Here is a 60,948-nt window from a genome sequence, read left to right on the forward strand (position 1 = left end):
ATCGAGTCCCGGGAGTCTGCTTCCCCCTCTCTCTCTGCCTGCCTCTCTGCCTGCCTCTCTGCCTACGTGTGATTTCTGGCTGTCAAATAAATAAATAAGATCTTTTAAAAAAAAAATCACCTACTGTGTGTGAGGTGCTTTCCATATGTTCCATGTAGTCCTCAGGTCGACCCTGAAAAGGTGCAACTATTATTTCCACGTCACAGGGAGGACTCTGAGAAGTCAGCCGGCTTGCCCCAGGTCATGCAGCTAAAAGGGAGCAATGGTCCAGGTGGGTCCTCACTCCCGTGTTGCAGGGCTGTTCCCTGATTTCTGCCACAGACCATGGCCCGGCGGGGCTGCAGTTCTAGGCTCGGCCGACAGAGGGCGATCAGGGGCTGCGGGCGGCCTTGGGGTCCCGGAGCCGGCGGCAAACTTGCCCTAAAGGTGGCTTTGCCTGGAGCGCAGACCGCTGGGACCCGGGACTTCTCTCTCGGAGGTCACTCTGGAGCCAGTCGTGGGAGTCCTACCCTGCCAGGGCGTTTTTCTTGCACCCAGAAACTGGAAGTGCCCTGGACAGCGACGCCCGCGGCCCCTGGGCATTTTCAGGCCCCCTGAAGCAAACGGGAGGTGCCTTCCCCTCCTCCCCCGCCACCCCCCCTAACACGCGCCTGGCTCCCAGGTTCTGCTCCCGGTTGGTGATGGAAAGGCTGAGGATTTCTTGGTGCCTCTGCTGAAATCGCAGGGTTAGGGCGCCCCGGATCCCTGAGTCTCTGCAGGCAGTATGTATGGAGGAGACGAGGGGTCGTCCTCTGCCATTTCAGAAAACCCAAGCGGGAAGGGACACATCTCCCCTCTAGAAGTCTGCCCAGAGTAACTGAGGGGCCAAAGGTTGGCCACCATGCAGACACTGGGGGTCTCTGATCCAAAACTAAGAAACGTCACAGGTGCCCAATATGGAGGAAGAAATCAGAGGCCAGTGTATGCAACTTCTTTGGTAAATAATACCGAATCAGAGTCCGTGGGAGTTGGGGTTGGGCTTGGTGGTCAGTAGAGGTGAGGTTTCCTTCCAACCACCCCCCTAAATCTGCCAGTCTTTGTCCCAGCTGTCTTCTCTCTCCCCTAAGGAGGAATTGGCATGAATCTCCTAAGCCTGGAGGTTCTGGGTCCTCCTCCCCACTGCCTACGCCATCAAATCTAATTACTGGAAACAAGGCTTTGTTCCAAGAAGAGCAAGATGGGGCTGGAGGCTGGAGTCCCTCAGACAGGCCTCCACGGGAGGGCCATCAGGATGGTTGTGCCAGCGAGGGCCCCCCAGGCATGGCCTTTCACCAGCCTTGCCCGGTTGGTTGAGGAGGGACCCACAGCCCAAACTCTCCTCCAATAGAGGGATTTAACGTGTCCTGGGACCCAGGAGCAGGGGCCACAATGCCCTTTTCTGGGGAAGAAAGAGGCAGATGCTCTGGTCACCTCCAGTGTCGGGCAAAGCCAGGCTTCAAACTTTCTTTTCTTGCCTTTTTTTTTTCCCCCCCTTTAAGATTTATTTACTTGGTGGGGGGGCAGGGGGCAAGGGAGAGCAAATCTCAAGCTGACTCGGCTTGCTGAGTGCAAAGCCTGAGATCACAGCCCTGAGATGAGGACCGGAGCTGAAATCAAGAGTCGGTCACCACCCAGGCGCCCCAGGCTTTGAACTTTCTTTGATGATTTCCAAGTCCAGAAAGAAGGATGGCGGGAGATAGTGAAGAAAGAAATGCCGGACATGTTAGAGGCCCGAGGAACACCCATTGCTCCTTCGAGAATCTTCCATCTTCCGTCTCACGCTGGGAGTGAGGGGGGTGACTCTGCCCTCCGGTCCCTCCCTCTGCCTGGATTTGAGTGCTTTTCAAGTTCAGTGTGCGGCTCAGTGACTGTTCAGGGCAGGCTGGCCTCCTCTGGTCTAAATACAGGTGCCCCCCAACCCCTGAATTTATAGAAGACCCTGAGACCCAGATAATCCACATCTGGTAGTAATTTAAGGAGCTTGCTGCCAGCCCAGGGGCATTCCAGGGTCAAACCCTAGGGACCTGTTGAGCTCATAGCCCCTGGAAGCATGAGCCTCTTGCGACCCCGCTGCCTTCTGCTCCCCACCTGCAGCAGCCCGCCTCAGGCCATTTCTCTCCCTGATTCCCCCGTGGCCTCCTTGCCTGGGAGGCCCCTCTTCCCCTGCCCCCTGCAGGCCCTGCCTCCCCTAGCTCACCCTGGGGCAGCCCAGTGCCCTGGTGCACACTCACCGCCCCCCCCCCCCCAACCTCGGCCATTTCCCTTGTCCTCCCGACTCCTTATCCCAATTCCCCATCCTGCACTCTGGCTCTCCAGGAGGACACTGAATCTTTCCTTCTGGTTTTGTTCCCGTTCCCCCACTGCCCTGACTTTGGGTTGCCCCGTGTGCATTCTTGCTTTGTTCTTTCCCATCCCTCCCCCAACACACACCCCTACCACCTAGAGCTCACGTATTTCTCTCCAGCCTTTGGGCCTCCCGAGTCCTACCCCTCCTTCCTTGCCCTGCTCCAGCCCCACCCTCCCGGGACCTTCCCAGGTCTTCACTGTGCAGGGAATCTAGCCACTGGAGACTTTCAGACTCTGAGCCGAAAAGGGCCCTGAGACTTCTACACCCTGATGCATGGAACTCAGCGCGTGTGGACTCTCAGCAGCATCGGTCACGATCAGCTTGCCAACAGGAAGGTCTTCTTGGAATACTACCAGATTTTTTCCAGCATGGAGATCTGATCACACCATGCCCATCCTGACAGCCCTCCAGGAGCTCTCTATGGTGGGAGTCCTGCCCACCACCACCCCCACCCAATACCCCGTACAGGCCACACCACTGCCCACCATCCCCTATCTGCAGTGAGGAAGGCTGTCAGTGAGGGGCTGTGGAATCAAGGAAGGAGGAGTCAGAGACTCTCAACCTGTCCGCATGGATTGGGGGTCCCTGGCCAAGCCAACCCTGTACCCAGGGAAGACCAGGACTTTCTCCAGCCGAAGAGTCTGCCCTGGGCAGCCATCACCACGAGATTTGGGAGGAAGATGTGGCCACCTTTGATGGCCTACTTACGAAAGCCTCCATAGGCATGAACAAGGCAAAGGCAGGCTCTATTTGCATCTGCCTTCCAGCTGGGCTACTGGGTCTCACTGGCAGGGGACATCAAAGTCCTGTAGTGAGGACAGCCAGTCACCACCGACTTTCACAGGTCTTCCATTTAAAATCCAAAAAAGAGAAGTTGGGGCAGACAGAAGTCTGAGGCTGTGTTGGAAGGGAGGGGCTCAGTAACCTGCAGGTAGCTCTCTCCCCGCCCTCCATGTCTTCATGCAGCTGTTTGCAAGGTGAACATAGAAGCTTGACACCCAGTCCCTCTGGCACTGCGGGAGGTAGAAGCTTAGGTGGGGGCCCATTGCAGAATGTGCTGCCATTTTGCTTCATACCACCAGGTGGCGCCCCAGGGCTCATCGTCTTGTTCCTAGCGCTAAAATGTTTCAGCCTTAAATCCTGGAACCAGTTTTTCGTCTTCTTCCTCTCAGCGTAGGTGAAAGCTCTTCCAGAGGGTCAAAGGGAAGACCCTTTGGACCAGGTTGTGAGAAGCTTCGAAGGTCCAAGAACTGGACACTGAGTGTTTGGGCACCAAATGCGGGAGCAATGATGGTGAGTTAAGCAGACAAACATGGTTGCAGCTGGAAAATGTCACCTCCCATCAGCACTCAGACTAAGCCAAAGCTGAGGACGTGCATCGGTGTGTGCACACGTGTGTGTGCACGCGCGTGTGACAGACCAGAGAGCCCGTGCACCTCAGAGATTCAGAGCTTGTCTCTGTGCCCCACGGTCTGAGCGTTTGGACTCATGAAACGGTACCCTGTGGTGGCTGGTGACAGCGAACCTTCCCTTGTGTAGAGGGAGAAGGATGTGGGGACACTTCTGTCCTGCTGTGCCTCCTCGCACATCTAGCTGCATGTGCATGTGGCTGGGAGGATCTCGATGGAGCATCTGTGACTGTGCTCTGTGTGTGTGTGTGTGTGTGTGCGCTTAGGTGTGTGGCGTACCCCTTTCGACCTGCCTGTTCTGGAGCTCAGGCAAAGCCAGCTTGTTCTCTCTTTCCTCCTCCGTGACAGAGTCCTGCCAGGCTGCTGCTCTCCTTGGTGAACACTGCACCTGCCTTTCTCTGTGGCCGAGCATGCCTTAGGGGGGATTGTTTATTTCTTCAATTAAAAGAAGAGAGGCCCGCGGAGGCTGCACACTTGAAATTACCACATTTTAAAATGCTGTGACATTCATGAAACCATAAACCTCATGGTGGGTTCGCCTCCTTTCTGGACTTGAGCAGGCCTTCTCCTGAGGCCTGGGGGGCTCTGACCTTTGCCTCTGCGCGGCCTCTGTGAGAGCAGAGAGCTCTCGGGGGCCTCCATTGACATCTGTCACCATGTTAATCTTTCCGTTCTCAGAGGTCTCTTTGGCCTCCGCATGGTGTTCGGGAAAGTCTAGGAAGCCGAACACCCAGAATCTAGCAGTGGCCTTAGACAAGACCCTCACTTCTCTGGGCTTCAGCCTCCTCTGCAGTTAAATAAAGCAAGTACACACAATGATGGGAGGCTCCTTCCCGCTCTGCTGCGTGAGATTGGAGGCCCTTTGTTAGGTAGAAGCCCCGTGCAGTGAGTACAGAGGGAAGTTGGCATCAGCCCCGTTGTACAGGAGAAGAAGAGGAAGGCTGGCAAAATCCCTGCGGGGACACGGCGCTTTCCCTGAAACAGACAAAGACAGAGCGAGCTGTGTGAAACAGACATGTGCTCTCCGTCCTCTCCGCCCCAAACAGCCAGGGGGAATGGATGAGAGCTTGTCTCCCAGCCCTACGCAGTAATTATTGGTGTTCATAACGATGCCCTGAGGCATTACATTCCGTCAGAATCATCAAAGAAAGATTAAACCATGCCTCGTATAATTGCTCTTTGAAATACCTCCTATTCTCTTGCTTGGAAAATTGATAACCTATGGATTTTCAATTAACTTTAAGTTACGAAGAATCCTCCGTTTACCCAAGTACCCCATCCATTTTCTGTTCCTTGTAGGAGGAGTTTATTATCCATCTCTGGCCGTATCCCCCAAGGATGTCAGAGTTTGGGGGTGGGAAACAGCAGATCTGGAACTGGAGGCTTTGGCTCCAGGCCTGCCTGACAGGGTGACTCTGCCTGCCCCCTAGTTTCTCCGGCCTCAGGCTCCTCACCTGTAAAACATGGAATTAATGCTAGACCTGCTCCCTTGGGGTCATTGCCAGACTCAAGTGGGTTATGGGTGAGTGTGTAAATGGCATGTCTATACAAATGAGAGGTGTTCAGGAAGCACTTAAGAACTGCTTGGGAAGACTGAGAACTTGGCCAGCAAGCCTGCGAGCTCAAGCAAAGAGCACCGGACAGGTTTCCTGGACCCGTGGTTTTTCCCATGGCAACCAGGGCAGCCTTGGGTGAGCCACTAGGCCACCCTGGACCTCGGTTTTATCATCCATACAATGGGAAGCAGGCAGATTTGGAGAAGACCAGAGCCTGGCAGAGCTAAATCTTGCCCAAAGGCCTTTCTTAATTGACTAGCAGGGTTTGAAATTTATTGGCAACATTTAAGAATAGAGAGGTTACCTGTAAAAATCTAGAATCATGGCCCCCTCTCTCTCTCTCTCTCTCTCTCTCTCTCTCTCTTTTTTTTTTTTAATGGCAAAACTCGGACTACGTTCTTGCCAGACAAAATAGGTTGTGCCAAGTCGCTGTGGGGGCCCCTCCGTCTCTCACTGCACCCCGCTCCCATCCCCCTCAGCTGGCTCCCCTAGCTTGTGTCTACTTGCCTGGCCTCAAGTGGGTTTGTGACCCCAGACTCCATGATCTGTAAGGCTTTAGGTTTTGACCCATCCCGGCTGCCCCAGGGAGGCTGGCCTTCATCCCAGGGAAGGGAGAGCCATCAGGGACCTGCCCAGAGCCACCTTCCCACCTGGACCCTGGCTGGGGAGAGGCACATTCCTTCAGCAACCTCCGGGCCCAGGCAGAGCAGAGCACTGTGGAGGAGACCCCCACCACCCCCACCCACACAGCCCTCACAGCCAGAGCCAGTCACTCACAGCTGTGGTTACCTGCACTGATTTCTGTTTTAAAAAATACTGCTGGATAAACAGTGAGGGAAACCCGAGCTCTTCCCACACCACATAAATCCCCGGTTTGCTGTCCTATCTGGTTAGCTGGTTCCCCCCCTCCTCAAATAATGGCACTGCTGCTTTACAGGAGAAGGTTACAAAAGTGTACCCCGGGAAGTGGGGGGCGGCTCCAGGGTCTCCCAGACTTGAGCCCCAGCCAGCCCTGTGGCCACCCTGCTTCTCTCGTTCAGCACTCACTGCCCCGGGGGTGCTCACCTTTGTCCTCACTCCCTCCACCTGCTTGCCCTTTTTCCTCCCTGCTGCTTTGTCTCATTCAAAAGGCCTCCAAGGGAGACCTTACTGGGGGACCCTGAACTCTAACTAGTCTAGATAGCCACCCCCAGAGGCAGACCTACCTGATGGCCTGCCACCCCTCCCCCTGGCAGGCTCCCCACAACGCTCCTTCCTTCCAGAGCCCTGGGTCAAAGTGCACATATCTTGGCTCAGAAGGTTAAGGCCATCTGGGTGGCTCTGTGGGTCAAGCCTCTGCCTTTGGCTCAGGTCATGATCCCAGGGTCCTGGGATCGAGCCCCACATCGGGCTCTCTGCTCTCTGCTCTCTGCTTCCCTTCCTCTTGCTCTGCCTGCCTCTCTGCCTACTTGTGATCTCTGTCTGTCAAATAAATAAATAAAATCTTTTAAAAAATAAATAAATAAGAACCTCTTAAAAAAGAAGAAAGTTAAGGCCCTGGTCCTCTCTGGCTCTAAGATGAGTTTTGCCCCAGATGAGGGTTGCTGGATTTGGGTGAGGCAGGGAGGGGGCGCGGGAAAGATCCCCAGTGAAATTCAAATTTCAGGGAAGCAACAAATAATGTTTAGCCCAAGTATGTCCCAAATACTATGTGGAAAATACCCACTGGGCACCCTGTATTTTTTCCAGCTGCCCTACCTTAGTGACTTTCTCTGAGGAGAAGGGGCTCTGCTGGGGAAGAAGAGGCTGGGTTTGGGGGGGCCAGCCTCCCTCGAGGCTACGGGTGGCCAGGTGACAGGTGACAGGTGCTGGCCAGTGGGGCTAAGATCAGTTGTGGACCAGCACTTCCAGCAAGCCCCTTTGAATGGGTTAGAGAGGTGGGGAACTCTTGTCGGTCCTTCCCTCTTCCTGCCACTTGAAATGCCGACGGGACAGCGGAGCTCGAACCACCAGCTGGATGAGGAGACCCTCGAAGGCAGGAGGCAGAGAGAGTGACGGTGCGTGTGGCCCTGATGACGTGGGTGAATGGCCATCCCCGGCTGGACAGCCACCTCGGACTCCTTTTCTTGGCGAGAATAACAGACTCTGTGTGCATTTCCCCTTCTGTTATTCTGATAAACTTGGGTCTCCCTACGTGACCCAAGTTCCCCTGTCCCTTCCCTGTGGAGGGCCCCCTCCCCGTCAGGGACACCGTCCTGCCCCTGTGCAAGTCAACAGGCACCCCAGCTCCTTGAGAAGCCCAGAAAGGGCCCTGTTTCCGGAGCACATCCCGAATGTCTGTACCTCCTGTCTTCCGTGAGCTGCCGCTGTTCAGTTGGGGAAACTGAGGTCACCTGTCCTCCAAGAGCCAGGGCTCTGATGCAGGCCCCTGAGTGCACTGTTGGGTTTTCCACTCCTCCGCCCACAATCTTGGGAGCAGACAAGTGACAGGCAGCGCACAAGAGAAAACTTTTATCCGAGGTGGCTAGCTCTGTTGAACTCGGGTGATTTCAAGGCTGTAGGGAAAGACCCCGTCGTCGATTCCCAAGGGCGGAACGCCCCGGTCCCACCTTGCAGGCTTCGCAGAGGCATCTGTGACCATCATGAGAACTGTATTCTGGGCTTTATTCCCTTCTCTCCCGACCATCCCATTATCTGAGTCTCACAAAAGCCCCATAGAGCAGTAACAATCGTGAGGCCTCAAACCCAAGAAGCGGGGTGCCTGGCTGGCTCAGTCGGTTGAGCATCCAACTCTTGATTTTGGCTCAGGGCGTGAGCTCAGGGCGGGCTCTGCCCTCAGTGGGGAGTCTACTTGAGATTCTCTCGCTCCCTCTCCCTCTGCCCCTCCACCCTATTCCCAGGCACTCTCCCTCTCAAATATATAAAATCTTAAGGATAAAAAGGCCTTGCAAGAAGCCAAGGGTATACACATTCCAGATAAATCCCAGGCCCAGGAGTAAACACCCTGATTCAGACACATTTCTGCCATATTCAGAACTTGTCTGTCTTCTGTCCCATCCTTAATGGAGGAGGAAGGAAAAGTTTCTCCCCACCTTACAGATGAGGAAACTGAGGCTCAAGTAATAAAGTGAGCTGCTCAAAACCATGCCACTTACTCATGGCTGAGCTGAGACTTGAACCCAAACTCTCCTGGTCCCCAAGGCCAAGATCATGACCTTCTGTTGGGTTGCCTTAGAAGAAGGTATTGAGGGGTGCCTGGGCTGCTCAGTGAGTTGAGCCTCTGAGACTTGGTTTCCGCTCGGGTCATGATCTCAGGTGCCCTGCGTTGGGCTCCACGTTCAGTGGGGAGTCTGCTTGGGGATTTTTCTCCCTCTTCCTCTGCCCCGCCGCCCGCTTTGTTTCTCTCTCTCTCAAAATAAATAAAATCAATCTGAAGAAGAAGAAGAGGAAGAGGAAGAAAAGGAAGAGGAAGAAGCAGGGGGAGGTATTGAGGGGTTAGGCTGGGCCATCTTCACCCTCCAAGAAGACGTGACCTGCCCGGCGCTCTGGCAGAGTAAGGAAAGAGAAGGCACAATGAGCCTCACCTGCCTCACCCACTACCATCGGTCAGCTCTGGTCACAGACATCCGTTCATGTAGCCCCCAAACAGCCACAAGAGGCTGGAACTGTCATCTCCCTCTTGCCAGTGGGGAAACTGAGGCTCAGAAGAGGGATGTGACTTGCCTGAAACCGCTGAGCTGTTGAAAGGCCAGGCCCCACCTTTTGCCCAGCCCCAGACCCCAGGCTCCCCCCAAGACACCCTGCGGCTCCAGGCATAGGTGGGTGGGGTGGCCTAGCACACAGGGAAGCAGGTCCGGTCCTTGGCGCCAAGGACAAGCCCTGCTTGTCTCTCACAATGGGGGAAATTCCAAAAGTTCCTTGGGATGGCTCAGGTGTGGCCGACCATCCTCCTGACGCACGTTCTTCCTCTTCCTCCTCCTGCCACCCCAACAACAACCAGAAGCGGGGTCCCCTCCCTTCCTGAAAACCCTGCTCCCCTTGGCCGCACAGTCACGGGGCTTTTTTTTTTTCCACAAACAGCCACTTCCATCCATCTCTGTCTGGGGGCCTGCGGGGCCCAGAGGGGGAAATGCTGACTTGGAGGAGGTTAAAGGTGCTGGTTCCCGGCCTTCATCTAACAAATGGGCTGCCGTGAGGGGAGGGACTGTTGTTTTTTCCTGGCCTCTGAAGAGAGGCCTGTCAGGAAGATGTAGAGGCCTACGGGGGGGCCCCCTGGCCGCGCCCCGCGGGGCGGCTGACAGACGCAGGCAGCTGCTCGGGCGCCGGGGTGCAGGGGGTTGCCGGGCCTACCCGAGTGCACTGCACCCCTGCCGTGCCCTTCTCACTGCACCCCTGACCTCTCGGCCCACCCCTTCCTAGAGGCCAAAGGCCGTGGCTGGGCTTCCCTGGGCTGGGCCTCCCCGGGCTGGGCTCCCCAGACCAGCTGCAGAGGCCCAGGAGTCCAGTTACAACCACTGGGAGGTTTTCCTGGGGAAGCTAACAGGCCAGGGCTTCCTCCCAGCCTCCTGTGGATTCGTCTAGAGCCCCCACAAGGCTGTGCAGTACAATCTCCTCAACGCTCCTCCCTCACAGTCTCTTTTTGGAATCCTCGAGTTAAGGATAAAGAGGCGAATAAGGGACCGTGATTATCTCTCTACCTTCTCAGGCTCCACTTCCCAGAAATGACTCCTTTAGATTATCAGGTGTTTGTGGGGTGGGCATTCAGCAGGGCCAGAATTCAGCGGGGTTCAGAATCCTGGGTCCTCCAACCTCCTGGCTATGTGTCCCCGGGCTCGTTACACAGCCTGTCTGGGCTCCCAAGTCTTCTTCTGAAACGCGGGACTGATGAGAAAAGCACCTATCTCACAGTGCTTTTGTGGGGATTTCTTGGGGGAATATTGTGCGGTGCTGAGGTCTCTGGGTGAATGTCAGCAGAAGAAATAGAAGCTCGGGGAGAAGCGGTAACTTGTCTCAGGGCACGTCGCTGGGAAGCGGCAGACCCAGGATTTGAACCCGCACCTGTTGAAGCCCACAATCCACGCTCCTCCCTCTGCATCAAGCTGCCCCAGACAGGATGCCTGAGGGCAACTCCTGGTTCTGCCTTTTCTTCGCTGTGTCCCTCTGACTAAGCCTCATTTTCATTTGTAAAATATTGAACATAATTCTTAATTGACCCATAATAGGAGAGTCATGAAGTCCAGAGGAGAAACGTGTGTGTAACAGCTAAGTCCCCAGGCAAAGCAGAGAGATGAGTCTGATTCGTGGCAGTGATCCCATCTCTTCTCCTGGTCTCCAACACCATGCCCATTCCAGAAGCCCGATGCCAGTATCATGAAGAATGCGTGTGCAGCCTCCAGGCTGCAGGGCTGAGGCCCTTGGGCCCTCCTGGCATCTTTGGAACCAACCAGCACGCAGTGATGTCCGTGCCCATTTCGGCCCTGATCCCGCTGCTCTGGGCCATGGAAAGATTCAGTGGGAGGGGAGCTCTGGCCCGTGTGCTTGGAATGTCAACCTCCCAGAAATTATATTAACCCTCCTGAGAGACCAGCAGGGCATGGGGATCAAGTAGACTGACAAACCAGTTCGAAGGAGAGTTGGTCCTCCTGTGTGACAGGCACAGGCCAGGAAGACCACGTGGTCATTCTCCAAAGAGAACTCCTTTGGGAATGAGCATCCCCCTGATTCCTATTTCCATGCCCCAGATTCCATAGAAGCTGTGGCCTTGGGGGCCGGGGTAGGGGAAGCAGGTGGGTGGAAATGAGGGGGCCCTGGAGAAACTTGCAGAACCTTATCTAGAAGCCTTCTCTTTGCCATGGAGAAAAACGACTTGAAACCCCCCTAGCGAAGAGTGTGGCTAATTGGCATGTAAGTCGGGGTTAAAGAACGGAAGGAAGAATCTGATTGTTTTTTTAAGTTACTGGGAAAGTGAGAATGTCACTTTGGGCAGAGAGAAATAATTTTTTTCTGGACTGTGTCTTTATGCTATGGACCCTAGTGGGCCACTGAGACTTGCAAAAAAAGATTTCTTTTAATCCTCCTTCCTCTTTGCAAGCAGCAGCAGAAGGGCCTTTAAATCAAATGCAATCAGCAAACTTGTCTCTTGCACTTAGTTCCTGCCTCACTCCCCGGAATTTGGCACTTGATGGATTCTGGATCTAACTTAAGGCTTTTTCCAAATCCAAGACTTGGGGAATTTTGTTAACAGCGCAATAAAATAACTTCATAGCAAACGGGAGGCACATTAAAGACGTGGTTTGTGTGTGCTGCGCTCTCTCTCTCTCCCTAAAATTAAAAAAAGAAATACAGACAATGTTTCTTTAAAAGTCTCCATCTGCAAATCCCATTAGATGTGCATATAAGGTTTCTGATGATTAATAGTTCCCTGCTCGGGTTTTGGTTGGAGGGGATCGTGTGTGTGCTGGTTAACCCCTCCCTCTCCTCTCTCATGTTTCACTTCAGAAATTTGTCACTCTCTCCCCACCGCAGGATTTAAAAGTGTGTCTCGCAGCCCCGGGGCCAGCCCTCTGCAGCCACTTGCTGCGGGCTCCAAGACAAGCACTCATCAGCGGGTGCGTCTGGGCTGCCACCGTGAAAATGTTTAGTGTCATCGGCGACCAGTACACATCCAGGGGACCCCACTAAGGCGGGCTGTTGTGTAGGGGGCGGGGGCAGGAAGCCTGGAGCGAGGTCTGACCTAGGTGTGTGTGCGCACACATCCGAACAGCTGACCACACGTGTGTGTACTTGAAGGAGAGACTTGAGTTTTGGTTTTTGTTTTGGTTCCTGGGGTGAATTTTCTGCAGAACGTTTCCCCCTCTTATGTATTTATTTATCTTTTTTTTTTTTTTTTGCGTTTTTAAACAAATCTGAATATAAAAAAGTGTGAGAATTCAAACTTTGAAAAGACCGAGGCGCACAGCAGCGGACGGCAGATGGATCCCGTGGCCAGCAGCTGCCTGAGGAACCCCCACCCCCCGGCCCCGGGCTGGGGCTGCCTTCGAAATCCCCACGCTGAAGCCAGTGGGGGCTCAGGGCTGCCCCACTATCCGCCAACGCCTTTCTCCTTCCACCAGAAACCCGACTTCCCGGCGACAGCGGTGGCAGCGTACCCCGACTTCTCGGCCTCCTGCCTGGCAGCCACCCCACACAGCCTTCCCCGGGAGGAGCGCATCTTCACTGAGCAGCACCCCGCTTTCCCACAGCCCCCCGACTGGAACTTCCCCATCTCAGAGGCCCGGCGCAGGCTCAACCCGGGCCCAGCTGGGGGCTCCAGGGAGATGGGGGCTAGCAGCCCAGGCCTGGTGGACACCACAGGAGGCCCCGGTGAGGACTACGAGGTCCTCGGGAGCACTGCCCAGGAGACGGAGAAGAAGTCAACCAGACGGAAAAAAGAGAGTTCAGGTATGTGGCGGAGGAGCCGCCGAGCGTTCCTTTGCTAAGTGGCTGGCCCTCTCTGAGCCGAGCTGCTCTGACCATGAATTGCAAACAGTATGGGGTTTCTTCTACTCAGAGCTCTAGGACTCTCTGGTCACGGGGATTGCATCTGGGCCCCCAGCACTCCCGCACCCCAGGAAGATTATGCCAGCAAGTGAATGAAATAAGATCCACAGAGATTGAGAGGATATGTGGGAAGGAGCCTCAGTGCGTGTTGGCAAGGGCTGGAGAGGGCTTTCCTGAATTCGGGCTGCCTCGGAGTCATGCTTCTCCCCCTGCCCCCCGCCAAGTCCCCCTGGCAGGCTCCAAATGGTGCTGGAGCCAAAGGGTTTGCTCACTGGGTGGGGGGTCAGCTGAGATGGGAGCTGGGAGGGCTAGGGGGACCAAGGCTGGAACCCCGCAGTGTCAGAGTCAGGACCCTCTGTCTCCAGGAGCCTAGAGGCAGAGAAGCAGGCCTAGGGCTGAGACGGGAGAGGCAAGGAGGGAGGAGGAGATGGAGTGCAGAGTTTGGGGACAGACTGCCCACGAGATACCTGGGCCGAGAGGGCAGCTCAGCGTGCTAAGGTCTGGGCAACCCCCAGGGGGTCCTCCTGAAGGATCACCAGCCTTGGGAAAGTCAGGGAGGCAGGCAGCCAAGGGCTAGGCCTGGACCTCAGAAAGCAGGTGGTGCCCAGCTCGGTGCCAGAGCCCCAGAGGCCAGAGGATGGAGCCGGCCTGCTTGTTAAGATCCCAGCTACTGTCCCTCTCCTCCCTGTGGTGGGGACGTGTGTCCTCATCTCTCCATGGGGCCCTCCTGTCTTCTCTCGTTGCCCATTCACCTTCTGTCTGGTGTCCTCCTGACAGCTGCCCCCGGAGCAGAGTCTGTTTGTCTGAACCCGGAGAGGGCTTTCCTCGCAGGGCTTACCAGTGGCAGGCAGAAAATGAGAGTGCCAACCAACCAGTGAGAACACGTTGGGCTTTGCAGAGCACTTCCTGTGTAACACAGATGTCCCAAGCAGCATCTTCCCCCCCCCCCTCCCCGAACACTGGCCAAGGCTGGGGAGGGGACGGGGTGGGGGTGGGGATGGTGCAGAGATGAATACGGAGGTCTCACCCCCAGAGGGCTCGGACTGAGAAGGAGAAGAGGCCTGCAGATGCCTGTCTGGCAGTGGCTGGGCTAGAATCAGGGATGGGTTCAAGGTGCTGCAGGTACAATCAGGGAGGGCTTGAAGGTGCTGCAGAAAACACATGTTAGCTCCTCGCAGTCGCACCCTGTGCGCGAAGTAAGCCCACGGGTCCCACCAGTATCTCTGCCCTGTACGTGTGGAAGAGGGGAGGACAGAGAGTTTGAGGAGGATACTGCCAGAACAGGGTCTAGAGAGCCCCCCCCTCATCTGGATGGGCCCAGGACTTGTCTGGGTCTAGCACGGAAAGTCCAGGGTCCCAGGAAACCCCTCAGCCCCAGAGCCAATCAGGATAGCTGGCAACCCTGGAATCAAGTTCAAGCTTGAACCTCAAAGCCCAAATCCCACACCCTTCAACAGATTTCAGGCATAGTCCTCATTTTGAAATATTTGGTCTCCATGCTTCAAAAAGCCCCTTCCCGTGCTCAACCGTGGAGGGCCACAGCCTAAGAGGAGGGCCCTTTAAATCCCCGGCTGATTAAATCCTCAACTCTTCCTAGCCCCAGCTGGAGATGTGCAGAGATAGGGCACTTTCTGCTTCTCCTCGCCAAGAGTCTCTCAGTGACTTGGCTGTGTGCCTGGCTGAAGAGCTCTCCCCGCCCAGGCTCCTACCCCTCAGAGACCCTCCATCTCTGCCCACACCTCCATTGGCCGCATCTAGCCCCTTTCCAGGGGCCTGGGAGCCGAGGCACTGGAAGGCACAGGCCCAAGGGTTGGGCTCAGGCACAATCATTCTGCATTCCAGCAAGCCTCACGTGGGCCTTCTTTCCTTTGGGGTGGTGGTCCGTGGCACCGCATTAGGGAGGGAGCATACGTGTCAAATAGCTGGACATCCCAAGAGCATGTGGACACCTTCCACTGAATGTCCTGCAACTCTTGGGGTGAGGTGGGGCGGGGGGCCGTTCTGATCCAGGAGCGGCCCCAGGAGCAGCAGCAATGGCAGCAGTCAGGCAGGGCACGGAGAGTTTCATTCATTCATTCTCTGGGGTTCCAGACCCGCTCTGTGTTCAGCATGGGCATCTTTCTGTCCTCCCCTGCTGCCTGAGTTTCCTTTGGAACTGATCTGAAGGGGGAGGAGGTAGGAAAGATAAGCTTCGTAAGAGCCTCAAGGGAGGGAAAAGCAGAGGCGCAAGGCCTCTAACCAACTCTAGGATTCTGGAATCCAAGAGACAAACCCACAGAGAACCCGCAACCCACTCCACCAATCCCGAGCCACCGCGTGGAGTCTCAGTTTAAACTTTCGATGTTTTGTTCCTCACGGATTGGTTTGCATTCATTTTGATTTCTTAAAACACTGCATTAAAAATATTATTCGTCTTGATGACTGAGGGGTTTTGACACCACTCGCATTTTGCTGCCCAACGTGAGTGCCTCGCGTGCCTCACCCTGGACCGTGCTAAGCTGTCTCTAAAGGTTAACCAGCCATCCATCAGAGATGTGTTTTCCATAGTTCTCCACAGGCAGGTTGGCCAGTGGGCCTGTCAGCACCACAACCTTGGGCTGCAGGACTTTGGAAAACTTACTAATTTTTTGGAGCCTCCATTTTCCCAGCTATAAAATGGGATCCTAACAAAAGCACCTTCCCTACAGAGTCACTGTGAAGGTTTAAAGCAGTGACCTGTGAGATTAGCGCTGTGCCTGGCATGTGGATTCCATAAGGGGCAGCTCTGAGCGTGATTAGGCCCGTATTTCCAGAACCAACCTTCAGAACAGAAGCAGGGTTGGGGTGGTCAATGGAACTGAATATTTCAAATAATCGGGGGTATAAGACCTTGGAACTCCTTGCAAGCATCGTTGGTCCTCAAATCCAGTTATCATTTAGGAGATTGGAACCCAGAGATCTGCTGGAGAGGCTGGCGGGGTGAGGTGTGCCGAAAGGCTCCCGCACCGGCTGGCAGAGGAAGCTCCAGCTACAGAAAGTTACTGGAAGTTCGATTCAAGAGGAACGTTCTCTCTTCTCCCCTCTCCTTCTGCCAGTCCCAGCTGCTCCCCTGTCACTCCCACTCAAAGTGGAGCTGGTTTGCTCTAGTAAATGACTAGGAGAGCGGGGGTCCCTGGCTCCCACTCAGAGACCTTCTGTGTGTTCACAGCACAGAACTGATTCAGGAGACCATCACCGCAAACCCCAGGCCCTTGGGTGTTAAAGACCCCTGCTGGCAGGGACAGTGGTGAGGCCACTGTTCTTGGCCCCCGATCTGTCCATCCGTCTCGCTACCGTGGTTGTCTTTAATTTATGGGAATGAGGGATTTCGCGGTGATTTCCTGGCGGGGTTCAAGGGAAGGTCGCGCGTGATCCGCCTGGCTGTAGGTGAATCCGATCCCCCGCCTGGGAGAGCCCCTGTGCTTGGGCTCAGCCCTGCTCGCCGCCGCCGGTGCTCTCACATACACTCCCTGCCTTCCTCAGACTCGCTTTGTCCCGTCCCCTTCGCCTCCACGTGGGTGCCTTCCCAGGCTTACCCTTCCTCCATTTCTCCCCTGTGAGATATGATTCCCCACCTGCCTCTGCATAGCCACACGAACCCACAATTGCTTCTGAGGTTTATAAACTCTCCCCAGATCGGCTACTTTCTCCCACCTGCTGCCTAGAGCGTCCCCACCCCCACCTCCACCCGTCCTGCCTTGCTTCAGGCTTCCTTCCCGTACTTCTACTCCTCTGCCTATGGAAGCCCTCATTTTACCCAGCCCAAAACCAACCCCTCCAAGAATCTCTCCTCTCTTTTTTTTAATGTATGGCTCTGCTTGTCTCTAACATCATTTCAGTGAAAGCTGTTGAAAAAGTTGCAAGTTTTAGTTTTTACTAGAACGGGTCCTGATTTTCTAAATAGATAGCTCCTAAATAGATAACTTCATAAAGGAGCTCTTCTGAGATTTCTTACCATGCGACATCTTGTATTCGAAATCTCCTCTTTTAAAATGATGGCTCAGTCAGTGGACCGTGGGACTCCTGATCTTGGGGTCGTGAGTTTGAGCCACACGTTGGGTACAGAGAGTCCTGAGAAATAAAATCTTTGAGAAAAGTAAATAAGTGAATAAAAATTGTGATAAAAAACATAACACAAAATTCACCATCATGATCATTTTTAAGTATATAGTATAATAGTATGAACTATAAGCACACTGTCCTGCAACAGATCTCTAGAACTTTTTCATCTTATAAAACTGAACCCCGAGGCACCTGGGTGGTTCAGTGGGTTAAGCCTCTGCCTTCAGCTCAGGTCATGAGCTCAGGGTCCTGGGATTGAGCCCCACATCAGGCTCTCTGCTCAGCAGGGAGCCTTTTTCCCTTTCTCTCTCTCTCTCTGCCTGCCCCTCTGCCTACTTGTGATCTCTCTCTGTCAAATGAATAAATAAAATCTTTTTAAAAGAACAAAACTGAAACCCTATATCCATTGGGAAACAACCCACCTTTTCCCTCTCTCCCAGGCCTAACAAATAACAATCTATGTTCTAGAAGTTTCTTAGAGTTAGACTACTCTAGGTTTCCAGTCTGCCTGAGGCTTCGCAGGGGTGGTGGCCAGAATAGGGCTAATGTGGGACAGTACCATTATATTGGATGAGGAATAAATAACCAGCTCGCTTTGCGTTTTAATAGCAAATATTATTATTATTTTTTAAATATTTTATTTATTCATTGGACAGACAGAGATCACAAGTAGGCAGAGAAGCAGGCAGAGAGAGGAGGAAGCAGGCTCCCTGCTGAGCAGAGAACCCGATGCGGGGCTCGATCCCAGGACCCTGGGATCATGACCTGAGCTGAAGGCAGAGGCTTAACCCACTGAGCCACCCAGGTGCCCTAATAGCAAGTATTATTAAAGACTGATGTAAAAAAAGACTGAGACTACTTTCAATTTTTCAGACAGGTGGAATCATGCAGTATTTGTCTTTCTGTGATTGACTTATTTTACTTAGCACAGTGTCCTCCAGGTTCATCTGGGCTGTAGCAGAGAACAGATGTTCCTTCTTTAAGGCCGAATAATATTCCATGGTTAGCACAGACCACATTTTCTTTATCCATTCATCTGTTGATGGACGGACACTTGGGTTGCTTCCAAGTTGATGAATAATTCTGCAATGAACATGGGTGCGCCAATATCTCTTCAAGATTGGGCTTTTGAGTTCTTTTGGACATATACCCAGATGTGGAATTGCTGGATCCTATGGTAATTTTATTTGTAATTTTTTGAGGAACTCCCCTACTTTTTTCCATATGAGGTGATATCTCATCGTGGTTTTTTGTTTGTTTTGTTTTGTTTTGTTTTAAGATTTTATTTATTTATTTGAGAGAGAGGCAGTGAGAGAGAGCATGAGTGAGGAGAAGGTCAGAGAGAAAAACAGACTCCCCATGGAGCTGGGAGCCCAATGCGGGACTCGATCCCGGGACTCCGGGATCATGACCTGAGCCAAAAGCAGTCGTCCAACCAACTGAGCCACCCAGGCATCCCTCATCATGGTTTTGATTTGCATTTCCCTAATGCTTGGTGATGTTGAGCATTTTTGCATAGGCTTGTCGGCCAATTGTAGATCTTCTTTGGAGAAAAGTCTGTTCAAGTCCTTTGCCCATTTTTTAGTTGGATTGTTTGACTTTTGTTGTTCACTTGTAGGAGTTCTTTATATATTCTGGATATTAATCCCTCATCAGTAAATGGGTTGCAAGTATTTTTCTTCCACTCTGTAGGTTGCCTTTGGATTCTGCTGGTTGGTCCCTTTGCTGCATAGATGTCTTTAAGTTTAATGTAGTCCCATTTCTCTGCTTTTGCTTTTGTTGCCTGTGCCTCTGGTGTTTTATTCACAAAATCATTGCCAAACCTAATGTCATGAAGATTTCTTCCCTATATTTTCTTCTAGGAGTTTAATAGTTTTAGATCTTATGCTTAGGTCTTTAAGCTGTTTTATTTATTTATTTTTTTTTAAAGAGAGAGAGAAACTGCATGGTGGGGGCAGGGGCAGAGGGAGAGAGAGAATCTTAAGCAGACTCCAGGCCCAGCAAGGAACCAGATGCAGGGCTCAATCTCACAACCCTGAGACAATGACCTGCGCCAGTAACAAGTCAGATGCTTAGCAGACTGAGCCACCCAGGTGCCCCTTTAAACTATCTTGAGCTAATTTTTTTATATGCTGTAAGGTGAGGGTCCAACTTTATTCTTTTGCATGTAGATATCCAGTTTTCCCCACACTATTTATTGAAGGCCGTCCTTCCCCCCCATACACCCCCATGTACCCTTACCACTTTGTTGAAGATCATTTGACCATATGTGAGAGGGTTTACTTCACAATATGTTGTTCCATCATTCTCTATGTCTGACTTTATGCCAATGTCATCCTGTTGTGATTATGGCAGTTTTGTAATGTGTTTTAAAATCAGAAAGTGTGGGTGCCTGGGTGGCTCAGTGGGTTAAGCCTCTGCCTTCAGCTCAAGTCATGAGCTCAGGGTCCTGGGATCCATCCCCACATTGGGCTCTCTGCCCAGCAGAGAGCCTTCTTCCCCTCCCTCTGCCTCTGCCTGCCTCTCTGTCTACTTGTGATCTCTCTCTCTCTGTCAAATAAATAAATTTTTAAAAATATTTTTTAAAAAATCAGAAAGTGTCAGCCCTCCATCTTTGTTTCTCTTTCTCAAGATTGTTTTGGCTGCTCAGGGTCCTCTGAGATTCCATATGAATTTTAGGATGATTTTTTTTTCTATTTTGGCCAAAAAAGCCATTAGGATTTTGATGGGAATTGCATCGAATCTGTAGATCACTTGGAGTCGTAAGGACATTTTAACATTATGAAGTCTTCCAATCTGTAAACATAGGATGTCTTTCAACTTTGTAGAGTCTTCTTTCTTTTCTTTCAAAATGTTCTGGAGTTCTTAGCGTACAAGTCTTTTACCTCCTTAGTTAAATTTATTCCTAAGTGGTTTTTTTTTCTTTTTGATGCCACTGTCAATGTAAATTGTTTTTGTAATTTCCCTTTCAGATTGTTCATTGTTCATGAATTGAAACACCGCTGGTCTTTGTGTGATGATGTTCTATCCTGCAACTTTGCTGAATTCATTCATTAGCTCCGAGAGGGTTTTGTTTTGTTTTGTTTTGTTGGAATCTTCAGGGGTTTCCATATACAAGACCATGTCATTTGCAAACAGAGATCATTTTACTCCTTCCTTTCCAATCTAGATGCTATTTATTTATTTATTTATTTATTTATTTATTTTTAATTCTTTCACCTGATTGCTCTGGCCAAGACCTCCAGTATTATGTTGAAGAGAAATAGCAACAGGGAGCTTCCTTGCTTGTTCCTGATCTTGGAGGAAAACTTTCCATCTTGCATCATTGAGTATGAGTTTGCCTTTCATCCAGAGTTAGAGCCTATGGCTGCCTTTTCCCTAAAATGGTAGTGTCTGGGGGTCCAGGATGGTATATGATTTGCCTTTGCAATCTCCCTTCCCTTGCACCTACTGGGACATTTACCCCAGAAGGAGCTCATGCACTGTCTGCTCAACAGTCTCTATGACAGCCTAGGGTTCATTCATTCAGTGTCTTCCCTTCTTTCCAAGAGGGGCTCCACCAGCTGGCCTGAGGGTTCCCCCCAAGTGTGATGCACTTCTGTAAAATGCATCAAGATTTTTCTAGTCTCGCTCAAGAAACCGTGTGCAGGGAGCCTGACTTCGATCATAAAGCCAGCCAGTGTCAAGGCTAGCGCTGGGGTTGGAAAGACACATAAACAGCTGCATAGGCAGGCTGGGCTGACTCTTGCAGGAGACTCCACGGGATACTAAGGTCAGTCCCCAGGTGCCAGGGCCACCATAGCAGCTGTGGCTGAGCAGTGAAGTGGAGACCAACCTTGGTCGGGCGGTTTGGGGTGCTGTGTGGCTGGGCGGCTAGAGGGCTCAGCTGTCCTATGGACATGTGGCTGTGTTTCCGGGCTAGAGGAAAGGGCACCTTTTTCTAATTTGCAGAGAGGTCTCCTGTGGGTGAGCATCAGCCTTGCCAAGCACCCCTCCTGGCCTTGCTCCCTCTCCTTAGTGGTAAGCACGAGCTATGAGAATTTTGGGGGGGCGTGGGGGGTTGCATCTTAGTCCACCCAGGTTGCTGTAACAAAATACCACAGACCGGGCAGCTTAAACAACAGACATTTATTTTCTCAGAGTTCTGGAAACTAGAAGTCAAAGCTCAAGATGTCAGCAGGTTTAGTTTCTCTAAAGGCTTCTCTCTTGGGCTGGCATATGGTCATATCCTTCTCATGTCCTCTTGTGATCTTTCCTCTGTGTGTGGGCATCCCCGGTGTCTTCCTATGTGTCCTGATCGCCTCTCCTTATAAAGACACCCGTGGGCTTGGATCAGGGCACACCCTAACCAGCGCTTTATTTTAACCTAATCATCTCCTGGACGATACTATCTCCAGACACAGTCACGTTCTGAGGTCCTGGGGGTTAGGACTTGAACATATTCACGGGGGAGGCAATTCAGCCCATAAACGAGAGGCACAGGGACAAGGACAAGGTTCAAAAAGGGGCACCAATGCTCTAGTTAAAAAATCCTTCGTGAAATAGCATCTCACAGGGGTGCGTGACCTCAGAGCTTTCCTGCTCCTGGGTCCCTCTGGCCACTCCAGCTTCCCCATTCAGAGCATCGTTTCTGGCTACAAACAGACCCCTGCATTCTTATCTTATACCTACAGGGAGAAACACTTTTTGGACTAGAAGTGGGGTGTTTGGCAGAGGAAGCAGGAACGGAGGTGATAATGAAATACACAGACAATGTCCGTGTCACTTGGGTCAGCGGAGGGACACAGAGTACAATGCTGGGTGACTCCTACTCATGCCCACTCCGCTTGCTGGGCTGCAGCGTCCTAAAGGGGGCGGGGCAGGGGGCGGGGATCAGGGACTAAAGTCAAGTGCACTGTCAGGACAGACCCAGACCATGTCCTGTCCCCATGTGTGGCTTCCGTTCTGTGTGAGCTCAGGCGAGTCCCACACCTCAGAGTCCTGTTCTCTGAACAATGATTGCAGTGCTTACCCCACAGGGTTGCTATGGGACGAGATGGGATCATAGATGTAAAGACACAGCCTGCACCTGGTACACTTGGTAGCCCCTCAATCCGTTGTTCCCTAACCCACAAAGGAGTCCTCTTCCTTTCAAATTCTTCTCTGGTCCTGGCAGCATCCCAGGTGGCCTGTGCTCAAACCTGGCAAGGCAGGAACCCCAGCACAGAGGGAGCCTTGGAAGCCTGCTACCAGCCAGGCAGGCCTGTGTGTCTGCAGGTTCACCGGTCCAGGGTCCCTGCAGTGCCCGCCGGGGTATGGTCGGAGGGGCCCACAGTAGCAGCAGCCCCTCTCATTCCAACTCCAATCCCCGAACCCCCAGCGAGGAAGAAGCCAGAGTGGCCAGTGTGGAAGGAGAGGCAGGAACTCCACGTTCCTCCTGCCTCCCGGTGAGAGTTCCTGCCCCTCGCTGTCAGGCAGAGACTGGGGCCCCCATCAGGATCCTAGGCCTTGGCCACTGTCTAAACTCAGAGGCATCCGTGCAAACCTGCACCCAAGCCCGCTCAGACCCCACCCAGATACAGTCTGGAAGTCAGTATCCACCAAAGCAGCAAAATTCTGACCAGCACCGAAGACACCCTTGGGCTCTAAGGAGGTCAAGGGAGAGGGAGCCTCAGCCCTGCCTACTGCCCTGCCAAGCTGGGGACTCGGGAGTCCTGCCCTACTTGCGTTTTCCTCTGGCTTGAGCAAGTCAGGGCATCTGGGCTCAGGGAGGTGGGGATGATCCCAGAGGCAGAGTAGCTCTTTCTTTCTGAGGGCAGGACTCAAGGCCCCTGCAGACCCCGGGAAGCAGCCCCTTTCCCCTAGTGCCCTCTCTGTTCTCGGAGCCGGCCTTCCCTGGCCTCTGGCCAGGATTCCTCCCCCACCCCCAACCCCAACCCCTAGGTCATGTTTTCCCTATTTTCCTTGAACACAGTGGTGGAGGAACAGTGCGAGCAGTGAGGCCTGGTCCTGAAGCCCACGCTTCCTTTGGTGACAGCTGAGGACGACATCTGGAACGTATAACACAAACAAAGTCCAGAGCTGCCCATGCCTCCCCCCGACCCAGCTCAGAAGCTGGCTGCTGTGCCCCCACCATTTCCACTGCCTCTCTTGGCCTTCACCTCTCTGCTCCCCCATTCCATGGCCCCCCACACCCCATCTCATCGCCCATCCATTCCACTGCCCCTCAGTACCACCTAGCTGCACTGCCCCACCCCGCAGGAGACTCTCAGCAAAGTCTACTGTAGCACCAGGCACTTCCTTTCCAGAAAAATCGGCTTCTCTCCTAGAAAACATACTTTGAATTCCCCAGCCCGCGGCTGGGCTCCTCGAAGAGGCTGGAAGCCCTTCCCAATGGCTCTTCGGGCACCTACAGGAGAGACAAGGGGCCCAGACACTAAGGTTTGTGGGCCTCAGTGGGACCCAGTGAGAAAGGAAGCTGGGGAGGTCCTGGGGGGCAAATGTCCAACTGTCTCGGGCTGGTTCCATCTGGGTCCTGTCTATTTCGATGGGTTTCGCTGCTCCTGAAGCTGAAAGTATTAGAACTAACAAGATGTCAAAGACCAGCACTGTGACAGCCCAAGAAGCCACAGACACCATTTTCAGAGGATTTGCCACGGTCTCCCCTGCTCACATTATGCCCCAGGGATTCCTCTCCCCCTTCCCGCCCTGGACGCACACACAGGCACACCCCTGGGGCGAGCACAGCCTCCATGCTGGCCACCCCCCTCCCAGGGCAGTGTGACATAGTGGCTGCAGCCCCGGACTGGTCCCAGGGAAGTCCCGCAAGCCCCTGAGTGTCTGGGTCTTCATTTCCTCTGTTCAATGGGCTGATGTGGACCTTACCTACCCCGCATCGTACTTAAGAGGACACAACAGGAAGCAACCTAATTCGTGGAAATAGCTTCCGGTCATGGAAATCTGGGTTTGCAGTCCAGCCCTGTCTTGAGGTCCCCTCTCACCTACTCCAGGCTCCTCTGTAAAATGGAGAGGTGCCCAGAGATCCGCTCTAAGTGTCTTCCGGTGGTACTTAACTGTTCTATGATGCCTACTGTTCTGATTCCGTAGCATACATGAAAGCCCCCAAAGACGGTTACCCCTGGGGAAAAGAGATCCATTGTCAACAGCATGTGGCTTTCTATCTGGTCTTGGAGAAACATTTATGTTAAACTCTGTGACAACTGGGGAGTAAGGAGACCGGCCTCCAAAAAGGCATGTCCCCCAGAGTCTGTCTGAACTTCCTCGTAGCTCCGATAAAGCTGTCTGTTAACTTTAGGAAGGCCCGCCAAAGCTGACAGCTATTTATGAAATCGTTTACCTTGGATGGTGTCAAAGCTCGCGGTGCAGACTGCAATCACGCATACGTCCTGTTTGCATTGCTGTGGGCATATGTTTCCCAATACAGACCCGCTGGCAGGCTCTGGCTCAGAGGGAGGGTCATGCAGGGTCTGGGGCGGGAAGGGGCTCCAGAGCCCGCCTGCTGAGCACCAGCCTCCTCCCTCCGTCTTCTTGGAAGAGACATCCCGGCCTCCTGAGAGAGTAGCAGGGTCAGGACGGCTGGGATGAACTCTGGTCCGTGCTGGTGACCGTGCCTAGAACTATGCCCCCACTGGGAGGCTGATATCGTAGTGACCAGACACAGACCCAAGCAGAAATACCAAGAAGCAGCAGAGAGGGAAAACCGTTAAAAGGCCAGACATTGAAGAGGCATCCCTTTCACACACGTGGTGGTACTGGACAAGCAGCATCTCTAACCTCCACCATGAACCACCTTGGCAAGGTCATCTCCAGGAGAACCTCTTCTTATGGTTCTTCCAGACAGAGCCTCACCAGCACACGTTACCCGTGGCCTTTTACCTTCTCGGCAGCCTTCCGAGCACAGCGTGTGTAGCTGTTCTTGTTTTGCAAAGGAGGAAACTGAAGTTCAGAGAGCTTGCGAGATTTGCCCAAGGTCAGGGAGCTCTTTCTTGGAGGCTGCTCAGACTCATCTCCTCCATTCAGCTCGGGGCCAGGAAGCTTTGCATGTCAGTCAAAGACAGAAACTCCCGGGCATAGCCCTGACCTTTGAGCTGAAGACCTTGGGAAGACAGGAGAGGACCTGGGACAGAGCACACAGCGAGACCCCAAACCTGACTGAAGGGAGGAACTAGGGGCCTCAAACAAGAATATTTGCAACCAGCAGGGCCTCAAGTTCAAGGCCAGGGGTTCTTAACAGAAAAGAGAATAGGGAGAGAAGAAGAGGAAAGGGAAGTCCTGGGAAAGGACTCTGACACACCCTAACCCCCATGCTCCTACCCATGGGGAAACTGAGGCCCAGAGTAGGAGGCAAGCACCCGAGCCAAGGTGTGATCTCCTGGGATCTCCTGGGAGGGTAGCGTGCATGTCACGAGTCACGAGCCTGGGAGGGTAGCATGCATGTCTGAGTCACGAGCCTGCAGGAAGACTAACCCCTGCCCTCCTCCCAGCTAGAAATGACTCCTGGTTTGTCTTCTTCCTTCTTTTCCTATCTTGATGACTATGTTGCAGAACAAAGAGAACCAGAACGTCCACTTCCATTGTCATTGCCAGCCTCCCATACTTCAGGCCCTTTTGTTCATTTCTAACAGTGAGGAGAGGGCTTCTTCCCTGAGAAGCTGATGAGGAACAAGTGTCCTCTGCGTGCCACTCTCCCATCCCCTTTCCTGGGTGATGTCCCAGGTTCACTGACTTCCCAGCTCCGGCTTCTCTGTCCCATTTCCTCTTCTTTCCCATCCTGAAGCCCAACAGGAGGAGTGGGGAGGTGGGCAGGGAGGGGCCGAGTTACCAGTCCAAGACCAGCTCAAAGGGGTCCTCTCCCTACCTCCCCTTGTCTCTCTTGGGAGGCTAATGTGGAGAACTGGGGAGAAGGGCTGTTCTCTGGGATTCCACAGGCACACATGTGCACCTAAACAGGCCTGGGAGACGGGGAGTGGGAGGTGTGGGCATCAACCTAAGACAGAGCCTCCAGGAGCCCTGGGTGTGGAGACCCCGGGGCCAGCCCTAAGCCTGCCAGATGCAGGAGGACCTGAGGCCAGCGCTGACCACCCCACCTCCTCTAGTGGGATGAATCTCAGTGCTACAACCCCGCCCAAACTGCTGTGCGCACCAGGCAAGTTCCTGGGTCTCTCTGAGCCTGCTTCCTCCTCTGGATACTGAGTAGAATCTAGCAAACATTTAGCAAGTACTGTGCCAGGTGCAGTAGCAAGTGAGAGAAAACAGTTTCGTCCCAGGGGGCAGAAAGAGAGGGCTATTAATCAAATTATCACCCAAATCCACACAAGGATGCTAAAGGGGACAATAATAGTACCTCCTCCTAGGGGTGTTTTGTGGAAAGGATTAGATGGATCTAAGGACATAGAAGCCTTCAAGAAAGCACAGCGGGTACTATCCCAGCCCCACAGATGGCACCGTGCCGAGTGGAAGAATTGGAAGAACACGTTTCGTTCAAGCGCTTTAAAGCATTTTCCAAACCCAAGAGCTGGTCCAGGCTTCCCAGTAAGCCAGGGAAGTAGGCGCTTTATTTTCCCCAATTTCTTGAAGAGGCAACTGAAGCCCAGAGAGGTTAAGTGACCTCCTTTCAAAGGCCTCCAGTGAGGAGATCCAAGGCCTCAAACCCTGACAGGAGTCACCTTGGTTTTACAACCGCTCGGCGGTGAAAGGGAAGGGTTGCGAACCTGAGCCCTGCGACGCGAGTGGGTGGGAAATTAGCCAGGTCTCTGCCAGCCAGGATGGGCTCCGGAACGGCTGCTCTCCCTCCCTGGGCCATTGTTGGCCAAGGCCAGCGAACTCGGGGGATCCCCCGCCGGGGTGGGGGGGTTGGCGGGGGAGGCTGCGCGTCCTTCCCTCCAGCCCACGCTCCCGCTCCCGCTTCCGGAGGTGTCTGGGCCAGTCTTCTCCCGAGCCCGCGAAACAGACAACCAGGGCCATCGGATGCACCCCCTTCCTGCCCCGGGCGCGCCCCGCGGGCAGCCAACCCCGACCCTGTAGCCGCGCACCTCCGCTTTCTCGGTTTCCCGCCGGGGCCCCGCGATCGCTTTACCGCGCGCCCCACCCACCATCCGCACCGCGCCGGGAGCCGCCACCCCCGCATTTCTCCCCGGCTCCCGGGCGACGGGGACAGAGACCCTGGAAACTGGAACTCAAGGGACTGAATGGCAAGCAAGATAGGGAACTGCGGAGAAGGGACACGGCGGGCTGAGGTTTCCGACGGGACACGGGCTGCGGAGGGGTCTCCACCTCCCACACCGGCTAAGCAATGTGGCTGCTTGGGGTGGGGGGAAGGGGAGAGTGGGGGCGGCTTCCCTGCCCTCCCCACCCCATCTAAAAGCCCCCACACAGCGCTCCCAGAGCCCCCCACCCCAGACCAGCCTCCAGACAACAGGGATTCTGCCCCCACCCCACCCCCACCCCGCCCCACGCCCCCCACACACCCAGGCGGACATGGGGTCCTTAGTGGGGCAGAGGGTGGGGCGCCGCTTTCAGTAAAGCGCCTCTGAGTCACGAGCCTGCAGGTCTGTAAAAGGACAATGAAATGAAAGACTTCCAAACTTTAGAGCCCGGCAGGAAAAGTGGTTCCTGTAGCCGTTCACCGGACACGTGGCCCGCATTGTTAATTGTGTCGGTGTCTTGGTCTCCTTCCCGCGTGCCTCCCCACCCAGCTCCGCGGGCCCAAGTGAAGGAGGAGCCGCCTCTCAGCTTGCTCAGGGCGGGAGAGAACATAGAGTCCCCGTGGGCTGCACAGCACTCTACAGTTTGTAAACCCTTCCTGCGTGGATTTTACTTGAACATCACATGAGTCAAACTGTCTGGGTTTGATTTCTGCCTCTGCCAGTCACCAGCGGGACGAACTGGATGAACTTGAACAACTTGCTTAAACGTCTCTGGGTTTAGTTTTCTGGTCTACACAGCTAGTACAAGAACTCACCTGGCTGAGTTATTGGGAGGAGTAAGTGGCTAATACCTGTATGGTGCTAGCTCCCCCGCGATTGAGCCATTGAGCCCCTGCTGTGTCTAACGCGGAGCCCAGAACTTTCCAGACTTGGCCCCTCCCGGTATCAAAGGGGGAAAGAGGCTTAAGGCAGCACTTCTCAATTTACATGTGCACACGGCTCCCCGGGGGATCTGGCTAAAATGTGATTCTGATTCAGCAGGTCATGGGCAGGGCCTGAGATCCTGCAAGTCTGACCAACTTCCGGGCCCTGCTGCGAAGAAGTGAGGTCTTAGAGCAGTGGTTTGTAAACTTGACCCTGTGTGTCCCAGTCACCTCAAAAGCTTGTTAAAACAGACTGCTGGGCCCCACCCCCAGAGTGTCTGATTCAGTAGGTCTGGGAGGAGGCCCCAGGATATGCATTTCTGACAGGTCTCCGGTGATGGTGATGTCACTGAGGACAGAGAGCCTCAGTTTTAGAACCTCTTGCCCCACAGATTTATAGCCACTACTAATGTCTAACGGTGGCGGGGGCGGGGGGGTGGAAGCTGGATAGTAGAAATCATTAAATAGCCAAGAACAGCTTCTCGTGCTTTGGGGATGAAAAACAAAGTCTGGGGTCGGGCCACCTGGGTGGCTCAGACTTTAAGTGTTTGCATTCAGCTGGAGTCATGATCCAAGGGTCCTGGAATCAAGTCCCAGGATCGAGCCCCACATGGGGTTCCCTGCTCGGCAGGGAGTCTGCTTCTCCCTCTGTCCCTCATCCTCTCTCTCTCTCTCAAATAAATAAAATCTTTACTATAAAATAAAAATAAAAACAAGAGAGACAAGGAAAGGCTGTCCTGACTTTTAAGGACAAAACAAAGGGAACCTCTGCAGCTTCATCTTCCTGTTTGGGATGCTTTCTCCCCAGACAACCAGGAGAACCGAGGGAAACCTGAGGGCGGCAGCAAGGCTCGCAAGGAGAGGACAGCCTTCACCAAGGAGCAGCTGCGGGAGCTTGAGGCCGAGTTTGCTCACCATAACTACCTGACCCGGCTCCGGAGATACGAGATTGCCGTGAACCTGGACCTCTCCGAGCGGCAGGTACTGTCCGGGGTGGGGTCCCCCCCCTCCTCTGGCCATCCTTCCTTCCCTCTGCTCTCTCAACCCCTCTCCCTTCCCACCACTCCTCCATGAACCTTCTCCTGTGTCTTCTCCCTCGGCCTCGTCCGGTGGTTCTCAAATGTGGCTCTACATGAGAATCACTGGCAGAGAGATGAATAACACAGATGTCTGGCATTGGAGATTGTTTGCATTGATCTGGGATGAAGCCCAGACGTCTGCGTTTTTCACAGGGCCCCTAAGTGCAGCCAGGGTTGGAACCTCTGATCCGGTTATTCCCAAACTTGAATGTGCACTGGAATCACCTCAGGCCTTGTTTAAAATGTAGGTTCGAAGGGGCACCTGGCTGGCTCAGCCAGTGGAACAGGTGACTCTTGATCTTGGGGTCATGGGTTCAAGCCTCATGTTGGGTGTAGAGGTCACTTTAAAAATAAAAAACTCAAAAAAAAAAAAAAAAAAAAGGAAGAAGAGGAAGAAGAAAAAGAAAATGCAGATTCCATAACTCTGAAGACCGACTTTGTAGGAAGAATAAGTGGGCCTGGGAATATGCATTTCTAGTAAGTTCGCCAGGTGGTTCCTGGACACCTCTAAAAAAACTTCCTAGCCCCTTTGTTTGGGGCTTTCCCTCAGAGCATTCAACCCACACCCATGTAAAGTATTGTAATAATAATAATAATAATAAATATTTGATAGCAGCTTTCAGTTGATGAGGAGCTCTGCCAGAGTGCTTGGTTTAGAAAACTAAGACTCAGGGGCATCTAGGTGGCTCAGTGGCTTAAGAAAACTAAAACTCAGATCCTGCCTCTACCACTTCCTCGCCCTGTGACCTCTGGGACACGTCTCCTGACCTCTCTGGGTCTCAGGGTCATGACCCCACCTGGCAGGTAATGCTGAAGCGGAGATGAGAAAATATGTGGACCAGAACTATCTAAACTGACAAGTGTTTTATGAATGTGCCTGTGGATGAGGTTGGCGAGCCTCTGCTCCCAGACCCTCGGGTAACAGAAGCTAGAGGGAGGAGGTGCTGGCACTGGAGGGGCGGGGCATATGAAAGGGGGTGGGGCCAAATGCCAAGGTGACTTTTAGACCCTGTCCCGAGACCAGCAGTCTTTCTGACACAAAGCTAGGGAAACACAAGACCGACCTCTGGGCAGATTGATGTGTCCTCCCTTTTGTCTGCATTCCTGGTGTCTTTGGAGGGGTGGAGCAGGACAAGCGGAGGTTCAAGCTGGGGTCCGTGGAAGGCAACCTTCTTCCTTGAGCGTCAATGTGGAAGGTAGTTACACCTCCCTTGAAGTGACCAGGTTCCTTTGCTTCCTCTGTCAGGTCAAAGTGTGGTTCCAGAACCGAAGGATGAAGTGGAAGCGTGTGAAAGGGGGTCAGCCTATCTCACCCAATGGGCAGGACCCCGAGGATGGGGACTCTGCTGCCTCTCCAAGTTCAGAGTGAGATTCTCCACAGAGAAAGAAAGACTGAGGACCGAGCCCCCTACCTAACTACCCGCACCCCTGTCCTCACCCCAGTCCCACCTTCACCTTTTCCCACCCACCCTAGGGCAACCTCTCTACATCTTGCAATGACTCTTAAGCATGAAGCTGTCCAGCAACCCTGGGAGCCTGGAAGTTTCCCAGAAAGTTCTGTCCAGTTTTGCTCTGTCTTAGCAGCCGCTTCCCCGAGGCCGTTGCTTCTCACCAATTCTCATGGAATCATACAGCAGCCCGACTGGACCCATGCAAATCTGGGGAACAGCTCCAGGCACACTGCTGCTCGGGGTGTCTCGGCTGCTGCCCCCTCTGCTGCTACCATCTCCCTCCAACACCATCGAGCCCTCCTTCAGGCCTGGATACCACCTGATCTGCTGGGAGAGGAGCCTTGGGACCAGCTAGTGACCTGGGAAAGCAAATGCTCCAAAGGAAGGAAATGACTAGAACCCACCTACACACACACTCTAGACCACCCTTCCTTTCTGGGTTCTGTATCTGAGGCTTTGGGGAGTCCTCAGGTGTCCCAAAACCCCAGGGAGAATCAGTATGAGGAGAGTTGAGAAGAGAAACTCAGCTGCTGCCCATCAGACACCCAGTCCAAAGTTGTTGCTCAGTGAGTAAGTTTGTACCACAGGCTGGAGGAAGACTCTCGGAGAAACAGCTGGTGGTGGGTGGTCCCCATGCGTGCCTGTTCACATGGGCTTGACTGCATATCTGAGAAAAGACCCAGGACAGCTCCTGCCTCTTCGGAGTCAAATTGGGGACACAGCTAGGGCTGCTAAGCTGCGCCCCTGAGCCACGGAACAGCTGTTCTTCTTAAGGCCACAGTTTGGGGATTGAACACCTATCCAGATGCTCGCATTATTGAGTTGAGGGCTGGAAAGTGTTCCCCATGTTCCGAGGATGAAGAGATCGCACTAAGCCCCGTGAGTGACGGCCTGGAAATGTGGAACCTTGCCGTGGAAGTAACCTGTGCTTTCAACAAACTCTGTCTGCAAATGGGAAAAAAAAAACCAATCCCTCTTTCTCCACGGGATGCATCTGAGCCCTTCCAGTGTGTTCCATGATTGCTGTTAGGACGGGAGGAGCTGCTAAGTTTATGTACGGGGACCGCCCAGATCTTTTGGGGTGATGCTCCAGGACATATGGCCAGACAGGCTGGGGTGACCTGAGCCTTGGAGAGAGACCCCCGTTGGCCTCAGTGCTGTGTCTCCTGATACCAACTGGGCTTGCAGAGGGAGGTCAGCAAGAGTTTGGAGCTCTTGTATGTAGATTCAGTCACTCAGATGTAAAAAGAACCCCAGGTCCCCATCCCAAAAGGACAACAGCTCTGGAAAACGATTGCCAAATGAGATGGCTGGTTAGAGCACATGTCATTTTTTTTCTAAAGCATATTTCATATATTTTCTTAAGATTATGTCAAGTTAACGGTGCAAGGTTAATTCACTTAGTAAGAAAACTCTTGGAGAAATAAAATCAATAGAAGAGGATAGTTCTCGGGCCTTTTTCTTTGCAGAGCTAAGAACCACATTCTCTCTGTGTGCAGCCCTCTGAGGTTCGTGGGATGATCATCTGGACGATGTCTAAAAACAAAGAAAAAAAGGGAAGGAATCATTTGGACCAAGGTATCCCCCTTTAGGCTCTTCAAAATGTGGGGGTGCAAACATTATCATTGGAAAAACTATGTTGTTCTCCCTTTGCAATTGTGTTGTGCTTCTTTCCCCTTATAAAATGTTAGCTGTCGGGTTGCCTCACCTACGGCTTATCAAATCACTAAAGTTCTGTAAACAGAAGATGAATTCTTTTGTTAATAAAAGAATCTTGACCATAAACTAACCACCCCTAATTGAGGGGTAGTGGGAGGCAGAGGAAGAGGGAGAGAGACAATCTCAAACAGACTCTCACACCGAGCACAGAGCTTGACGCGGGGCTCGATCTTGTGACCCTGAGATCATGACCTGAGCCAAAATAAAAAATCAGATGCTCAATAGACTGAGTCACCCAGGTGCCGCCCCCGTCCCCGCCTAATTTTAAAGTTCAGAATTTGGAGGTTTTGTGGTCTCAGAATAGAACAGTACCCACAAATAGTAATAAAAAATAAAAAAGAAGAAATGTCCTCAATCCTATGTCTTTTTAATTTAAAAAGATTGGTCTCACCAAGATGTTAGCCACGGACAAAATAGAACTGGCTACAGAGTGGGGAGGGAGGGAGCCAAGAGAGGAGACCAGGCCAGGATTCGGCCTCGAGGCAGTCTGGGCACAGCGTGGGCACTGACCGGAAATGACATCATCAGGAGCTGGCAGAGGAAAACAGACCCACAAAAGCAAGGTGCTAAAGAGAAGGTTCAGGTTCAAAGACAAGCAAAACAGACACCCTCGAGCATTCCAACACTCTGTCTTAACTCTACTCCCCTGGCTTCAGAGGATATCGGTCTCTCCTGCTTTTTTTCCTTGTCTATCCAGAATATTCCTTCTCTGTCTTCCATGCTTTTGCCCCCACTGCTAGTTCCCGAATTTCTGCCTTCTTCCTACTGCCTTCCGCACTCTTCACGCTCTGCCCAGATGATTCCATCTACCTACATGTTTTTTATTGGGGTAAAATATGCATAACGTAGAATTTTAACCATCTTTAAGCATACAGCTCTGTGTCGTTAAGTACTGTCCCACTGTTGTACAACTGTGGTCACTATCCCTTTCCAGAACTTTTTCGTCTTCCCAAACTGAAACGCTGTACCCATGGAGAGAGAACTCCTCCTCCCCTCCTTCCTTCCCTCCACCTACATTCATACACCGTTTACTCTGCACTGTGTTGGGCACTATTCTAAGTGCTTTACATAACAATCCCAAGAGTGAGTACCAGAATTCCTGTTTTACTGATGAGGTGACCAAGGCAAGGGAAAAGTTGAGTAAACCACCGAGGTTTTACAGCTGGTCAGTGGTTGTGGTAGAGCATACAATCGGGCCCAACAACTTCCTCCTTTCTCCACTGGGGCAATATGGCTCCTTGATCATTGCCATGTGCTGTATCTCCCATGGGAGGTGTGTACTTCCCCACTTCACTGACCCCAGGCTTGTCCATGTGGTTGGCTTTGGCCAATAGAATGTGACTAGAAGAGCCGAGCGCTCCAGCTAGTGAAAGTTTTAGAGTCCTCATGTCTCTGCCATGGCGCTTTTCCCTCTGCCCAAGGCTGGGATGATTCCACCATGAGCCTGCGATCCGGAATGAGAAAGATGTGGAACAAAGCCAAAACCAAACCCACAACCTTCATGTGTATCAGTGAGGACAGAGAAGTTTGCCGTAAGCCGTTAGATGTGGGGATCATTTGTTACTGCTGCCCCACTGTGTGAACACTGATCGCCAGTGATAGAGCTGGGATTTGAATCCAGGCATTCTGGCCCCAGCCCAAACCTCCCCACCCAGGACCTGGGAGCTTAAGTTTTCATATTCCGCTCCCTACTGCTCCTACCACCTGGGTGACTACAGGCATCTCAAACTCAAAATATGTAAGGGAAAATCTCCATTACCCCGAGATTCTAAACCTCATATTCTGTATTCTGAATCCTCCATTATTAGCTGGTGACACAACAACCTACCCATTCATGCATCCTGGAGACTGAGGACACATTGTTGATACTGTTTGCATCTCAGAGCCAATCAATTACCAGGTTTTGCTCATTTCACTTCCTGTGCAGGTTCTCCTCATTCCCCCTGTGATCTTTGTCCAGACTGTCAACATCTTTCACTTGAATGAAACCCCCCAGGAGCTCTCCTTCCTTCTGATCTGAGACTCTGCAAAGTCCATCCCCTAAAATAGTCACATGCGCGCGCGCGCACACACACACACACACACACACACAATCCAACTTTGATCAACCCAGATTTAAAATCGGTCAATGGCATCCCATCATCTACAAAATAAAGTTCAAAACTCCTCGCCGGATTCCAAAATTCCCCTGCCCTCGTCCCTGCCTACCTCTACCACTTTGTCTCACCCCCCCGGCCACACAATTCTGTGCTCCAGCAACACCAAACCACTCACCCTTCTGCATACACACACGGGCCCCCATGTGATTTCTCTCCTACATTCCTGGTTCTTTCCCTCTCCAAGGACTTAGGCATCTAGGAGCACTTGAAGGGACTCCTGGAAAGGAACACAGAGCACATTTTAATGTACGAATATGACCCAACTAATTTTCAACATCAAGCAGCAACATTAATTTCTAAAACCAATAGGAAAAAAAGTCTCTTTCAATGTAAGAAGTTAAATTCCCCCAATAAACACAGTGAAGAACTCTGTTGTGGGGAGTCTCATGGAGAAACGAGAGGCGCACACACACGTCCATCAAATGATTTCTGGTTTCTCTGGAGCAGTCCCGGCGCTCCTCCCATGCTGCAGCACCGGCATCTCGTTGACCAGCGAACGGTAGCTAGAACAGGCCGCTCCTCAAATGAGTGAGAATCCTCTGCCTCATCTTGGGTGCCAAGCTGTACGAAAGAAGCAAGACCACCCTCTGACGACTCCCCGATGTGAACCAGTGATGGTGACACAGGGGGGGCTTGGTAGGAATCCAAAGAGCCAAGAATTCCCATATCGTAACTTTTCAGTAATGGGCTTCTCCATCCTTGAGAGAGCATCAAGGACAAGCAGGTGTGCGACTGCCCTGCAGAGAGAGGCAGAGAGGAAGCGAAGCGAATAGGGGATCCATTTCCCGGTAAAAGGGCCTTGGTGGGGCTCAGGACTTCAGAAATCTACCTGCCAGGGCTGGGGCCCTGGGAAGAATGCATACATTTCTCATGGCTCCTCTAGTCAAAGAAAAGAATGGGTGTCTAGCAAAGGTCTGTGTATTCCGATTTGAATCCCTAAAGCATCCTAGTTCCAGTAACCAGAAGAGCTCGGGGTGGGTGGCTTTCTTTCCTTGCCTTTAAAGCTATATATTCTCCACCAGCTAATCCCGTATAGTTACCAGCACAGCAATTGCCAATCACATCAGCTCTTGGCCACCACGGCTCTGGGCTGTCACCATGTTCCTTCTCTTCCTGGTTGTACCCCTTCAGTCCCCTTCGCTGTAAATCCTGAACAGACACCTTCAAAAATACCTTGACACCCTTCTTCTACTACCACATCCTCCCCAGGCCGCTCCTACCCTTTGATCCCTGTCTTCCCACCTGTGTTTCTTCCTTGACGGCTAGTGCCATAATTTATAATTCTTGTCTTTGTTGTTTGCGTGTTCATTTGTGGTCTGATCTCCAAGCTAGAGGAGGGAAAGGGGGTTGTGTTTCCCTGACTGTTTTCCTTCCAGATGATAGCGTGATGTCCAGTACACAGTAAGTGCTCAAAAAATAATTATTGCACTGGATGTCCATCCATGTGCATGGACGGACCCATAGACGGATGGATGGAAGAGGGAATTGCTAGCCTATTGGCATCGCCTGGCTTCCCAGCTTGCAAGTGCCCATTGCTGGCCACATAGCCCACGACGTAGGGGAGGCTGTGGTCCAAAAGCCGGTTAGACTGGATGACTTGATGCCATCCAGGTCTCTTGAGTCCACCAGGTCCACCATGCCACGCCGAAAGAGAGACACTGGCCACCCATCCTGTTTCTGTGGCCCAAGGAAATGATCTCTGATTCTGGCCAAAGGACCAAGATTCTCTGTCACTCACTCCCCCACTCCCAGCCCTGAGTCCTGACTGAATTCTAAAGGAACATCTCCCTTTTGACCTGAAGTTGGCACAAAAGCAGGATCACGGCCTGGCCCCTGATGACAGCAAGCTCAGAGGCACGCCTGATAAGAGCCTTGAGCAATTCACGCTGAATTTCTGAGGGTGATGTTTAATAGCTTGAAGGTGACATCAGGGTCGGGACTAATATCCGATTGAACAGAAAGAGACATGACCTAACTCGTCTCTCACCGTGGGCCTGGCTGCAAGAGCTTCTCTTTCTTTATTAATTTCCTAACCGGAGCTGCTGGCTCAGGACTCCAGCCTGTCCCCGGAGCTGGGGCCCATGGCTGGGCTTAACTCCAGCATTATTGGGAAGGCAGCAGGCTCAGCTGGGTCTGCGGGCCCCCCCTGAAGAGCTGTGCTCATCTGGGCCAGAGCCCCGTGGTGGGATTTCTCCACCATCCTGCAGACTGACCACGCTCTGAGAAAATCCAGGAGGGCAAACTCCCCAGTCTCTACAGAGTCCCTCGCGGTGTAAAAGAAAACGTGCTGGAGACTTCCGTCAAGCTGCAGGCTTCCCCAGTGGCTGAAAAGGATGGGTTTATTTGTGTTTTTAAAAGTGATTTAAAACCGGTTTTCCAGGAACACAAATCCTGTCTAAAGCACCCAGCACACCTGGCTAGAGAGCGGAGCGGGCCGCCTGCCTCTGGGCCCTTGCTCCTTTCACATTGCTTTCCTTTCCTGCCCTCTGCATTGCTGGAGGAGGAATCCCTTCCTCAGACCCCCTTCCTTCCTCTGCACCCCCACCCCCCACCACCACGGGCTGCAGAGACTAACACACTGAATTCAGCTCCCACACAGACTCTGCTACTGCCTGGCTGTGTGACTTTCATGAAGTGGCTTCACGTCTCTGAGCCTCGTTTTCTCATCCCAGAACTTGTGCATGAAAACATCTGCTGAAAAGTGCTTCTATAGATATGGTGTTTTACTCACCGGTTGATGGGAGGGTTGACTAACTTCATTCATTCATTCATTCATTCCATGAAAACATTTCTTGAGGGCCAATTATGTGCAAAGTCCTGGGCATGGTGAGTGGAGATGAGGTAGCCTGTCCCCAGAACAATGGGGTCCGGTCTACAGAGAACCTAGCACAGGGCCTGGTTCAAAGAGACTCTTCTGTCTCTTGTCTTTCTGTTCTGTACCCCACCCTGTCTGTCTCTTCTCTCTCTCTCTCTCTCTCTCTCTCTCACACACACACACACACACACACACACACATACACTATGTTCTCGACAATTTTCTTCTTCTACAGGAAGGCTGCAACCCAGTGACAACAAAGTACAAAATAGAGAGAAGGAGGCCTGTGTCTTGGGCTCTGCTCTGCTCTCCTACTTGTTTGCCGTGTGACTTTAAGCAAGCTATGTACCCTCTAGGGGCCAATTTCCTGAGCATTCTAAGAGCCTGCTCTGCCTTGAGTTCAAAGGATGAACAGACACTTGGGGCAAAATGTTTCCAAAGCACGAAGCTGTCCAGATAAGAAGCCCTGCTGAGAAGACCCAGGGGATAGTGATGGAGGTCAAGGGCGTGGAGGATGCTGGCTCCATGTTCGCCTTGGATTTGCTGACCCAGCGCAAAGCCCTGTCCACTTCCACACTGTGACTGCAAACATCCCCTGCCCCCCGTCCAAGTGCACCTTGGGCTCGTGATTCAGCTATTGAAGCACTGCCCACACCCGCAGCCAATACACATACAGTCCCCACGGGAGGCCATCCTGAGGACTTGACCCACTGGCCTGGCACCTGGAGAGGAGCAGCCTCTCGGTAGGTGTCCCCAGGAGGGAATCAGAAAGTGGACACCCAGGGCAGGGCTGGCCCGCATTCTTGGAAGTCTTTCAGTAGCTCTTGGTCCCGGGTCCTCCCCCTCGCCAGCCACTCTCCCTTGGTTCTGTCCAGGCTCAGCATTGCCTCCCAGGACCCCTGTGCCCTCCCCAGAATGCCCAACCTGCGAAAGATGTCGAGCAGCAAAAACCAAGGACTACTTCCCTGAAGGCCGCCCCCACAGGCCGGCAAGTCCCCCCCAGAAGGGGAGGCCAAGGGCTCAAGGCTGCGTTTCTTCCAAGAGAGGGTGGGGACGCCCAGCCCCCTTCAAATGCTTTCTCGTCCACCGCCACTACCCTGTAAATGTTTTCCTCACCCACCTCTTCCCTGAAAGACCTGAGGAGAAGCTCTTCCAGGGTGTGGAGGAGGGGGGCCCAGAGGACTGCTGGGAGGCTGGGGGGTCCCCCTCGGCCTGGACCGAGCTCTTTCTGCTCAAGAATTTGTGGCCCTTCTGGGGGATACAGCGCCTTCATCCCCCAAATCCCCTTTGCGCGTCCCCTGACGGATCTCTGTGGAGCAGATGCCCGGGCAGCGAGGAGGACACAATGCCCCTCTTTGTTGGGGGGATCTGGGCCGGCAGTCAGGAGAGGAAATTAGACAGCGCTCCTGACAGCAGGCTCTGTCTGGGGTGTCTGTGAAATATGGGTCAGAGGGGCTCTTTCCCAAGACCCATTCCTGGTTGTCGACCATCCCCACCCCCACTTTGGGCAGAGAGGACACCGCCTGTTTGGAGAGAGATGATATATGACACCCAGCTTCCTTCCCTCCTCCCCTGAGGGGCTCAAGGGAGCTCCGAGGGCTCCAGGGAGCTCAATTCTGGTCTTGGGAGGTGTGGATGAACGCGCGTGTGTGCACACAAGCATGGTGTGTGTGTGTGTGTACGTGTGTACAGGTGCGTGAGTGTGTACACCATATGTATGGTTCTCTGTGTGTGAATGTGTGTCTGTTCACGCCACAGCCATCAGAAAGAGTTCAAAATGCTATTCCTTCCCCCCCAAAACCAACTGAACAAACAGAATGCTGCCCAAGATGGCCTCTGCCCACACCAGCACGAGGGCCTTCAGGACCGAGGGATTCAACAGACTTATTTAGAGAGTCGTGCTCTGAGGAGAGGGGAGCCGCTTACGGAGCGCAGGCCCTCGGACCGCTTCCTCCCAGCGGCCACCTCACATAGAGGAGCTGTTTTCAGGACGAGCATGGCTCCCGCCTCACTGAGGCTCTGGGGAGCCTCCTAATCCAGCCACAACCTCCAGAGCCTCCAGTGGCCCCTGAGCCATTTGTCTTCGAGGGAGGAAATGGCAGGATGTTCCCACCCACCCACCTCCTTTGTGGCCGGCCAGGCCTCCACATCTGGGCCGCAGCTGGCGGCGGAGCTGCCCTTCCAGGCCCGCTCTCTCCAAATGACAAGAAGACAGAGAGCTGTCAGCGGAAAGCGCCCCAACCCCTTGGCCCACTGGGAGCCATAAAAGATGCGCCTCAGTTTCCTTGACTGTAAGACCAAGAGGAAGGGCAGCCCTGCCTTCTGAAAGGTCTGTTGGGAGAAGTGACGACTTCTAGAGTGTAGAGGCATTCGGTAAACTTTAAAGGGCTGTCCGAAGGTTCGTGACTCGTATGCATCCAACAAATGTTCTCCAGGCCTGCGTTACCAGTGACCCTTGGGATAGGCACTATGACAGAGGAGGGAAAAGAGCATTTTTTACATCAGAGCCAATGAAGTCCCTTCACGGTCACTGTCTGTTAAGGCGGGTGAGTGATTATGGCCATTATGCAGATGAGGAAACCAAGTTCTAAGAGTTGGAGCGACTTAGCCCAAGGTCGCACAGCTATCCTGTGTGGGAAGTGATGGCACCTTGCCTTATGCCCCTTGGGGCTGCTGTGTGGGACTCAGAGAAGTCAACTCTAGTGAGCCAGGTTGCTGGATGAAACTGGGCACGGCCTGGGATGGAAAATGGAACTGGCGTGAGGTCACACACAGGGGAACCCTGGGCTCAAGTTAATTATTCTCATGTCCCAACCAGTTTCGGAGACTTATTACTTACCTCCCTCTTCCCCTGTCTGTGAGGAGGTAGGTCTTTGGAGGAAGATTCCATGCTTGGCCTGCTCTACCATTCTGCCCTGAAGGAGCCTGGAGCCTCACCCAGGAAGGAATCTCGCCCAGGAAGACTCCAGAAGGCTAAGTGACACAGGGAAGGTGTTCTGTGATGCAGCGGAAAGAATCTGGCCTTTAGAATCAAACTGATCTGGTCTGAGTCCTGGCTTACCTCTTCCTAGTGTGGGAGTTTGGCCAAGCCATGCTTTTTTCTGAGCCTCAGTTTCCCCTGAAGTGAGACTCATCCTTGTCTCTGAAGGGCTGGGAAGGTTAAATGAGTTAACATGTATGAAAGAGCCCAGCCCGGAGCCTGGGGCTCATCAGGGCTTAGGGAGAGCAGATTGCCCTCCTCTTCCCCCAGAGAAGTGACGTAGAACGTACAAGACTAGGGAGTCCGGGGGAGGAGACAGGTGAAAAGTGAGACCCTGTCAGTTCTGGCAACCGGGGAGGGAGGCCCTGAGAAACAGAGTAAAGCTTCAGGGAGACAGGTCTAGAAAAGAGGGCGGAAAAGATGTCCGACACCCAGCTGCGGGCCACCGGCAGAAGCAGAGAGCGCAGCTTCCTCCCCATTGAAGGAAGGCTATGAACAAACCCACCAAGCAGCAGAGACAAGATCGCGGAGACCACCTCATCCAGCTCCTTTGACCCATGGGGAAACTGAGGCCCACAGAGAAGGAGCTAGTTTAGGGTCATACAAGGCACTTATAACAGACTCCTGACTCCCTCCAGGACTCAGTTCACCTCCCAGGAGGCCTGGGTGCGGCCTGGGGAGATGACCGGCTCCCATCAGTTGGAGGTCAGGAGAGGGAGAGCTAGACCGGAGACAACAGCCAAAGCCTGGGCTCCCCCCGCTTCAGACCAGGACCCGATGTCCTCTCGACAGGTCAGATCTGCCAGCAGAAGCCAGCTGGCCAGCCCTGGAGGTCCCTATCTGTCTAGACTGCTTGTTGGCCCATCCCACCAAGAAACTCCACTCAAGGGGGCCGGGACGGGCAAGATGGCCTCGGAGGTCCCCGACAGCTCCGGAAGTCTGTACACACAGTCTCTGGAAGACTGAGAGGTGTTGTCTCTGCAGAAAAGCCGTCGGACATTTCCATGTGACGGTGACACAAACCATTCCTTCCTCCATAATCACCCTTCCTGCAGCGCTGGCCCAGGGCAGACAGCCTGCCGTGCATGGGCTTTATTTTCAAATCCCTCTTGCTCTTTCTTTTCTCTTTTTTCTTTCTTTCTTTTTTTTTTAATATCCCTGCAAATGCCTGAACGCCCAGGCAGAGGAAAGCACTCAGATCTGTCCTTGAGTGTGCTGGCGGTGATGTGATGGCTCAGATGGGACCCTCCGAGCTCTGTGGCAGAAACAAACTCCCTGCTGATGTCATTTAAAAGAATAACCCCCCAATTTTCTCATCTCCCTTCGCTGGATACACCTTATCAAATGACAGAAGAAGCCAATGTTTGGTTAAATGGTTCAGAGGTTAATACTCAACAGATGGGAGATTTTTTTTTTTCCTTCCTTCCCTGCCCCACCCCCCTCCAGGAGATCTTGTCTGCTGTCCTTGCTGGATATATGAGGTTAGAGGAACCAAGGGCAATCTTCCCATCATGCCCTTCGAGGGAGCCCAAGTCCCCTCCAGCTGCCACTGGCCCTCACGGATGTCTCAGGCTGTGTCCACAGCCTCCATGGGATCTCACTGCCAGCCAGGCAGGACTGTCTACAAGGCAAGCTACCTTCGTGGGGCACAGGCAGCAAACAAACACTGTTCTCCTGGTTTAGAAAATATTTTGTCCGGTGTAGGTGCAAGCAGGAAGAGAGAACACTTACCTTCTGCACGTGGTTGGGCCACAAGCCTGCTGGGGGACAGTCAGCAACTCTCAGGCCCTCTGTGCACCCCAGCACTCCTTCTAAAAGAAAAAGAGACTTTTCTTCCCGGCTTCCCTGAAGCAGCGGGAGGATAAAAGAGCCTCCACACCCCCTGTTTAGGGCCACATCCTTGCAGAAGCAGTCCCTGGAACAAGTCTTCAAGGGCACGTGGTTTATTGAGGGGAGGAAATGGCCAGGAAACGCCAATAGGGACGTGGGGACTGGGGCGGGGAAGGAAAAGAGGTCAGTGAAGGGGCTGTCATAGCTAGTTACCTGCGCTGGGCAATCAGGACATAGGGAGCTAGAAGACACACAACGCGGTCCAGTGTGGTCCCGTTGGCCACGTGATGACTCCTGGGTGTTTGAACCGTGCCTAAGTCTGCATCAGGATGCACTCACTGTGTGTTGGGGGCCTAGGGGGCTCAGTTGGTTAAGCATCTGCCTTCAGCTTGGGTCATGGTCCCAGGGTCCTGGGATCGAGGCTCCCTGTTTGGCAAGAAGCCTGTTTCTCCCTCTCCCACTCCCCCTGCTTGTGTTTCTTCTCTTCGCTGTGTCTCTCTCTGTCAAATAAATAAATAAAATCTTAAAAAAAAAAAAAAAAAGAAAGAAAGAAATGCTGTGTGAAATACACACTTACTCAAAGATTTAATGTGAAAACAGGAACAAGGATTTAATATGAAAACAAGGAAAAAAGATTTAATATGAAAACAATACCTTGGGGCGCCTGGGTGGCTCAGTGGGTTAAGCCACTGCTTTCGGCTCAGGTCATGCTCTCAGGGTCCTGGGATCGAGTTCCGCATCAGGCTCTCTGCTCGGCAGGGAGCCTGCTTCCCTCTCTCTCTCTGCCTGCCTCTACGTCTACTTGTGATTTCTCTCTCAAATAAATTTAAAAGAAAAAAGAAAACAATACCTAATATATCACTGAGTCTGTTTTACTGTTTACACATCAAAACGATAATATTTTAGATATATTGGGTTCAATAAAATAAATTATGAAAGTTAATTTTACCAGTTCAGCTTTGCCTTTTTTTGACATGACTACTAGACGGTTTAGAATTATGCATGGCTCTACTTCTGGTGCTCAGAGCTGGTACAGACCACGCCACGGGGCTATCCCCCATGAACTCCCATTCAGAGCTGTTTCTAAAAATAGTAATAAATCTAATAAGAAGAATGTCAAAACGCATATGATAACTGTAGTTAACACTATTGTATGGTGTATTTGAAAGGTGCTAAGAGAGTAGAAGTTCTCGTCACAAGGAAAAAAAAGGTTTTTTAAAAGATTTCTTAGGGCACCTGGGTGGCTCAGTGGGTTAAAGCCTCTGCCTTCGGCTCAGGTCATGATCCCAGGGTCCTGGGATCGAGGCCCATATCGGGCTCTCTTCTCAGCGGGGAGCCTGCTTCCTCCTCTCTCTCTGCCTGCCTCTCTGCCTACTTGTGATCTCTCTCTCAAATAAATAAATAAAATCTTTAAAAAAATAAAAAATAATAAAATCTTAAAGATTTCTTTATAAGAGAGAGACAGAGTGTGAGCAGGGGGAGGGGCAGAGGGAAAGGGACAAGCAAACTCCCTGCTGAGCACAAAGCCCCATGCGGGGCTCAATCCCAGGACGCTGAGTTCATGACCTGAGCCAACACCAATAGTTGATGCTTAACCAACTAGGCCACCTAGGCATCCCCAAAATATTTTTTCTTTCTTTTTTTTTTTATACAAGATGCTGGGCATTAACTAAATTTCTTGTGGTGATCATTTCGCAATATATGTAAGTCGAGCTATTATGTTGTACACGTTAAACAGTGCTGGGGGTCAATTATATCTCAATAAAACAGAAAGATTAAAGAAAGAACATCAACATTCATCAAATGCTCCCTCTGGGTCAGGTACTGTGCCTCGTTTCACTTAATTGTCACAGTAACACCACGAAAAAGATGTAACCATGATCCCCATTTTACAGATCAGTATACCGAGGCACAGGGTGACAAGGGATGGACACGTGGCACCCAAGGGGTGGGGTGGGCATCAAAGCCAGCGGTATGAGACCCCAGCTCAGGACAGTTGTACTAGGCCACCCCAACACACATGGACCCTAGCCCCAGAGTGACTGGGGCCACGAGGCTCTTCCCTTTCATGAAACAAAGTGCTGGGGTATGTTTAAGAACCCAGGATTCTGAAAGCATCACATCCATGTTCTACCGCCGGAGATTTTCTGTGGCCAGACCCGAAGATGTGAGGTCTGAAAGAAAAGAGGCGGGTGTTCCTAGAAAGCAGTATGTAGGCAACAAAAATGCTCAGAGAAATGCAACATCCTTCCCTTCACCTGCCTTCCCTTAGCTGAGGCTGGAGGCCGGTTTCCTGGGGTGACTATGTGGTCATCAGTGGACACTCCCGTTGCCATCCTGGGGTTAATCTTACAGCCACCGAATTCCAGGAATAGAGTCGGAGCCCAGTGGAACTGTGAGGTGTTGCTGATTGATCCCTGAGAGTCACTAGATCTTCTTTGAAGCTGGCTGGCCAACTTGAGCTCCGTGATCTTGGGTCCAGTAACCTCGCCTTTCTGGTTCTCTCTGACTTCTCTATAAAATCAGGTCCCTTCCCCCTGGCTCCATGAGTCTGCAAGGATGACCCCCCCACAGTCCTTACCCAATTCCTTCCTCTCCTCCTCTTCCCCCTCTTCCTCCTTGGGGTAACACCCCTCAATCCAGGACCGCAAAGGGAAGTGAGAAGGCTGTTCCTAAGCCCCTCACCCCAACTCCACAAGCCCCACAGCGCCCTCGCAGATTTAAGGTGTTGGAGACAAGCCCTGAGATAACACTTCTGGGAAACAGAGACCCAAACATGAGCAGGGGCCACACACAGCACAATGGCCAAGCAGAGACCAACCCATCCTTTCCACCCTGGCTCCCAAGTCAGCTGTTGCAATCTCCCTACAGAACATTAGCGGATCAGTAACCAAGGGGACACCATGCTGCCTGAAGACCAAAACTCATCAAGAGCCCCCTCCCCGCCCAGTCCCTTTTGGACCAAATCAATACACTTTTATAAAACATCTGCCGTGTGCCAGACTTTAGCCCCTGAAGCTGAACACAGCCCAGACCCTGCCCTTGGAGGCTTCCCAGCTACGGAGGAAGGAGACACAGGGCAGAGATCTCTAACACAAGTGACAGCAGGTGCGGGAGAACAGCTGTGCTTTGGGAGTCGAAACACCTGGCTTCCAGTCCCAATTCCACCATCTACCTTTGCAGGAGGCATAAGTGTCAGACCACAAACTTCAGAAGCGTAGAACGAAAGCTGTGTTTTCTAGAACTCAACTGTCTCTCTTCAGACTTGATCCTGACGGGCTGCAGAGAATGGTAACTTCAGTGTTTCTGTTTTCTTCCCCATGTGCCCAGGGTTTGTGCCACAGAGTCAGTTTCTTACCCAGAGATATGGGGGCGCGGGGGGTGTATGTGAATTTCAAGTGCTCGGTCTTCCCGGGGACTTGATGGGAGGCCCATTCTCTAGTCCCTGCTGTGCCCATGGCAGTCTGGGGCCCTGGGATCTCTCATCTCTGTGTCCATGGGCTTCCCAGTCTACCTACAACAGCCAGCCTTCTGCCTGGGGCTCAACCTTTTGCACCTGCCACACTGTCAAGAAGTTGTTTTTTTGTTTTTTTTTTTTTTTAAGATTTTATTTATTCATTTGACAGAGAGAAATCACAAGTAGATGGAGAGGCAGGCAGAGAGAGAGAGAGAGAGAGGGAGAGGGAAGCAGGCTCCCTGCCGAGCAGGGAGTCCGATGCGGGACTCGATCCCAGGACCCTGAGATCATGACCTGAGCCGAAGGCAGCGGCTTAACCCACTGAGCCACCCAGGCGCCCCAAGAAGTTGTTGTTTTAAAAAACGGGCATTAGAGGGGCACCTAAGTGGCACAGTCGGGATCCAAGTCTTGATTTTGACTCAGGTCACGATCCCTGGGTCGTGGAATAGAGCCCTGTTTCGGGCTCCATGCTCAGTAGGGAGTCTGCCTCTCCTTCTACTCCTCCTCTCTGCTCGTGATCTCTCTTATGCTCTCTCTCAAATAAATAAATAAGTAAAATCTTTAAATAAAAATAAAAAGTGAGGGCGCCTGGGTGGCTCAGTGGGTTAAGCCGCTGCCTTCGGCTCAGGTCATCATCTCAGGGTCCTGGGTTCGAGTCCCGCATCAGGCTCTCTGCTCAGCAGGGAGCCTGCTTCCCCCTCTCTCTCTCTGCCTGCTTCTCTATCTACTTGTGATTTCTCTCTGTCAAATAAATAAATAAAATCTTTTAAAAAAAATTAAAAAAATAAAAAGTGGAATAAAAAATAAAAAAACACTTAATAATATAAAAACTATTCTTAATAGACACAGAAAGTAGACTAGTAACGGTTTAAGACTGGGGGACTAGGGAAGTAGGGAGATGTCTGATAAAAGGTACAGAGTTTCTTTTTGGAGTGATGAAAATATCCTAAAATTGATTGTGGTGATGGTTGCACATATCTGTGTAAATATTAACAACCATTGAAATGTACACTTTAATTATATGGTGTGTGAATGGTATCTCAATAAAGCTGTTTAAAATTTTTTTTTAATTTTTTTAAAGATTTTATTTATTTACTTGACAGAGAGCACAAGTAGGCAGAGAGGCAGGCAGAGAGAGAGGAGGACACGGCTCCTTGCGGAGCAGAGAGCCCGATGCGGGGCTCAATCCCAGGACCCTGAGATCATGACCTGAGCTGAAGGCAGAGACTTTACCCCACTGAGCCACCCAGGTGCCCCAATAAAACTGTTTTAGAAGAAAATATTCTGGGGTGCCTAGGTGGCTCAGTGGGTTAAGCACCTGCCTTTGGCTTAGGTCATGATTCCAGGGTCCTGGGATCACTCTGCATCAGGCTCCCTGCTCTGCGGAGAGACTGCTTCTCCCTCTGTCCCTCCCCACTCAGTCATTTTCTCTCTCTGTCTCAAATAAATAAATAAACTCTTTTAAAAAAAAAAGAAACTATTCTTAGCCCATCGAACAGACAGTAGCTTACTGACCCCCGGCCTAGAGAGGAAACATTTTGCCTAACCAGATTTAAATGCTTCCCATAATAAAGAAATGATGTGGGGTGGGGGAGGGGTAGATGGAGAAAAGATGCGAAGAAAGGCCAGAAGAGGACAATTGGATGACAGCCCAGCTTGAGAGCTAGTGAGGGAGGCAGGGAATGGCTGATGAATGTCTCAGCCAGAGCTTGCAACCCATGGTCCACAGGCCAAACCCACCTGCCACCTGTTTTCGTAAGGCCTGTGTTAAAAATGGGTTTTACAGGTGATCATTTGCAATTAGTTTGATAGGAAACACTGAATTTGAGCACTGATTAAACAAAATGTTTTACTACCCCCCCAAAGAAGATTCCATTCCTCTCATTAGTAGACCTGTATTACAAAGAAATCACTATGCTTTGCATTTCATTAATTAAAATTTTATGGAAAATACGCTCTTTCTATTGGTATATAAGGGCACACCTAATATGCTTGCTTTTGCCTCTTGGTCCGCAAAGCCGGACATGTTCACTATTTGGGCCTTTATAGAAAAAGTGTGCTGACCCTGGTGTAGCAATGGGTGATTTTCAATCTCGAGTGGCTTTCTGTCTGAAAACCTCATATTAGCTCAAGCCTTGAGTGAAAGATTGTAAGAGCCTCCAGCTCTGTTAATGGAGCTCAGGAGAACCAGCAGCTGGGGGAGGAGGCCCCAGACTAAACTGGGCAGGTTCTGAGAGGGGGAGCCAGGGAGGAGGGAAGGCACACAGAGGGCTACGATCTGGGAACCCACAGAGGCAACATGCCTCTGAATATTCTAGAAGGTGGTTCTCGGGAGGGGAAGGGAAAAGGCTGGATCTTTCTGTTATCTGGATGGGTCCCTATGGGAGCACAGAATGACTTCCCCACCAGGAAGTCAGCCCCCTGAGGGTGGAAACAATGTCTTTTTCATCGTTGTTTCCACAGCGTGCCCAACCTGGCATTTAATAAACTTGATGAAGGAAGGAAGGAAGGAAGGCAGGAAGGGAAAAAGAAGGAATGAATTACTGGACATAGCTGACCTGAGTCTTGAGGTTTCTCAAATGGTGACTTGGACTAACCTCTGACAGGTGTCCCCACCCCTTCCCAGCCATGGGCTAATTTTTACAACATTGCCCGAGCTGTGTCCCTCAAGACATTAAAAGGTGGAAAACAAAATATTTCAAGGATCAGAATGTTTATAATATGCTACCTAGTGAATCACCTTTCAGGACAGTCTCAACATACACTGCATGGCAGCTTATTAAAGGCCCTGAGAAGTCCTGCGCCACCAGTTGTTCAGAGTGTGGCAGGAATCTGACACTGTTTCTCAGATGGCCAACCAATCTCCTTTAGTTGAGCACACACTCATATTCCACAGAACTTCCGGGGGGTTCTCAGTGTCACGGTTCCCCGCGCTAAAATCCAGGCAGTGAAAATCAGATTGGTTCTCAGCTTTCCCTGTGGCTGATGTAAGACTGAGTTTTCTTCTGCTGTGGCTTGTTTCCTCTCCTCATCTCTTGGTCTCTTTGTTCTTGTGGGCTCATGCCTTTTAAAAAATTGTTGTTGTTGTTGTTTTAGTGTGATTTTGGTTTGGGAGGGAGCAAAAGTTGATGGGTACACATTCATCTGCCTTCTTTTATTATTTTTTTTTTTATGTAATCTCTATACCCAACATAAGGTTCGAACTTAAAACCACCCAATCAAGAGTTGCATGCTCCACCAACTGAACCAGCCAGGACCCCCTCATCTGCCCTCTTTCAAAGGGAGAAAAGAAGGGCTTTAGGGTGGTGTTGTGTCAGGCGGCAGGAGAGACTGGTTGGAAGTAAATGAGAGGCAGCGGACGGTTGGGGAGCTGGTCACTTGCCTGGTTTCCCTGAAACACGAGTGGGGGTGGGGGGGGGGTGCAGGCTGATTGACCAAAAGCTCTGCTAAGGGCTGGGAAAGCCAAATATGTACAAACCTAGAGAAGATCCTCCCCTCAAGGTGCTTAGTGGGTGAGAGATAAGTGCATGAGTTTTTGTTAAGTGGTTAGTGTACATGATAGAGACAAGCACAGGGTTACAGGAGCCCCTGTAAATGGGTCGGTGCAGCCAGAGTGAGTGAGTGAGTGTGTGTGTCTATGCATGCATGCATGTGTGTGTGTGGGGGGGGGCATCCTGGAGGAGGAAAAGCAGCAGGAGCCACATTTCAGAGGGGAAGGACAGCACCATAAGGGTTGCAGGGTTGCTGACTAGCCCAGAGCCAAGAGGATGCTGGGATAGCTGCGGCTGGGGAGCAGGCGAGAGGAGAGGACAGGAGGACCGGGAGTGCCACACAGGGAGCTTGGACTTTATCCCACGGTTGAGCGGTGGCCTGGTGGCTCATTTGGGCAGCTGGGTAGAGGAGGGGCCCAAGGCAGACAACACTGGAGTCTGGGAGACCACTTAGGCAGCTGTTGCAAAATCCGGTGAGAAATGATGACGCCTGCACTCAGGCAGCAAGCGTATTCGTGATGGATCATTGGGGACAGAGTCAAGGAGGTGAAATCAGCGGTGTGTGAATTGGGGCAGAGGGACGGGGAGGGTGGCCCAAGGAAGCCTCCTAGGTTTCCAGCTCCCATTTGGCTGTTGGGGCCGAGGTAGATTATCCCTCCTGCTTCCCAACCCCCCCACCCCGCAGGTCTGGGAGAACACCCCCAGACCATGAAAAGAGTGCTGGCTACCCTCCCTGCTCCACCTTCCCTCCCCTGACTGTTTGCCGGGACTCCCCTGGGAAGACAGAGAAGGAGATGAAATCATGGAACAGAGAGGATTAGAGCCGCATTTCTTCCCTTCTCTACAATGGAAAACTCTAAGTTGGGAGAGGGGGGCCTTGAGGGCGGCCGATCGGGGGGAAATCTGATGAGGTTATGGTTTTGAAATAGTTGCTGTCAGGAACTGCCAATCTGAAGGACGACGAGGCTCTGTTTTTCTGTCTTCGAAGTAGGCGCTCTTCTTGGCTGACCCCAGGTTAGAGCCTCCCCTGCCGCGGGGGCGTCTGTCCTGTGAGATGGCCATGCAGCCTGCGGGTGCCCCCTTCCGCCCGGCTGACCACGGGGCCTGCGCACCCACAGAAGAGCGTGGCTCCGGTCCCCATGCGGGAAGGGGGTCCAGGGAGGAAGAAGAGCCAGATGTAGAGCTGGAGGGGCCGCTGCCCAGCCTTGGGGGTGCTCTCAAATGTCCCAGACCTCCGTGCCTCCAGAGTCTTCACTCGGAAGTGAAGATGATCAGACCCAGCTCACGGGTTTGCTGTGGTGACGAAACAGGTGGGAAGAGGCACGAGAGGGGCTCTGGAAACCAGGGCCACCCCAGCACTGCAGGGCCTGGAGCCAGAGTACAGAGGGAGGCTCACTTGCATGGGTCTGAATCCTGGGGAGCTCAACACTAATGGCCTCTTAGATGAAATACCTCATAGTCTCCAACTTTGATAAATTTTCTGTCGTAAGGGACACCTGGGTGGCTCAGTGGGTTAAGCCTCTGCCTTCAGGTCATGGTCTCAGGGTCCCAGGATAGAGCCCCTGTATCTGGTTCTCTGCTCAGCAGGGAGCAGGCTTCCTCCCCTCTCTCTGCCTGCCTCTCTGCCTACTTGTGATCTCTCTCTTGGTCAAATAAATAAATAAAATTTTAAAAATATATATTCTGTCGTAAGAACCTGGAAGGCCCGGTCTGGCTTTGGGGCTCCTAGACTCTTTGGAGCTCAACAGGAAACACCATGGCATGGGAAAGGCGGCCTCCTGCCCCTCTTGGCCCACCGCCCAGAGCCCCCTCCTCTTCCACCGCCGTGTAAGGGCTTCATGCAGACCCAAGAACATAGCCCAGCTGTCAGATCTAACCCATGCACACACACACACACACACACACCCAAATGACTGTAGAGCTAGAAGTATACACACGAGGGCATATCTGGCAACAATGGATTCTGGGAAGAACCTCATGCAGATCCTGGAAGAGGCTCCCAGGCCCCAGGAACATCCAGTGTGGTGGAGGAAAGGGCTGTTGGCTCGAGGCGGACACCTTCGCTTGACCCTGCCCAAGGCTCACCCCATGGATCCAGGTGTGGTTGGAGGAATCTGTGTTCACGTCAAGGGCCCCTTTCTCCAATGAAGGCAGAAGGTACTGCTCCAAAGTGATAGTAAGGAGGATGGATCCCTCTTCTCTTCCCAAGATTTTGAGATTTCTCGCCTCACTCTCTCACTCTCATTCTCTGCTCCTTTGTCTTCTATTTTCCTCGGGACTAATTTGGGGATAATTCACACACGACCCAGTCAGAGAAGTGGGAGATCAGACGTCCTTGGGGATGTATGAACCAGAAGGCCAGGAACTCTTGGGTGAGGTCTAAGGCCTCCTCAGTCCTCAGAGCTGCTAACATCTCCCTTCCCACATCTCTGAAAGGCTTTAAGGCTTCTAATGGATTGTCTGAAAACAGAGAATCTTTAGAGCCTTAGATAAGAGCAGAGCAAAACCTGGAGGGAGAGAGTTACTCCAAGCACTCTCAGAGCACAGTGGAAAATGCAGTGCTGGACAAGGACACTTGGGGACATGGTGACACATGTCCTCCCCCACCCCAGAGAGGAGATCCAGGCCCAAGGCTGGGCATGAAGCCTTCCTGTCCCACGCCCCTCCATTAGGTGAGATAAGAAGAGGTCACAGGGGCAATGCAGAGAGGACCACAGTCTGCATCAAGACTCAAGAACCACGTGCCTGGATCTGGCTGAAGGGCTGGTGAGCCTTCTGGGGAAGAGGAACACGGACTCTGGGTGCCTGGGTGGCTCCATCAGTTAGGCAGCAGGCCTTTGATTTCGGCTCAGGTCATGGTCTCAGGGTTGTGAAATTGAACCCCATGTTGGGCTCTGTGCTCAGGGGGAGTCTGCTCAAGGATTCTTTCTCTCTCCCCCTCTGCCCCTTCCCCTGCTTGCACGCTCTCTCTCTCTCTCTCTCTCTCTCTCAACTAAATTTAAAAAAAAAAATTTTTTTTAAAGAAGAAGAGGAAGAACATGGACTCTGAGGCCCCAGACCTACACCCAGCTCTCCTAATCCCAGCTACCAGCTGTTCAAACTCAGGCAAAGTCCTATCCCTCTCTGAGCCTCAATTTCTTCATCTATAAAATGAGATAGTGATGAATTCCGCACAGAATGCTGGTGTGCCTGCAATGGAGCAAAGGATCAATAAAGGTTAACCACGTGCTTGTTACCATGATCACCAGGCCTGGGAAATGTCCGTCACATGGTGGTTGACCTTGTATGACTTTCAGCAGGTCATGTCCCGTTGATACGCCTTGGTTTCCTCACCTGAATTTATTTTATTCTCTAAAAGCAGGGATGGCTGGGTGGCTCAGTTGGCTGAGCGTCTGCCTTTGGCTCAAGTCATGATCCCAAGGTCTTGGGATGGAGGCTCGTGATGGACTCCCTGTTCAGTGGGGAGCCTGCTTATCCCTTTCCCTCTGCCTGCCGTGCTGCCTACTTGTGACCTCAATCCATCTCTCTGTCAGATAAATAAATAATACCTTTTAAAAGTGGTGGGGGGCGCTTGGGTGGCTCATTGGGTTGAAGCCTCTGCCTTCGGCTCGGGTCATGATCTCAGGGTCCTGGGTTGGAGCCCCGCATCGGGCTCTCTGCTCAGCGCTTCCTCGTCTCTTTCTCTCTGCCTGTCTCTCTGCCTACTTGTGATCTCTGTCCAGTAAATAAATAAAATCTTAAAAAATAAAAAAAAAGATACGTCTCACTATTAATGTCCAGAATTCCCCTGACACAAGTCATCGCTAATGTTTACAGAGCACCTGCTGGAGGCCCAGCGCCCTCTGAAACACTTCAGCCACCACTCCACGTCCCATCCTCTCCTTCGGGGGCCTTTGAGGGCCCTTTGATTATTCTTCATTCGGCAGATGAGGAACCCGGGACCTAGGAGGGTTAGGGACTTTGCCCTGTGCCACCCAGCAAGACCCAGGCAGCCTGGCTCCGCAGTCCATCCTTCCAATGTCTCATCTACTGTCTTTCCCTGTCCAGATGTGGGCCAGGCCCCCGCCGGAGCCACGGGGCAGCACGATCTGACAGAACCTCTGGTCAATCCAGCCGGCTCATTGGTTTGGCTCTTCTTCCCCACGCCGAGCTAGTCACAGAGCCAAATTAGTCATTTTGGCCCCTGAGTCAAAGATCCTGCCTCGATGTGTTTAGACTTCCTGACAATGACACATCCCTCCACCTCTGGGTTTGAAAGAATCAGTGGTAGGAAATACTGCTTTTGAATTAAAATGGGAAAATGGAGGCACCTGGGTGGCTCAGTGGGTTAAGCCTCTGCCTTCGGCTCAGGTCATGATCCTGGGGTCCTGGGATCGAGCCCCACATCAGGATCTCTGCTCAGCAGGGAGCCTGCTTCCCTTCCTCCCTCTCTGCCTGCCTCTCTGCCTACTTGTGATCTCTCTCTCTCTCTGTCAAATAAATAAGTAAAAATCTTTATTTAAAAAAATAATAATAAAATGGGAAAATGGCCAGGATCATTTACCTCTTGACTCAGGACTTTGACCCACTTTTTCTCAGGAGGCACTCACCATTGCTAAGTGAGGTACACAGGTGGGGGACTGTTCCCCCATTTCACAGGGGGAAGTGGAGGGGGACAGTCCCCTGCCTGGGATCTCGCAGCCGGCTGGCGGTGGGGACAGAGACGACATTTGAACCCAGGTCTCCCGATGCACCTGCTCCTTACCGGCCGCTCGGCCCATCCTGCTGGTAACAGGCTTTCAGGGGCTCAGAGCCCCCCAGCCACTGGGGTATCCCTGCAAAGGATAGGAAGGGTTGTAGACCATTTGGCTGGGCCCCTCCCATTTGCTCTGCCTTTTGGCGGTGGTGCCCCAGGCTACATTAAGCAGTTCTTTTCTGAGTTGTTTGTGGGCAGAAGCAGCCTGGAAATTGCAAGGAATGGAGGCACCTGGATCCCTGGGGACAATTTCGAGTCCATCTCCTCACCTTGTTTATTAGTAAAATGGGAACGCAGACACAACTGGTGTATGTTTTACATTAAGCCGACTAGGAGCTTGTGGCGTTTCTGTCTGCACTTGAGACATGTTTATACTGCCGGGCCCATTATGAATCTGTTTAATATCCTCCAAATTCTGCGAGTCCTTCCATCCCTGAAGCCAGGAAGTGGATAATGTGCACATAGGGAAGAAATTTCCAGGCGTTCAGACCTTTAGGTAAATGAGGACTTTTTTTTTTTTTTTTAAGAGGAAAAAAAGCCTGTTGCAGAAAAATTAAATTCTTCCTGTTCAAAATGGTTTTTCCAATGATCCTTTCCTTGTAGGAAATTGCTTAGATCCTAAAGAGATGCCGAAGAAACCACCAGCTACTGGAGCCTGAGGCCCACGCTCGTGAGAGCCATGTCCCTTGGCCCTGGAGAACCTGGCCCAGGGTCACAGAGGTGAGTGATCCTCCAGGGCTAAGGAAGGTGGCAGGGATGTGTCACCAGGAGCTCAGGAGGCCCGAGGGCTGCCTCGCCTGCTGAGGGCCCCTGGGAAGCCAGCAGCGGAATAAGCCCGCAGGACTGGGAATGGGCTTCCCACAGGACTGCTGGCAGGAGCGGCTCCCGGCTTGCTGGCAGAACAGAGAAGTATTATTTTAGGGAGAAAAATGAGATTCCTGTTATTGCGTTATCCCTCCTTGCAGAAATGTTGGTGTGTCCGCGCCGGGGCCAGGAAGAGAGGCGGGTCGGTGCCAGCAGCAGGGTGAGCTCATCGCATGTGGAGAGGAGGAGTTTCCAGCAAGGCAAGCGTGGATAAAGCCTTCATGCTTTGAATCCTAAGTCCCTTGTCAAAGCAGAACCCTTTGACCCTCCTGTCACCTCGCTCCCCCATTTGTCTGTCACCTTCCTTCTCCGTCATCTCGGTCCTCCATTATCTGGCTCCCCAGGTCCCATTTGATCCCTCTAGCTTCTTGCATCTCTGGCCAAACACTCCCTCTCCGCACCCCTGAGGGTCTGGGCACATTCTTGTTTGGGGATTGCACAGAGGAAGAGCTCACACTCTGGAGTCTGAGAGACCTCAGTTCAAATCCCAGCCCTTCCAGTTACTGGTTGGGTGGTGTTGGCCAAGCGCCTTCAACTCTCTGGGCCTCTGCGGTCTCCATATTATCTGGCAGTTAGAGGAGAAAGCAAATCGGGAAATGCCTAGGGCAGAGTAGATGCTCATTCGGTATTTCCTTTCTCCCTTCCTTCTTGTGGAAGCAAAGGCTATTGTGTGCTGAAGGAATTGTGAGATCCTGGGATTTCCAAATGTCAAATTTGCACAGGACTCTGGGTCATAGCTTACCCCCTGTCTTCGTCATCAAAGTCTTGACATGGCCCAGGGCTGACAAAAGTCACTGTGAACTGAAGCCGGAATTTAGAAGAGGGGTTCAGCGGGACATCTGGGTGGCTCAGTGGGTTAAGCCTCTGCCTTCAGCTCAGGTCATGATCTCAGGGTCCTGGGATCGAGTCCCGTATCAGGCTCTCTGCTCAGCAGGGAGCCTGCTTCCCCCCCCCCCTCTCTCTGCCTGCCTCTCTGCCTACTTGTGATCTCTACCTCTCTGTCAAATAAATAAATAAAATCTTTAAAAAATTAGAAGAAGCAGAAGAAGAAGGGTTCAGGGGGCTAGAATTAACCTCCCCCGTCTTGGCCAAGAAAGAAAGAGCAGTGTGGCCAGGACCCCAGGCCTGAGAGGGCAGGAAGCAAGATGGTGCTGCTTGGCTAGAAGCAGGCTGACAACAGGGAGCAAGAAATTCCACAAAGTGGCCACTGAGCTGTACCAGTTGGAAAGTCTGAAAGGTGAGGGTGAAAAGATGCGGGGCGCATGGGGTGAGTCACCTATGGTAGGACAGAGCTCCAACTGGCACTGCCACGGGCAAAGGCTTGGAATACTCGCCAGCTGATGTTGATTTTCCATCTGTGATTCACCAAGGCATGGGGGAGAGAAGAGGGGAGGACAGGCAGCCTCCTCACACCAGTGGCGACAGAAGGTGCCTGCAGCTTCTCCGCTCACCCATTGGCCACATCTTTACGTGGCCACACTTAGCTGCAAAGAAGGCTGGGAAGCATGGCCTCCAGTGGGCACCGTGTGCTCAACTACATAAAATCTGGGTGTTCTATCACTAAAAACAAGAAAGGGGCGATGGATGATGGGGACAATTGTCACTTTCTGCCATTAATCTGAAGAGAAATGGGGCGGGTAGGGGGCGCATTACATGGAACTCAAGTGGAACTCTAGTATTAGCGGGCACGCTTCGAGATTCTCGTTGAAGGCATAAAGAAGGTTCTGGGTTTGGTTTGAAGGGAGGGTGCAGTAGACTGTTCTCAGCTCTGCTCTCACCCTCCTTGTGACCTGCAGGCAGAATATATTTCTCCGGGGCGCCTGGGTGGCTCAGTGGGTTAAGCCTCTGCCTTCGGCTCAGGTCATGATCCCAGGGTCCTGGGATGGAGCCCTGCGTCTGGCTCTCTGCTCAGCGGGGAGTCTGCTTCCTTTCCTCTCTCTCTGCCTGCTTCTCTGCCTACTTGTGATTTCTGTCTGTCAAATAAATAAATAAAGTCTTTAAAAATATATGTATATCTATTTCTCCACCGTGGTAATGTTGGGTTTGGACGTACGACCAGTCTGGGCCAGTGGAATATGAGCAGAAGTGACAAGGGGCCAGTGCCGAGCAACTGCCTCCAGGCACAACTTCTCCTCCTGCTGTTCGCTACAAAAAGGGCATGTCCCAAATAGCAGCTTGCCCAAGAAGATGACCCTCAGCCTGGATTGAGTACCGCTGTGAGCCGGGAAATATGCAAACGCTGGCTGTGTGGGGTTGGCTTATTCTGGGTGTTATTGCAGCAAAACCAACGAGCCCAGAGGCTCTGGTTCCCTCTCATCCGTGATCCTGTCCCCATCCTTCCTCTTACCCACACTTCCTCCGATTAACTCATTTATTTAATCAATAGTCATTTACTAGCCACCTGTCATGTGCCAGGCGCTGCTCCAAGTGCTGGGCTCCAGAAACCTCGAGGCACTTCCAGTCTAAGGAGGGGGACAGATACATAAATAAATGACAACACTATGACATGGTATGATACTGTGATTTCTAAGAAGAAACATACAGGGTCTCTGTCCCCTTCCTGACTCAGAGCTCCTAAAACCTTGAGAATTTCTTAAGCTCCCAGGGTGATCAGCCTGTTTTTTGTGATGTTAATGAGCTGCTTTGAGGAAACACTTGGGCCACCTGAGGACTGGGGACTGTCACCAGTCACCAGAGGAACCAACCACGGGATTAGAGGGGAAGTTTCGGTCCCTCCTCTCTTGACATCTGGGGAGGATTTGAGAGAGGGGCAGGAGATTTAATTTAGTCACCAAAAGCCAATGATTGAAGCATTCAGGGAAACTGGCTCACTCAGAAGGCAGGGAAGGTCTACAGTCCCTCCCCCATACTGAGCCCTATGCACCTCTCCCAGCTGGCTGTTCCTACATGATATATCCTTTTATAATAAACCAGTAATCTAGTAAGTAAAATGTTTCCCTGAGTTCCGGGAGCCGCTCTAGCAGATTAATTGAACCCAAGGAGGGAGTGACTGGAACCTCTGATCTATTAAGTTAGAAGCGCAGGAGGACTTGCTGTTGGGGTCTGACATGGGGGTGGGCGTGGGAGCCACCGTCTCACGGGACTAGGCCCTTACCCTTTGGGATCTGATGCTATCTCCAGATGCACAGTGTCAGAACTGAGGCTTATCCGTGGGACGCCCGCTCTGTGCCCGTGGAGAACTGAGTTGTTGACAGGTGTGGCAATGTAACGGAATGGTAAGTGTTGGGTCCGTAATCAAAGGAGCGAGACTGATACAAAGCGAAGGTCAACCAAAGCTTTATTTCACACCAAGCATCAAGAATCAAACCAACCGGCCGGGGCTGCTCCTTACAAAAAGGGAACCTCTCCCTGCCTTACAGACTAACTTTTATAGAGCAAAGGCCATGTGGATGGGCCTGGCCACACACAGGTGGCCAATGAGGTTGTAACACACAGAGAAAGCTGCACAGTCATCTAGGTCACACATAAGTGACCAATTGAATTACAAACTAGCCTATCACCTTGGTCAGAGGTGGCACCCAAAAGGCGCCCAAAGGGCGGGGCCCATACTCCTTGGTAACTAGGGAGACAGTATGCACCCCCCTGATTGGATACCTCCACCTGGCCTGACCCGCCCTAGTATTTGGGTTACCTGGGACTGGTTTTCGGGACTTCTTTTTAAGTAAGTCCCCTGGGGGGGAGGGGCGTAGGGACAGTTTAAGTTTTACTGTATAAACACCAAAATCACTGCTTAACCAGATGGAATCGCTCGGGCTAAATTGGCCCCTACAGTAAGCATTACATCGTAGTCAGTCTATGCCGGCGGCTGTAGCTGGGCGAGGGGCAGCTCAGCACAGGGCTCTGCAGACCAGGAGAACCAGATCAGCTCTCCCGTTTCCTTGTGCTTTCAGCCTCTACCCACAGCCCTCCAAGACAACCAGAAACTTGAGGCCTGGCTCAGAGTGAGTGCTAGATTCCGGAAAGTGCCTCAGAGACAGCTGTGCTGCTGGGCAAATGACTTACCCACTCTGAGCCTGTTTCATCATCTTTAAAATAGCATCCACCCCACAAGGTCTGGAGAAGATGTGATGGGAGCACATAATGCAGTGTGTCTGGTACAGTGTCTAGCACCAAGTAAAACACGATCTATCGAAGGCATTCCTGGAATGCTTGGGTGGCTCAGTCGGTTAAGTGTCTGCCTTTGACTCAGGTCATGATCCCAGGGTCCTGGGATGGAGCCCTGCCTCAGACTCCTTGCTCAGCGGGGAGCCTGCTTCTCCCTCTTGTACAGCCTCTCTCTCTCTTTCTGAGAAATAAATAAATAAAATCTTTTAAAAATTTAAAAAAAAAAAAAACTTTTTAAAATCGAAGACATTCTTAGCTCACCTGAACTGTGCAAGGCAAGTGGTAAAACCAGACAGAGGGAATCTAATTGGAGCAGGTGATGTAGGAAAGATGGGGAGGTTCAGAGCCGACGACCAAGGAAGAATTCTTGAGAGGTCTTTGGTGGGAAAAGGTGGGTTTATGAAAGTTTGGGGACAGAACCTGTGGGCAGAAAGAGCTGGAAAGGCCCATTATTGGGAGGGGGTTAGGGAGAGCATAAGTCTCTAAGGAAATTTGGGATCAAGGTTTCCAGGACCTTGAGGGGGCTAACTATTGTTAGGAAAAGGTCATTTATTAGTGTCCAATAAAACCATAGTCATGAGACCCTTCTGATGTGTATCGGTGGGTCATATGCTTGGAGGATGATTGCCAACATGTATCTTATGGGAGGTAGAGATAAAGGGAGTTTCCAAAGGAATTTTTACATGTTAAAGTAGACTTACAGGATCCTGGGGGATGGGCTAAGATTGCCTTTTGCCCTGAGTTCCCAAGGGAAGACCAGTCTGTCTGTCTCAAGGACCTGTTGATGGGCTGTGAATAGTACAGAAATTTAATTTTTCTTTTGTCTTTGATTCCCACATCACAGGTAGCTGAAAGAGCTCAGGCTTAAAGTCTAGCTCTGCTTCTCACTCACTGTAGAAGCCTGGGCCGAGAGCCTACCTAGCACGTGACGTAACTGGGAGGGCAGGTGGAGAAACGTGACTGGCAGGGCAAAATTCTGCTCCCCTCGTTACTGGACCTTCAGCACGTCACTCGTCAATGTCACTACCATACCAGTGAACCCCTTCTTGCCTGTGTCTTTTGAATTATTTCCTTGTGACAAACGCAAAGTCTTGTCTCTAATCCTCTGGTCCCAAAGAAAACAGGTAGCAGTAAACCCGGAGGTCCCAGACCACGTTGTGGCAGCTCTCCTGCCTGGTGCTGCCTGTCACAGGTCACCCATATCTGCTCATTCCAGCTGGCGCCTTGGGGGTCCCGAGAAGACATCATTGGGAAGGACAGGTTCACAGATGTGGGGGCGGGAGGAATGGGATAGCGGGATGTTTTTAATCTCCTGGAACTAGTACCTCATCCTGAGCCCCAGGAAATCTGGTACAAATGCAGCAGGTGGGCTTGCTGAGAACCGCCCAGAAAATTCTCGTGGGAGTATCGGTATCACAACTCAGTGCGGAGTTAGAGGCAACCAAGTGAGGTTGGGGCTATAGACTCGGATCTGTTGCCGGAGAAAAAGCGCATGGATGGGGCACCTGCGTAGCTCAGCGGGTCGAGCATCCGACTCCTGGTTTCCGCTCAGGTCATGCTCTGTCTGAGTCTGGCCCAGATGTCAGCGGGGGTGTCTGCTTAAAGCTTCTCTCCCCCTGCCCTTCCTTCCACTGGTGCTTGGAGGAACATGCTCCCTCTTATTGATCAAATAGATAAATAAATCTTTTTTTTTTTTTAAGTGAGTGAATGAGCATGAAGAAAAAAGATAACAGCCAGAAGGAAGCAGGGTCCAAGATGGGGGCTCACCACTAGATGGGTTTCAAGGCATCCCGAGTCCCCAGGACTGTAGGCAGTATTTAGTGTGTGTGATCCCGGTGTCTCCAGCTAAGACCCCCAGTCCCCTGAGTTTGACTAAAGTCAGGATCTGCTCCTCCCACATGCACTCCTCCCAGCCCCACCAGGAACACTGGGATGTTGCCTATGACTTTCCCAAGGATCTTCCCTCTTCCAAATTAGTTCGGTTTCTGGATCATCTCATCACCCTGCTGGAACTGGACTCACCCAGAGGTTGAAATCAGCTTCCTTCCATGACTTCAGTACACATACAGAATCATTCATACACAGCGTGGTTGGGATTTTTAAGATTTTATTTATTAGGGAGAGAGAGAGCCCAAGCAGCAGGAAGTGGCAGGAGAGGGAGAGGCAGGCTCCCTGCTGAACAAGGAGCCCAATTCGGGACTCGATCCCAGGACCCTGGGACCCTGAGCCGAAGGCAGATGGTTAACC

The 60,948-nt window shown here is 52.1% G+C and overlaps 1 protein-coding gene and 1 long non-coding RNA gene across 3 annotated transcripts; one reads left to right on the plus strand and one right to left on the minus strand.

Annotated features, from left to right (window-relative positions):
* Positions 1 to 11,836: 11,836 nt before the first annotated feature.
* MEOX1 (mesenchyme homeobox 1) lies at positions 11,837 to 31,885 on the plus strand. 2 transcript variants are annotated; one of them, XM_059149574.1, is made up of 4 exons: positions 11,837 to 11,991; positions 12,230 to 12,749; positions 28,805 to 28,977; positions 30,322 to 31,885. In XM_059149574.1, exons 2-4 carry the CDS (start codon positions 12,281 to 12,283, stop codon positions 30,442 to 30,444), a joined length of 765 nt encoding a protein of 254 aa, XP_059005557.1. In that variant the 5' UTR covers positions 11,837 to 11,991; positions 12,230 to 12,280; the 3' UTR covers positions 30,445 to 31,885. The 2 variants fall into 2 exon arrangements, with proteins under 2 accessions (XP_059005557.1, XP_059005558.1); XM_059149575.1 differs by lacking the exon at positions 28,805 to 28,977 and having other exon boundaries at positions 11,837 to 12,749.
* An 88-nt stretch (positions 31,886 to 31,973) lies between these two features.
* Positions 31,974 to 40,154, minus strand: LOC131816645 (uncharacterized). Its single transcript, XR_009348131.1, has 3 exons — positions 40,059 to 40,154; positions 34,520 to 34,621; positions 31,974 to 32,062 (listed from the first exon to the last, which is right to left on the minus strand). It is a non-coding gene; the product is annotated as an uncharacterized LOC131816645 (long non-coding RNA).
* Between the last annotated feature and the right edge of the window lie 20,794 nt (positions 40,155 to 60,948).

The sequence above is a fragment of the Mustela lutreola genome, chromosome 15 (assembly GCF_030435805.1).
Source record: "Mustela lutreola isolate mMusLut2 chromosome 15, mMusLut2.pri, whole genome shotgun sequence".
Lineage (NCBI taxonomy): Eukaryota > Metazoa > Chordata > Mammalia > Carnivora > Mustelidae > Mustela > Mustela lutreola.

What these genes read in the sequence shown, in the direction of transcription:
- MEOX1 (XM_059149574.1), top strand. Translation starts at nt 12,281, where the DNA reads ATGGATCCCGTGGCCAGCAGCTGCCTGAGGAACCCCCACCCCCCGGCC. An exon ending in ACGGAAAAAAGAGAGTTCAG is followed by an intron (nt 12,750 to 28,804) that starts GTATGTGGCGGA and finishes CTTTCTCCCCAG; the next exon opens with ACAACCAGGAGAACCGAGGG. An exon ending in TGGACCTCTCCGAGCGGCAG is followed by an intron (nt 28,978 to 30,321) that starts GTACTGTCCGGG and finishes TTCCTCTGTCAG; the next exon opens with GTCAAAGTGTGGTTCCAGAA.